General features: G+C 42.7%; 2 protein-coding genes across 15 annotated transcripts in view; one reads left to right on the top strand and one right to left on the bottom strand.

Annotated features, from left to right (window-relative positions):
- The window catches only part of CCDC3 (coiled-coil domain containing 3), a 22,998-nt gene extending 8,650 nt beyond the window's left edge, over nt 1–14,348 (bottom strand). Inside the window, exons 1-2 of the mRNA XM_026713125.2 lie at nt 13,854–14,348; nt 11,549–11,723 (exon numbers count right to left, since the gene is read on the bottom strand). Coding sequence (XP_026568910.2) covers nt 11,549–11,723; nt 13,854–14,239 — 561 coding nt within the window. The 5' untranslated portion in view covers nt 14,240–14,348. The remainder of the gene's footprint in view (nt 1–11,548; nt 11,724–13,853) is intronic.
- Nucleotides 14,349–40,191: 25,843 nt separating this feature from the next.
- Nucleotides 40,192–69,768, top strand: OPTN (optineurin). Of its 14 annotated transcripts, none has more exons than XM_087933958.1 (15): nt 40,192–40,520; nt 40,656–40,721; nt 44,311–44,481; nt 47,570–47,772; nt 49,436–49,603; nt 51,754–51,827; nt 54,130–54,276; nt 55,223–55,307; nt 57,674–57,789; nt 59,666–59,815; nt 62,107–62,200; nt 63,201–63,359; nt 64,802–64,932; nt 66,452–66,510; nt 68,380–69,768. In XM_087933958.1, the coding sequence occupies exons 3-15, from the start codon at nt 44,316–44,318 to the stop codon at nt 68,502–68,504; spliced, it is 1,677 nt and encodes a 558-aa protein (XP_087790084.1). In that variant the 5' UTR covers nt 40,192–40,520; nt 40,656–40,721; nt 44,311–44,315; the 3' UTR covers nt 68,505–69,768. The 14 variants fall into 14 exon arrangements, with proteins under 14 accessions (XP_087790084.1, XP_026568853.2, XP_026568855.2 ...); XM_026713068.2 differs by having other exon boundaries at nt 51,754–51,833; XM_026713070.2 differs by having other exon boundaries at nt 44,305–44,481; nt 47,573–47,772; nt 51,754–51,833.
- Nucleotides 69,769–71,170: the final 1,402 nt, after the last annotated feature.

Genomic DNA, 71,170 nt, shown 5'->3' with positions numbered 1-71,170 from the left:
CAGCTTAGAGTTGGTAGAACTTTTTTTCACAAAGCATCTTTCACACTCTCTCTCAACTATAACCTTGACCTAAACTGCCTTGGTTAAAAGCACCCCCGCCACCATCTCCCAGGGCTGGCTTGCTATGTGCTTTTGAACATACATGTCTTACAACATGCCAAGTTGCCATGGGAACACGCTATCACTCAAATGGGGGTTGCTTTCAAACATTTGTGCATGGGTGGGTTTTTTTTTTGCAATTGTCAGGTCTGGAAACTGGAAGCTTTAAGGAGAGAGGTTTAACAGAAGTGCCCACCAAGCGCTCTTCAGAAGGGAAATCCATTGTGGGGTCTACAAGTGGTCTGGCGAAGGAAACCACTTGCAGAAAAGGAGCTCTGTGCAATTTGGGATTTCCTAATCTGGGTGTCGGCAACCCACAGCTCTGGAGCCACATGTGGCTCTTTTGTCCCTCTGCTGCAGCTCCTGAGCGAGAAAGCGAGAGAAAGAGAGAGAAAAAAAGAGATGAGAGAGAGAGAGAGACTCTCTCTCTTCCTTTGTGTTTCTCTCTCTCTCCTCTTTCTTTCTCTTTTCCCTCCCTCCCTTCTCTCTCTTTCTCTCCTCTGTCTCTATCTCTCTCTCCATATCACACTCTTTCTCCTCTCTCTTTGCCTCTTTTTCTCTCTCCTCTTTCTCTCTCCTCTTTCTCTCACTTCTCTCTCCTCCCTTTTCTCTCTTTCTCTCCGTGGAACTCTGTGGGAATTCCTTTCCATCAGACAAACATATTCCAGGGGGCTTATCATGTGACTGCAGGGATAATCTTTATGGTAGTTAATGGGTTTAACTTCTATTTTGTTCAGAACAGAGTTGGAAGGGACCTTGGAGGTCTTCTAGTCCAACCCCTATACCATTTCAGAGAGAGGGCTGTCCAGTCTTTTCTAAAAGAGTTCCAGTCATGAAGCACCCACAATATCTGCTCCACTGGTTAATTGTCCTTGCTATTAGGAAGTTTCTCCTTATTCCAAGTTGCTTCTCTCCTTGATTAGTTTCTATCTCTTGTTTCTTGTCTTGCTTTCTGGTGCTTTGGAAAATAGGTTGACCCCCTCTACTTCTGAGTAAACACACAAGTCTCAACTGCAGACTCTTCCGTGTCACGTCCATCCAATTAAATGATAGTTGGCATGCAAACAGTTGCTTACAAATAACATCTGGAGTTTGCAATTAAACATCCCAGGAAGATATTTTTAATCTCCCATGGAACACAAGCATTTTAGATAACACGGGGGTGCTGGTGTTAGGAACAGCAAAGTAGCAAGGTTTTGCTCACAGAGGTTTTTGGGTAGCTCATCTCATTTTTTTTTTTTTTTTTGCTTTTATTCCATGAATAACATCGCACCAGGATTTTGGTCTTGATGAGAGAAGCTGGATTATCCAAACTAGTTTACTTTGGCGACAGCTGAAGACTTCCAAACATTTCTGGGTAAGGAATGTATTGTTTTTCCAACTTTATCTATGGTAACCTTTGCTGAGTTTCCTTAGAAGACAGTAAAAGGAACAGCTGTTGAGTTCTTCATGAAATTGGTTCAGGGCTTAGAATATTTTTTTTAACTTTTCGAAATAACCTTTATTGAAAATTTAAAACATTAAAATACAAAATACAATACAGATATTTAAAAAGAAGAAAATGCTGTGTATATTACAATCCATTTTGACAGTGCTTACATTTCAATTGTTATTCCAGGTGCATATAAATATATAGATTGAAAAAAGACCTGAAAGCATGAATAGAAGAGGTGATTCCACCAGACTGTGAATTATTTGGAAGCCTGCACTCACAAACAAAAAAATCTCCACACCACAGGCCAGGCAAACACCTGGGCACAAACAGACCCCCCCGATACCTCCAGCTCAAACACACCCCAACCAGGCACCCAGATGAAACCTAGCTTCCTAACAAATGATAGCCGTCCATTTACTCGGAGCCAAGCTGCACTAAAGGCCTCCAATATAGGAAACACAATGTTGCCAGCCAATCAAGGCAAAAAAAGCCACAAAACAGACAGAAGATATTAGAAACACCAATCAAGCAGAACACAGCAAACTCCAAGACCAACAAACACAGACCAAGACTCCTAAACAATCAGGATGAAGAAAAAACCATTCTGGCACAGAGTAGGCTAGCACCAAATTTAAAACAGAAACAACTGTAAAGGTCTGACTCACAGACGAACACAATACAGAAGCCTGATGATGGCAGATGAGATTCTGCCGAAACGTTGCTACAACTTTAAAAGCACAACTATAACGACGTGGGAAAATAGCCGAACAAAGCTGAATACCATATATATACCATATATATATTTCATAAACTCCTTGGTTTTCTAGCTGGATCTTGTCTTTGGAGTTTCTTAGGATGTTGGCTATTTTTTGGTCAGTGCTGAAGGCTGTCCTGATATTGTATTTGTGGAGAATTTTGCTGATATTGTCTGTGGTGCCTTTGATGTAGGGGAGGAGTGCAATACTGTTGTCTTGTTCTGTGTCTTGGTTTTTTTGGGGTATCTCTTTTTGGATTAGATTGGTGATAGTGTTTCTTTGGAATCCGTTGGAAATTAATTGGTTAGTGAGGGTGTGTAGTTCTCTTCTCAGGTGGTCTTTGTCAGCTAGGCATTTAGTTCTGGAGATGAGGGTCTTGGCTATGGAGTTGATCTGTGCAGGGTGGTGATGGGATTATGCATTTAGGTAGCGGTTGTGCATTTAGCTACCGGAAAAAAACACACACCAACACAGATGAACACAATACAGAAGTCTGATAATGGCAGATGAGATTCTGCCGAAAGGTTGCTACAACTTGAAAAGCACAACTATAATGATGTGGGAAAATACCCGAACAAAGCTGAATACCATATAGAAGAAATGGGCCAGTAAGGCAGGTGTCAGGGTGTGTGAGGCCTGGCTACAACTGTCCAAAAGTAAGTAGTAGGGTAGCTCCACATACACACCCCATCCCCAGCCAAGCTTAATTCTTACCCATCTACTCTGGAGTGGATGGAATCTGAATTAGGGCTTATTTTGGGTGTAGGGCTTATATTGGGTGCACATCAATGGTAGGATTCAAAAAATTTTTACTACCAGTTCTGTGGGCATGGCTTGGTGGGCATGGCAGGGGAAAGATACTGTAAAATCTCCAGTCAGAGGTGGTATTTGCCGGTTCTCCGAACTACTCAAAATTTCCGCTACCGGTTCTCCACAGCTGGTCAGAACCTTCTGAATACCACCTGTGGTGCACATGTAAAAAAATCCAGCTAGGACTTACTTTCAGGTTAGGTCATATTTTCGGGGAAACAGAGTAATATCTACCTGTACGAAAACCTGGAGCCCAAACACCCTTTTTACCTGATTAACCATCTGAGTACAAGGCTCTCCATTTTCCTCCCTGGCTTTACAAGTTCCCAAGTCCATGGCTTCTCCCAAAATCCAGACTTACTTTCAGTGTAGGTCATATTTTCGGGGAAACAGGTTATTAATAATTATAAGTAAACAATATCAGATTCTGTACTGCGTAACTCTTAACAAAAGCCACATGGTTTTTTAAAACTCCAAGTCTCCTTTTATTCCAAGATAGAAGGTTTTTTTTTTTAAACAAGAAAAACTAAACAAACAGGAGCACCCTTGCAAATTATTAGGCGCACTCAATTTCTTGTTCTTCAGAAGTGTACAGCCTGCTATTTTGCTTTGTACAGAGACTTCTCCCAAAACAAAATCCACTTTGGCCAGAAATTCCAGGAACTGTTTTTCTCAACTAATCCTCCCTAAATCTTTAGACAACTAAAACAACACTGTTGTCTTATAAAGGAAAGAAGAATCAAATGACTTAAGAACAGACCAAAGTTTGCCAACAGAGAAGAAAACAGGCAAAGGAACAGAATTAATTCATGGAAGAAAAACAGACCATTGGCTGACTCAACTGCATTATTTTTTATCAAATATGTATATTGCCAGTTTGATTCCTCTCATGGCAGTTTAATGAAGTTCCTGGCTGACTGTATGGAAAACACAACACGGGAATTTGAAATTGAACGAAATGCCCTGTTAATGAAGCTGATTGGCTGTCATCCCACCGACATAAACCCTGAGCTTTCTAAATAACCATTTTAGGCCTTGACAGATCTTAACAAATAATCAGAGTTGGAAGGGACCTTGTAAGTTATGTAGTCCAACCCATTGCCCAAGCAGGAAACCCTACACCATTTCTGACAGACGGGAGTCCAATTTCTTATTGAAAGTCTCAAGTGATGAAGCTCCCACCACTTCTGAGGGAAACTTCTGTTCCATTGGTTGATTGTTCTCACGGTCAGAAAGTTTCTCATTATTTCCAGGTTGAATCTCTCCTTGGTCAGTTTCCATCCATTATTCCTTGTCCGGCCTTCCGGTGCTTTAGAAAATAGCTTGACCCCTTCTTCCTCTCTGGTGCAGCCCCTCAAATATTGGAAGATGCTCTCCTGTCTCCCCTGGTCCTTCTCTTCCCTAGACTAGCCAGGCCCAGTTCCTGCAACCTTTCATCGTATGTTTTAGCCTCCAGTCCCCCAATCATCCTGGTTGCTCTTCTCTGTACTTTTTCTGGAGTCTCAACAATCTTTTTTATCGTGTGGTGACCAAAACTGGATGCAGTTCTCTAGGTGTGGTCTTACAGAGCTTTACAGAGTGGTTTTAGTACCTCCCTTGATCTCGATTGTATCCCTCTGTTAATGCAATTTAGGACTGCATTGGCTTTTTTGGCTGCTGCTGCCCACTGCTGGCTCCTATTTAGCAAGGTCCTTCCTGCTGACTATCTGAACTGGTGATGCCTGAATGCAGCATTTTCTTAAACTTGAAGATGTGGGGAATTCAACTCCCAGAATGTTCTACCTAGTTGTCCCAAAGATTCTTCTTTTTTCAAGAGGCAATGGACTTCCTTGTTTGTTCTTGGAAGACATTTTGCTTCTCATCCAAGGAGCTTCTTCAGCTCTCACAGGGCGGTGGGGAATGGTTTATATTCCTTGCAGACAGCTCGTTATTCTTGGATGAGAAGCAAAACGTCTTCCAAAAAACAAAAACAAGAAAGTCCAGTTACCTCCTGAAAAAGCATCTTTGGGACAACCATGACCTGGATCACTGAGAATCTCTACAGATTTACTATCTAGTCATGTTATAGTCCCCATTTATTCCCAGGCTAAAGCAACTTTAAAAACATAGTATAAATTATTTTAATGTATTTAATAAGCGTGGCTATCCACATGTATGAAACATGTATGAAGAACAGTTATGTTCTTCATATGGTATGCCTAGTCTAGAGAAAAGAAGGCCTGGGGGAGACATGATAGCAGTATTGTAATGTTTGAAGGGCTGCCCCAAAGAAGAAGAGGGGTCAAGCTATTCTCCAAAGCACCTGAAGGCAGGAGAAGAAAGAATAGATGGAAAGTCATCAAGGAGAGAAGCAACCTGGAATTAAGGAGAAACTTCCTAACAGTGAGGACAATCATTCAGTAGAACAGCTAGCCTTCAGACGTTGTTGGTTCTCCATCACTGGAGAATTTCAAGAAGAGAATGGACAGCCACTTGTCTCAAATGGTATAGGGCCTCCTGTCTGAGCAGCGGGTTGGACAAGAAGACCTCCAAGGTCCCTTCCAGCTCTATTATTCTGTTATCCTTCCTTCCTCCCTCCCTCCCTCCCTCCCTCCATTCCTTCCTTCTCCACCACTGGAGGTGTTTAAGAAGAGATTGGACAGCCATTTGTCTGAAATGGTATAGGGGAGGGGTCTTCCAACCTGACAGCTTTAATACTTGTGGGCTTCAACTCCCAGAGTTCCTCCTTCAGTCATGTTAGCTCAGGAATTCTGGGAGTTGAAGTCCATAAGTCTTAAACTTGCCAAGTTTGAAGACCCTTGGTGGAGAGAGAGAGAGAGGGAGGGAGGGAGTGATGAGATAGATAGATGGATGGATGATTAGATATATAGATTAGATAGATCAATAGCTAGATGGATGGATGGATGGATGATAGATTAGCTCATGGGTCTTCAAACTTGACAGCTTTGAGACTGGTGGACTTCCAACTCCCAGAATTCCTCCTCCTCCAGTCATGTTAGCTCATGAATTCTGGGTGTTGAAGTCCACCAGTCTTAAACTTGCCAAGTTTGAAGACCCTTGGTATAGGGTCTCCTGCCTGAACAGGGGGTTGGACTAGAAGACCTCCAGGATCCCTTCCAACTCTTTTCAGATTCTGAATCTCAGCAAGTCACTTGAGTGGCAAGCAAATTAAAAAAAAAACCCAATCAAGAGACTCTCCAAATTAAAATACAAGGATAAATCACGCATCAGAACCTCCAAATCCACCATGAATGAATGAACTAGAATTCCTTAACAAACAACCAGCAGGAAGCCTTGCTCACAAAGGGCCTGTGTAGCATCTCTGTGATGGGGGAAAAGATGTGACGAATGTTTGCATGTTTAAGGAAAAAGGAGCTTGAAGATTTGCAAATAAGTGGCAGAAAATTCTATTGAAATATAGCTCCTTAGAGCCTCGTTGCTTTACACACAGGTGCAAAAGGCCGGAGGGAGGACCAGGACAGCTGTTTCTTAGTCTGTAATGCATTTTACTTCTCAGTTTCCATTGGCAGCACTTTGATTTTGGACAACTGCTCTTCAAAAGCTTCTGGAATAGTTAATGGCCTTGACTTGAAGCGAGCCCAAGAAAGGGGTCAGGGATCATGGAATGAAATCCTTGCCATGGGATTCTCCCTTGGGAGAAGTTTCAACTATGCCAGAGCAGCCAAGAATAGTAAACTTTAGATCGACGACACTGTGATTCTTCTACAAAGACAGGGTACATATTTCTGCCCAAACAGTTCCCAACACAAAGAAGTCAAGGGAAGACTTCTTGTGTGTCCCATTAAGACTATCCCAGTTCAGCTGGTTACAGGAAACAACAAGTCTTCGAATAGAGTTAAAACCTGAATTCTTTTTATTAGGAATAATTAGAGGAGAATTTAGTAAAAAGGCTGAATATATTATACTGCATATAGTGACAGTGGCTAGAATTGCCTTGGCACCAAGTTGGAAATTGGATCGAACCCCTTCCAAGGAAATGATAATAAAGATAGTGTTGGACTGTGCAGAGATGAACAAGCTTGCTTTAGAGATGAAAGACAGAGAAGAATCAGAATATTATGCCGTATGGGATAAATGGTATATAGATGGTTAGATAATAGAAATAAGGATTAAAAGTATATACGCGTGTAAGCGTATGTGTAACGTCAATGCCACAGTATTGTAAAGAATGTAAAAGAGAATTGTATTCTTGGGGAAAAAATGCAATAAAAATAAATAGATAGATAGATAGATAGATAGATAGATAGATGATAGATAGATAGATAGATAGATAGATAGATAGATAGATAGATAGATAGATAGATAGATAGATGATAGATAGATAGATAGACAGACAGACAGACAGACTATCCCAGTTCAAAAAGTGAGAAATTTGGAGTGAATTTAGATGAAAGATATCGAGCCGTCTCAGAAATAGCTAAAGGACGTTTGGCTATCAAAGTTCTAAGTGCGAGACAGGAGCAATTTACCCATTTTTGAGAAGGATTTTTTCCTCTCCTACTTTAAAAAAGAACACAAGGTATTTATAGCAAGGATTCCACACTGTTTTCTTTTGGGAGGGGGGAGTGTTAGAAGAAGGGACTTTTATTTTTATGCAGAGTTCGATACATTGCTATGACATGATGAAATGAATAGGTGATGCAGTGGGGTGATGTGTGTGTTAATTTAGCATCTCAAGAAAGGGGGATTCGGTGTTATAATTGATGTTTGCTCTAATGGTATGATTTAATAATGAATTAATCTGTTGGATAGTACTGTTTATTTTTTGGTTTAAATGCTTAAAAATAGCTAGAGGAGCTGGCAATGATATGCTTAGCTTATCAAAAAGACAAGTTATAAATAGTTATAAATTAGGATAGAACAGAATAACAGAGTTGGAAGCAGGGGTGGGATTCTACTAGAATTGGTGGAACCAGTTGTTAACATTCTAAGCCGTTCGGAGAACCGGTTGTTAGAAGAAATCACTGGCCTAATCCTGTAAGGAAGGCAGGAAGGAAACATTCTGGTGTTGCTTACAGAAACTGCCTCTCTGTTAACCTTTATTATGTTCTTGGCAGGACTGGACTTCCTCTCTCAGGAACTTCTCTGGAGTTTTTCCCCTCCTTTGCTGGTACTTTGCTTGTGTGGAGTGACCATTCAAAGTTACAATGGCACTGAAAAAAGTGACTTATGACCATTTTTCAAACTTACGACTGTTGCAGCATCTCCACAGGCATGAGAGGCCAGGTGAGGAGATGCGTGCCTCGATGTGAGTAATATTGAGTTGGCCTCACCCAGCCAATAACATGACCACCAAGCCATGTCCACCCCCTAAGCATTGCCCACAGAACCGGTTGTTAAAAATTTTGAATCCCAGCCCTGGGAAGACCCTTGGAGGTCTTCTAGTCCAACCCCCTGCTTAGTCAGGATACCCTACACCACTTCAGACAAATGGTTATCCAATCTCTTCTTGAAAACTTCCATTGTTGGAACATTTACAACAAGTGGTGGAGACATAATTGCCTTCATTGAAATCTTTTTTGCACAGAAGGGAATTAAATTTATTCTCTGTTGTCCCAAAAGGGCATAACTAGAATCAAAGCGTTAGAAGAAGACTCTACAGCAGAGGTGTTCAAACCTGGCCACTTTAAGACTTGTGGACTTCAATTCCCAGAATTCCCCAGCCAGCTTGGCTGGGGAATTCTGGAAGTTGAAGTCCACAAGTCTTAAAGTGGCTAAGTTTGGAGACTCCTGCTCTACAAGGCCTCAGACAGTGGAACAAGTCGATCCATGAAGTTATATCAGGGTCTTCAAACTTGAGAGCTTTAAGATTTGTGGACTTCAACTCCCAGAATTCCTCCTCCAGTCATATTAGCTCAGGAATTCTGGGAGTTGAAGTCCACAAGTCTTAAACTTGCCAAGTTTGAAGACCCTTGAGTTATATGTCCTTCAACCTCTGGACAGCTTCAAATTTAGGCTGCAGCCAAAGAGGATCTAATTGACCCTACACTGAGTAGAAAGTTGGTCTGGATGATCTCCCAACCCCATAATTCTATGAAATTCTATTCATGCATTTATTCCAGCGTTTACTAGTAATAAAGAACATGCAACAAGTCAACACAGGAAGGGTGTAGACGGAAGACAACATCTTGGTTTTTCTGCAAAATCCAGGGAATGAAACAAGGTAATTCCATGACTAAAACTGTGTCAGCAGGATTTCTCCTTGAGACCTCCCATACAAGGGTTTGTTTTTTTAATCAATCAATCTTTTATTCTCATCTCAGACCAGAATAATGTTTATTTTTTAAGATATATATATATTTAAGCATCCATTTTTTTTAGTCTCTTAAGTCAGACATTTTTCAATACAATGCAAAGTGGCCTTTTGCACGAAAGCTACCATGTAAACGAGAGGTGGGGATTCATTTGGAATAAATGCAGTTTTGCAAATAAGTATCCCCACCCTCTTTTTTCTTCTACTAAAAAATGCAAAAAAAGAAAAAGGTACTAAAAGTACTAGAAAACCCCTATGGTTAGTCCTTGACTTATGACCCCTCCCAACTGAGCCCAAAATTTTCCTCGCTGGGTGAGACTCTTGTTAAGTGAGCTTTGTCTCGTTTTACAACCTTTTCTTGCCACGGTTGTTAGCGGAATCATGCCATTATTAAGTTAGTTACACGGTTGCTATGTAAATCTGGCTTTCCCCATCAACTTTGCTCATCGGATGGTCGCAAAGGTGGACCCCAGGAAAATGCCACCATCATAAGTATGAGTCAATTGGCAAGCCTCTGAATTTTGATCATATGATCGTGAGGACGTGGCAATTGTCATAGGTGTGAAAAATGGTCATAAGTCACTTATTTCAGCATTGTTGTAAGTTTGAACTGTTCAAACTATTGTAAGTTGAGGACTAGCTGTTTTTACTTGAGGTAGTAAATACAAAAAGAGAACAAAGATTACAGGAGTCCCTGCAAATAATCTCTCTGTGGAAACATGTGGATTAAAAATGGTTAGCAATCGACATCCTCAAAGTCATATCGGTGCCTGTCAGAGTATATTCATGAGCTGGAACAGAGCATGGTAACAAGGTCAGCCAATGAGGACTGTTTGGAAACTGAAACTAGAAGTAGCCTAGGCGTGGCTCTATGTTAAGCTCTTCAGCTCTGCAGCTCTGTTTTCTGAGTCTATTGAAAGAGAAACTAATTGGCTTGCTCATCTGCTGAAGTTGAGTTGCTGTTCTGCTCTGAACCTGTAACATGTCTGCTTCCATGTTGGAGAAAATCTACAACTGGTAGTGTAAAATTTACTTTATATGTTTATAAAGAAGTTAAATGAAACCTCAGTCATCTGTGCTTACTTTTCTGGTATTGAATTTATGCTGCAAAACTCTGAACAGCGCTGCCACGTAGCAGGAAGGAAACCATAAAACATACAAAGATCCCAGTGCAAGATCTTTTCTTCAGTCAGATACACTGAAGACTTACTATGATTTTTTTCCCCTCAAATATACAGCTAAAAAACCCCAAAGGTGCTTTTGGAAAAGGCAACTGGACTCTGTTTTTGATTGAAGATGTTTTGCTTCTCGTCCAAGAATCCTCTTCAGTTCTACCATCCTCCACTATTCACCCCGAACTGAAGAAGCTTCTAGGATGAGAAGTGAAACTTCTTCAAGGAAAAACAAAGTCCAGTTGCCTTTGGGGGGGGGAAGCATTTTTAGGACAACCATGACCTGGAGGATGGAGAATCTCATACCACTGAAAAGAAACTTGCATCAAACAATCTTCTGTTTGATAACTGGTTCCTGGGAAGAACAATAAACCCAGTGTGATGACCCAGAGCGTGGCACAAAAATAACAAAGGCACAGAAGTAGACAAATTCCCTTTAATGCCTCCAACTTGGCCCCCAATGTCCAGTTATCCTCAGCTGGAGATCAAACTCTTCCAAAAAACAGTCTACGAAGGGAAGAAATGCATCCGAACCCAAAGTACAGATAAATTAGAAATTAAAAAAAACCAACCCAAACCACACAGAAGTAATAAGCACGACAGGCCAGGATAATAAATTGCAGACTTTCAAAGGATAACGCAGCACCCACAGTTGGAAGGACACCAAAACCCAGATCAGTCTCAACCAAGATGATGCACGCTTTGCTTCCAGCAAGGAGCTGTGTGCAAATGCCCTTATCTCCTGTTCTCCCAGCTGCATCTAATGAAAGGGATCAGGGCCCTTTTCTCCCCCTGTAAGCCACATTGCTCCCCTCTCTGTTCCTCCCTGTGTGCCCTAGGATGAAGAGGAGGTGGCCCTGGGTCCCGAAGGCCCAACCGGACTGTGCCCTTCCCTCATTTCGTCCACAGCCACCGGAGCCACACTCCCACTCCCTGTCAGCTGTTCCACCTCTCTCTCGTAATCAGACTCCAACAAGGGCATGACACCCAGGGAGAGGCTTACCCTGTGGTCCTCTTGGGTCTCCCAGTCGCTGGAGAACATGAGAGCATGGAGCCCTTGACTGCAGTTGGAAAATTGGAAAAGGTTTGAGAAGATCTGCCGGTTTTCCTGCGTGTCCGGAAATATCGCATCCTGGAAATTGACCCCGTGGGGAAGAAGGTTGTAATTCTCATCCATTCTGTGAAAGGAGAGGCAGGATTGAGGTTTAAAAGGTGTTTGAAGGTTGGACTGGAAAAATAATAATAATATTTGGACAGATCCTAGTGGCAAAATATTTCTATACTATGGTTGGGAAGAAAAAAAAAGAGGAAATCTACAGGATTGCAGCTTGTACGAGTTCAACTTAAGGATAACTCCAAGGTCACTGGAGGTTTTGTTTGAAGAAGAGATTGGGTATTCTCCTGTCCAGAATGGTACTGCTGGTGCAGAGGGCTGGACTAGAAGACCTCAAGGTCCCTTCCAACTCTGTTATTCTATTCTGAAGTTAAAATCCTCCCGCCCAGAATAGGGCAGAGAGCTGAGCTGGTTGAATTACGATCCTTCTCACCTCAGATTGCCGGCAGGTATGTGCATTTACCTATTTTTATATTTTCCTTTCAGGTACATAAATATCTTTCTGTCGACGTCAGGAACATTTTGCTGTCTGCCTGGTGCGTCCTTTTAACTTTATAACATCTAAAGGTCCGTTTGGATGGATGGAAGGATAAATCTGATGGATTTATTTATCCTAAGGGAAGGATAAATAAAGGCTATCCAGTCAGAGCTGAAGAAGCTTCTTGGGATTAGAAGCGAAATGTCTTCAAAGAAAAAGAAGAAGAAAGTCTAGTTGCCTCCTGGGGGAAAAAAAGCTCCTTTGGGACATCCAAAGGCCTGTTTGCTTTGGGGAACCCTCAAAAACAAGGAACTGGTGAGGTTACTTAGTTTGGGACATGAAATGTCTGCAAGAAAACCACCAAGCTCAGAGAGCACCAAGGACCCCTCATGTCAACCCCAAGATACAAATATTTTCCTTTATTGATATTCAGAATAATGGAGTTGGAAGGGACCTTAGAGGTCTTCTAGTCCAGCCCCCTGGTCAAGCAGGAGACCCTACACCATTTCAGACAAGTGTCTGTCCAATCTCTTCTTAAAAACCTCCAGTGATGGAAAAGGAAGAAGGGAGGGAGGGAGGGAGGGAGGGAGGGGAAGGAAGGAAGGAAGGAAGGAAGGAAGGAAGGAAGGAAGGAAGGAAGGAAGGAAGGAAGGAAGGAAGGAAGGAAGGAAGGAAGGAAAAAGATGGATGGAGGGATGAAGGAAGGAAGGAAAGAAAAAAGATGGATGGAGAAAGGAAAGAAGGAAGATAAAAAGAGGTGGCTGGAAGGAGGGATGGATGGAGGATGGAAGGAAGGAAGGAAAAAGATGGATGGAGGAAGGAAGGAAGGAAGGAAGGAAGGAAGGAAGGAAGGAAGATGAATGGAGGAAGGGAAGGAAGGAAGGAAGGAAGGAAGGAAGGAAGGAAGGAAGGAAGGAAGGAAGGAAGGGAAGGAAGGAAGGAAGGAAGGAAAAGATGGATGGAGGATGAAGGAAGGAAGGAAAGAAAAAGATGGATGGAGAAAGGAAAGAAGGAAGATAAAAGAAAGGAGGATGGAGGGATGGATGGAGGATGGAAGGAAGGAAGGAAAAAGATGGATGGAGGAAAGAAGGAAGGAAGGAAGGAAGGAAGGAAGGAAGGAAGGAAGGAAGGAAGGAAGGAAGGAAGGAAGGAAGGAAGGAAGGAAGGAAGGAAGGAAAAAAGATGGATGGAGGAAGGAAGGAAGGATAACAGCATAATAGAACAACAAATTTGGAAGGGACCTTGGAGGTCTTCTAGTCCAGCCCCCTGCTCAAGCAGGAGATCCTGTACCATGTCAGACAAATGGCTGTCCAGTCTCTTCTTAAAAGCCTCCAGGGATGGAGTCCCGTTTCATTTCTATCTTTTAACTCTTGAGTCAGCCTGTCCATCTCCGCGCAGCCCAGAATCTTTCTTACCTCTGTCCCCTCAGATGGTATATTTCCCTCTTTCCAGCACTGTGCATACACAATCCTGGCTGCTGTTATTATATGTAAAATAATATATACATCCGTCTTAGTGTGATCTCCCCTCAATATTCCTAATAGAAACAGTTCCGGTCTGAATTCAATTTTTCTTTCGTTCTTTCCTCTATCCACTTATGAATTCTACTCCAGTCATTTTCAGCTTCTGAGCATGTCCACCTGATATGGCAGAAGGTGCCCTGTCCTTGTTGTTGTTGGGTTGTCTTTCTAAAGAGGAGCAAAGGTGGCTACTCACCTGAGGAAGAAGAAGTAAGAATAATCCTGCATGACAGTGTGGGAATGGCAGGAGAAGTAGCCCAACCCAGTGAGGTTGAAGCGAGACCCCGCTGGCACCTCCAACATGCTCCCCCAAGCTTGGTCGCACAGCATCTCAATCTCGGCGGAGTAAAAGAGCCCTCCCTCCATGGCGCCGTCGTAGTGCCAGGGCAAAGAGTTGTACATGCTGTAGTACATGTCTTGGTGCAGAGCTAAGACTTTGGCGTAGACAATGGTGGCTGCCAGCTCTGCCCGGCAGCCTTCGCTGAGTGGCCTCCAGTCGGTGGGCAGCTGGCAAGCCGGTGAGGGTCTCAGCTGTTCCCCAAGGAGGAGGAGAAAACTCAGCAAGAAGTTTGCTTGCTCCATGGTGGAGGCAGGCTGAGCTCTTGGCTGCTCCAGGCTCCCCCAAAGCCTGTTTTTTAAAGCACACTCAGACCGAAAGGGAGGCTGAGTTTAGGAAAGAGGGACAGGCGGGACTCGATTGGCAAGGAGCAGAGGGGGGAGGTAGAGGTGGTCCCTGGCTCCGGTTTGGCCAATGGGGACCCCTCTCTCCAAGGGAGGGGAGGGACAGTAACAAGAGACCAGAGAAGTTTTCTTTAGTGGGTGCTCGGCAGTGGCTGCAAAACAAAACATGCCAAAAACAGGGGTGTGTGTGTGTGGGTGGGTGGGTGTGGGCTTTGCCGTGGTTCTGCCCGAAGTGGAGGACTTCTGGGGCAGAAGGAAGGGAAGAGGGAAGGACCGGGCTGCAAAAAATAATGATGATAAAAATATATATAAAAAGCTGAAAAAATGAAACGGCTCCTGGCCTGGGGATTCTCACCCTGCTGGAGTTCTGCAGCAGATGACAACAGGAAGATGCCGTTGGAAACGCAGAGGAAAGACGCAGCGGGCTGAAGGGGGAAGCTTGGAGGGAAGAAATTAGAAAGAGAAGGGCTGGGAAGGGAGAGGGATGGGAGGATAAAGAATAGGATAGAGAATAGAATAGAATAGAATAGAATAGAATGGAATGGAATGGAATGGAATGGAATGGAATGGAATGGAATGGAATGGAATGGAATTGAGTGGAGTGGAGTGGAGTGGGATGGAATAGAAAATAGAATAGAATAGAATAGAAAATAGAATAAAATATAGACTAGACTAGACTAGACTAAAATAGAATAGAATAGAAAATAGACTAAACTAGGATAGGATAGGATAGGATAGGATAGAATAGATAATAGACTAGACTAGAATAAAATAGAATAGGATATGGAATAGAATAGAATAGAATAGAAAGAATAGAATAGAATAGAATAGAATAGAAAATAGAATAGAATAGAAAATAGAATAGAATATAGACTAGACTAGATTAGACTAGACTAGGCTAGACTAGAATAGAATAGAATAGAATAGAATAGAATAGAATAGAATAGAATAGAATAGAATAGAATAGAATAGAATAGAATAGAAAATAGACTAGACTAGAATAAAATAGAATAGGATATAGAATAGAATAGAATAGAATAGAATAGAATAGAATAGAACAGAACAGAATAGAATAGAATAGAAAATAGAATAGGATAGAGAATAGAATGGAATGGAATAGAATAGAATAGAATAGAATGGAATGGAATGGAATGGAATGGAATGGAATGGAATGGAATGGAATGGAATGGAATGGAATAGAATAGAATAGAATAGAATAGAATAGAATAGAATAGAATAGAATATAGACTAGACTAGGATAGGATAGGATAGAGAATAGAACAGAACAGAACAGAACAGAACAGAACAGAATAGAATAGAATAGAATAGAATAGAATAGAAAATAGACTAGACTAGAATAGAACAGTAAGGTGACCAACTGTCCTCCTTTAGGGAGGACAGTCCTCCTTTTTTAGGTTCTATCCTCCCTCAAAAAGTGTCCTCCTACATGTCCTCCTTTGATATTTGAAGACTAATCTGTAAATCTCCATATTTGATCAATGCTGAGCGGATCCATTGTGTGTGATGTGACGTATTTGTATGTGACGTGACGATTTGTCAAGGCTCGATACAATGTAGTGAGACGCAATTAGGAGACGCAAGTGCTCCACACAGGAGAATTGTTTTGAGAGAGTGCGTTGCGCACAAGTGGCTTTGGTTTGGTTTTTTCAATTTATTTGTGCCCTCCTTCTCATTGTAAAAAAGTTGGTCACCTTAAGAACAGAAATGTTGGAAGGGACCTCGGTGGTCTTCTAGTCTAACCCTCTGCTCAGGCAGGAAACCATAGAACATTTCAGACAAACGGTTGTCCAATCCCTTCTTAAAAACTTCCAGTGTTGGAGCATTTACAACTTCTGGAGGCAAGTGGTTCCAATGATGAATTGTTCTGTCAGGAAATTTCTCCTTAGTTCCAAGTTGCTTCTCTCCTTGATTAGTTTCCACCCATTATTTCTTCTCTTGGAGAATAGCTTGACTCCCTCTTCTCTGGGGCAGCCCCTGAGATATTGGAACGAAGATTGCTATCCCGTCACCCCTGGTCCTTCTTTCCTTTAAACTTTAGACATGCCCAATTCTCGCAATCGTTCTTTATATGTTCTTTTGTAAGAGACTTTAAACATTGAAAGTTTAATGAAGACACATATTTTAAGAAAGGCAGCAGGATTCTAGGAGCACCTTTACCGACTAACACCTTGCATCGAAAGACAAAAGTTGAAGCTGAGCGAAGCTGGTGGTGCTTTTGAATAAAATTAGTTGGAAAAGGTGAAAGCAGATCTCTTGGCATTTTTGGCTACCAAGACAGCTCGGCTTCTGCTGGTGTTTTGAGAAAGGAAGATGAGAGAGAGAGAGAGAGAGAGAGAGAGAGAGAGAGAGAAGAGAGAGAGAGAGAGAGAGAGAGAGAGAGAGAGAGAGAGAAAAAGAAAATGGGGCAATCATGCAACAATGCCTGAGGATTAACTTCCCCAAAAACCCACATTGGAAAAGAAGAAAAAAAATAACCCCACAAACTGGGTTTTTGAAATAGAATTTGGCAATGGATATTGAGCAGCGAGTGTCCTGGAATGAATAAAGTTGTTTTCGGTCAACATTTGAAGCCAAAGAATCAGTGGAGCAGACGAAATGCAGGGGGCCATAAACTGCCTTAAATAACACCCTCTCTAAAACAACTGTTCCCAATCTTAGAAATTGGAAGGTGTGTGGATTTCAACTCCCAGAATTCCCCTTTTGCACCAAGTACAGGCTGATCGGGTCACCGTACTTTTTTCCCCCTTTTCTTCTGTTCAATTTTGCACGATTCTCAGAGATTGTCTGGAAGGAGTCCCTGTGGCTTTCTTGGCAGTTTTTTTTTAAAAAAGAAGTGGTCTGCCCTTGTCTCTTTTCTAGGGCTGAGAGTGACTGGCCCAAGATCACTCAGCTAGCTTGGTGCCTAAGGTGGGACTAGAACTCCCAGTTTCTTGGTTGCTGGCCTGATGCCTCTCAGCACCATGCCAGACTGGGTCTCGTCATTAATAAACGAAAACAACTACAACAACAACCCAGTGAAAAGTATTGTGTTATAGTGAAAGGCTGTTTTATCTCCATGGCTTCTATTGATTTCAGAAATGGGGCGGAGCTTAGAAAGGTCAATCCAGTAGTATTGAAGAATGAAGCCCAAGATCTGTCCAAGGTCCTGAAAACATTCTTGATGCGGGGTGTGTGTGTGTGTCCTTGGTGCTCTCTGAGCTGGGTTGTTTCCTTGCAGAGGTTTCATGATGACCCAACTAGGGAACTTCATCAGTGCTGGAAGGAAGGAGGGGAATTTGTGGAATGGAGAAGAGGGGGAGGAAGAGGAGGAGGAGGAGAATTGTGGGGTCTTTGATGCTCTCTGAACCTGATTGTTTTCTTTCAGATGTTTCGTGACCCAACTAGGGAACTTCATCAGTGCTAGAAGGGAGAGGTGTTGATGGGGAGGAGGAGGAGGAGGACTGTGAGATCCTTGGTGCTCTCTGAGCTTGGTGGTTTTCTTGAAGACATTTCATGACCCAACTAAATAACATCATCAGTACTGATTAGTAGCACTGATGATGTTACCTAGTTGAGTCATGAAGCATCTGCAAGAAAACAGTTAAGCTCAGAGAGCACCAAGGACTACACAGTCATCTTCTTCCACCTCCTCTCCTCTCTGTAAACTTCTCTCCCATCCAGCACTGATATTGCCACCTAACTGGGTCATGAAATGTCTGGAAGAAAACAACCAAGAACTCTTCAGTTCTCCTCCTCTTCCTCCTCTTCCACCTCCTCCTCTTTTCAAACTCCCCACTCAAACTCCACCAAGGACCCCACAATTCAACCCCGAGTTACAAATATTCTCTTAAACTTGCTATGTTTCTTTGCAAGCTTGGCCCACAAATAGTTGCTTAAAAGTCCTTGTGGTTAGGAGATACTTTGACTTTGTTCGTTTTATTGATCATTCTTTTCTTGGTCGATGGCTGGAATAAAGTTCTGTCAGAGTATATTCATGAGCTGGAATAGAGCATAGTAACAAGGTCAGCCAATGAATAGGCATAGCAACTAAGTCAGCCAATGAGGACTGTTTGGAAACTGAAACTAGAAGTAGCCTAGACGTGGCTCTACCCTAAGCTCTGCAGCTCTGAAGCTATGCTGAGCTCTGAGTCTGTCTACTGAAAATGAAACTGCTTCTCTCCTCGGCTTGCTTGCTGAACTAAAGTGAAACTGAGGTCTGTTTCTGAGCTCCTGAGTTGCCCCTCTGCTCGGAACCTGTCACATGTCTGCTTCTGTCTGAGTTTGCTTCACGTTGGAGAAAGTCTACAACCGGTATTGTAAAGTTTACTTTATAAGTTTATAACGAAGTTAAATGAAGCCTCAGCCGTCTTCGTTTCCTTTTCTGACACTGAATTTACGCTGCAACACTCTGAACAAGTGCGGTCTTTTATCTTTTCTTGGGTGGCTTTGCCAACGTGGTCCATGATGCAATGAAAAGATTTCCCCCTGCGAATTCTTTGCCCCTCTTAAAGGAATAAAAAGAGGTCTTTGCCGCCACCCCCTGACAACAGTTGCCGTTAGAAGATATCAAAGGGCTGCCTGCCTTCCTTAAATTCAGGGTTGGATCCCTTGATTTATTGCAGAAGCTGGTATCTTCTTGCCTGTTTTGACAGGAACCATTAAACACTGTGAAACGGCTCCGGTTCCAGCTGTCTTACCGTCATTTTTTCCCCCTCCTATGAAATTCCACTCGGGTTTCACAAGTAGCTCCTTGCAGGATTGACATCTGTTTCCTTTTATGCTTATCATCTTGCTGAAATTAAAATTGCAGAGGGGCAGCTTCACGGTGGAGTTTTCTGCCTATCAAGTGTTCCAACATTTGAGGGGCTGCCCCGAAGAAGAGGGGGTCCACCTATTGTCCCCAAACCCCTGAAGGCAGGACAAGAAACAATGGATGGACATTTAATCAAGGAGAGAAGCAACCAGAAATTAAGGAGAAACTCCCTAACAGGGAGGACAATTAACCAGTGGAACAGAAGTTGCCTCCAGAAGTTGTGGCTGCTCCAACACTGGAGGTTTTCAAGAAGAGAATGGACAGCCACCTGTCTGGAATGGTAGAGGGTCTCCTGCTTGAAGCAGGGGTTGGACTAGAAGACCTCCAAAGTCCCTTCCAATTCTGTTATTCTGTAAGTCAAGCATCGACATACCTATTAGAGCAATTTTGAGGAAGTTGGTTTGATGGTGAAAATTCAGCATCAGCTAAGAGCTACCTTAACTCAGATTTGCTGATTGAGATGCAACGAGGTAGCGATATTTAAAGGACCATCTCAGGGTTATAGATAAGGAAATTACCAACCGCTTTCAAACGGTTGTTAAGAAAGTTACGTGGAAAATCGATGGAGTTTGCAGGGATGGTTAAAGGGACAGCTTTGATTAAAGACAAGAATACAACTACTTTTGTACTCGGAAACCACTTCTGGACTTTGTGCTCGAGGTGGAGGGGAGGGGAATGAAACTTTGATTTTGGGTTTTACCAATTAGAAAGGTTTGTTGTTCTAGAAATGGCTAGTTTCTATTACTAAGTAAAAAAGTTGAAGTTTGGTGTTAGTATTTTATTCCACTATCCCAAAGGAAGTCGGAAGTCAACGCCTTTTTTTAAAAAAAAAAAAATTCCCCACACTTTCCCCTTCACTTTTTCCTCCCCTTTCTTTCCTAATATTTTCTTTTGTATTTCTGTATTTTTTTGGAATTATTAATATAGAAAGAAATAAAACTTTGGTTGGGAGAGGGTAAAGGAAAGCTACACGGCCCTGTCTGTGAGGTCAAATAGGAGTTAAACTCAACCCAAAGATGACCTTACCATAAATAGGGACGTTGGAGAGCAGAGAGAAATTGCTTTTCCGAGGTCAAGGTGAGCTTCCAGAAGAGAGGTCCCCAAACATGGCAACTTTAGAACTTGTGGGTGCTGACTGGAGAATTCTGGGAGTTGAAGTCCACAAGTCTTAAAGTTGCCACGTTTGGAGAGCCTTTTTCCAGAGGACGTAGGATCATTTTGAGGGAAAGGGATGCCAAACTATTGGTAACATCCCTGCCCTTTTGATTTTTTTCTTTTTTAAATGGCATAGCTCTTGGTCTGTTTTGAAAAGGCAGGCATGCATACTAATTCAATCAGTTCCCCCTTGCACAGGGATTTGCACAGTGGGCCTTGAGGCACACCAGCCTTGCTTGTTATTAATGTCATTGAAAGCACATTGTTCCATCGCAAGGCTTCTCAACCTTGGCTGCTTGAAGAGAGGTGGACTTCATGGGAGTTGGTCCACCAGTCTTCAAACAGCCAAGGTTGAGGAACATGGCGGGCTCAGGAATTCTGGGAGTTGTAGTTCACTCGTCTTCAAGCCATCAAAAGTGAGGAAGACAGTTGCTAAGGAATTCTGGGAGTTGTAGTCCACTCATTTTCAAGTGGTCAAGAGTGAGAAAGATGGCTGGCTGAGGAATTCTGGGAGTTGTAGTTCACTCGTCCTCAAGCAACCAAGGTTGAGAAACATGGCTGACTGAGGAATTCTGGGAGTTGTAGTCCACTCATCTTCAAGCGATCAAAAGTGAGGAAGACAGTTGCTAAGGAATTCTGGGAGTTGTAGTCCACTCATTTTCAAGTGGTCAAGAGTGAGAAAGATGGCTGGCTGAGGAATTCTGGGAGTTGTAGTTCACTCGTCCTCAAGCAACCAAGGTTGAGAAACATGGCTGACTGAGGAATTCTGGGAGTTGTAGTCCACTCATCTTCAAGGGGTCAAGAACAAGGAAGATAGCTGATAAGGAGTTCTGGGAGTTGTAGTCCACCTGTCTTCAAGCAACCAAGGTTGAGGAACTGTACCCCAAAGTATCCAATTTCTGTGCATTTTTTCTTCTTCTGTATAGATCACTAGTGCTTAAGACAAGCTTGGTGTTTAATCTCTTGGAAACAGTCACCCTGGAATAATGTTTAAGGATCCTTTTTTTCCAATCAGAAAAGATGGAATAGGACTTCTGTGTGTACTTTTCCACTCTGCCTAATTGGGGCCAATTCAGCTTGCTTTGAGTTGATAGAAAACTCAACCAGGTGAGTTGCTTTGAGTTGCTGCCAAATAGCAGTGACTTTGTTCCCAGTGTGTCCACTGAGTTCAGGAGAGAGATTGATGGATTCTCTTCTCTAGCTTGGCTTCCTTCTTCTCTTATGAAATGACAGCAGCTGTCAAAAGAGAAGTGACATTAGAAGAAAGAGATAAAAAGCTAGTCTAGGGGTGGATTTAGCCGTCCTTCAAAACTTAGGACCCTCATCCTGTACTTAGCTGCAAGTGGTTATGGCAGCATTTTAATTGATTATGGGCTGTATATAAATGAGCAGTCTGATACATTAGATTTGTTTAGTTTAAAAATAATAGTTTGCCTGCCACCCAGGCGAATCAGTCCAACATAATTCATGTTTGTGTGGCTTCTAGAAGTTCATAAAAATACAGAATAGCAAGAAAAGACACAGAGGAGTGGTTCAGATGGGATTCCATCCTTGTTTCCTGGAAATTTAACCCAGAATTTCCAAGATGTACGAGAATCGGAGACAGGGCCTGGAGGTGGAGTCAAGAGAGGAACCAGTCTGGAATCATTATGTTGCCACAAATGGTTTAAGTGCAACCTTTGTTGAATTCCATTGACTCTTATAGTGCCCATTTAGTGTTAACTAGATTTTGTGTAGAATAGAATAGAATAGAATAGAATAGAATAGAATAGAATAGAATAGAATAGAATAGAATAGAATAGAATAGAATAAGTAATAGAATAGAATAGAGAATCAAATAGAATAGAAAAGAAAAGAATAAAAAGAAAAGAATAAAAAATAATAAAAAGAAAAGAATAGAAAGAATAGAATAGATATTGGAATGAAGAATAGAATAGAATAGAATAGAATAGAATAGAATAGAATAGAATAGAATAGAATAGAATTCTTTATAGAATAGAATTCTTTATTGGCCAAGTGTGATTGGACACACAAAGAATTTTTCTTGGTGCAAATGATCTTATTGCACATAAAAGAAAAGATACATTTGTGGAGAGTCAAGAACCATCAAGTCCAACACTTAATGATAGTCATAGGGTACAATAAGCAATCAAATCATACTAGGAAACACGAGCAATAAATTGGCTTCATTCGAATTTAATTGTGATATCCTGATTCTTCAAATCTGGTACAAGATCATTCCAGGCCCCATCTGGAGGGAATTACACCATGGTCAGTAAATTTACTCCAAGTAGCCTTTTACTCATAAGAAGGGCTGTTTCCCAGCTCAGCAATTTTCCTTTGAGCCTCAACCTTCAGTCACCTGCAGATCAAACCAGTGCTTTGATTATGGATTTGAGACTGTTATTTTTTCCAGATTTTTCTTTCGCAAGCAGTCCTGCTTACAGATGCCATGGACAAAATCACCTTGTCAGCAGAATTAGGGAAGCTTTCCAAATTTTATTGTTTTCCCTGGATGGGGAATATATCATTTCCTTCATCCTGAATGGAGTTTATTTCCAAGGTACATTGAGATGATCAGGAAATAAAATATGAATCAGATGAGGACTTAGCAAGAAGAAGCAAGAGGGTAATTTATTTATAAAATCAACTTCCCAGAGATGTGTCATCCCTGATTTTTTTTAAAATGTTAAACCGCAATTTTTTATTTGTTTGTTTAATTTTGTTCTTTTTGAAAAGCAAGCTGCCTCTAATTGGAGTTTAATTTGGGGAGGGTGTGAATTTTAAGTTTACTGAGAATTATATCCGGTGTTGTGCAATCAAATCTCCTCCCCTTTTGTATGTGTCAATGCATGTGAAAAGGGGTGTGGCTTAGAACATGCCCTCGTGGCTGCCATCTTGCCTTTTTGGACCCCTCTGTGGGCATCCCTTAGATCAGGCTTGTCCAACCTTTCACCTTCCCTGGGCCACATTAGAAGATGAAAATTTGATTTGGGACGCACATAAAATAAAATAACAGTAACGATACCTGATCATCCAAAAAAACCATAGAAAACATAGTTAACATATTAAATTTATTTGGAAATGAAGTTAGTGAGATGTTTGACATTGTTTCTCAGCCACCAATGCATCCATATTTGCTTCGATGGAACTTGTTGCAATTCTCAGTGAGTGCTCAAGGTGCTCATCAGATATTTTGGCTCTGACGGCGCCCGCCTTTTCTGTTGCTGCTTGGCGTGGCGCTCGCCTCGCCCCGCCTCGCGCCTGCCTCTCCTGCTCCTCCTCCTCCTCGCTGGCTCGTCCTCTTGCACGAAGGTTGGGGTGGGCACTGGGCCGCATTACGAGCTGACCTGGGCCGCATGCAGCCCATGGGCCACGGGTTGGACAAGCCTGCCTTAGATATTAAGACCCTCCACAATAAAGTTCTCCGCATCGCTTAGGAACAAACAGCAAAAGAATAATTTTGAGTGCGATCAATTATATTGCTTCAAAGAACTTTTTTTTTTCCCTTGGAGAGGCTAAGAAACAAACAAATGGATTGGATTAATTATCTTTTTCGGTATGGACCTTGGAATCAACCTCGGAGTCACAGACCTTCCATCGTATCGTGAATTGGATTGAAACAGCCAAAAGCTATACTAGGCCCCCTGAACAAAAATGCAAGGGAGGAAGAAGGCTGTTTTTTTTAAAAAGGCAATTAACTTTTGCTATCATTAACAAGGAATGACCAGCTGTTTTTCCATTTAAAAATAAGGCCTTGAATACCAAGTGGGATGGCAATGCTTCTTTCTAGAAGGCATCAGGTGAGTGGTCTACTACGGTTTCCAAACTCATAAGAATGATGACTGCATCAATTAAGCAGCATTGGTTTAACTTCCTTATAGGTTGGAGTTTTCTGGCTTCTTTCATGCTGCCATCTACTGGAAAGATGTCAGTGAAAAAAGAGAGATAATCAGAATAAAGCTGGGAGGAACCTTGGAGATCTTCTAGTCCACCCCCCTGCTCAAGCAAGAGAACCTATACCATTTCAAACTAATGACTGTCCGGTTTCTTCTTAAAAACCTCCAGTGTTGGAGCATTTACAACTTCTGGTGGCAAGCAGTTCCACTGGTTAATTGTCCTCACTGTTAGGAAATCCTGAGTTCCAGGTTGCTTCTCTCTTTGATCGGTTTCCACCCATTGCGTCTTGCCCTGCCTTTGGGTGCTTTGAAGAATAGCTTGATCCCCTCTTCTTTGGCGCAGCCCCCGAAATATTGGAAGACTGCTATCCTGTCACCCCTAGTCCTTCTTTTCTCTAGACTAGCCGTACCTTTCTGGTAACCTTTGATTTACATCCATTTAGTGACTGTTTGAAGAAACAGAGACACTAGGAACAGTGAGTTACAACCAATCCTCACCCTTATGACCATCAAAATGCCAGCCAGCAGCCATCAACAGGCACACCGAGATAAACAATGTCTACATACCGTTCAAAAGAGACAAAAAGCTAAAAGACCACAATGAACACCCAGATAATTAACACCAACATTAACATTAAAGCAACAATAAAGAAATAAACCAAACCCCAAATCAAGGAACTATTAACTCAGACAAACAAACTAAGAGTAAACCATGGCCTAATCAAGCAACCACCAAGATTATTCCTGCAAACACTGACAGGGCAAACCATTGGTATATAAAAAGAGAGCAAATCCCCTCTCCTTCTTCCTGGCACTGACAATGTTACCTAGTTGGGTCATAAAACGTCTGCAAGAAAACCATCAAGGTCAGAGAGCACCCAATTCCTTTGGGGTCACACTGAAACTTTGAAACATGTTCTCCTGGATAATTTTTTCTGAATACTGAAAGTATACCTGTGCTATCCATAACATACACATACACACCTTAGTATATGAAAGAGCTGCATTCTGTGTGTTGGGTTGGGTTGCAATAGTATTGCCAAGTAAGTGACCTCTAGAAGTGATGGACTACATCACCCATCACTCTCATGGAACTTCCTTTGGGTGGGATGGATTCCAATATTTCACATGTATTATTCAAGGTTGTTTTTTTACATGTTCAATATTCACCTGGAGCTCTTGGGATTTCTTTAGAGAATAGATAGCATAGCAATATTTTGAAATAAAATGTTATCCTTAGGAGGATGAACCTTGAAGGATAAGATGTGCCTACGTTCATTTGTCTTTTTCTTATGATTCAATTTCCTTATTTATAGCAAAGAGAAAGGGGGAAATGCCAAGAGAGAGATATCGTTCACATGGCAATTGGGGAAAGCAAATTAGTAATTTAGTTAGATGAATATGCAAATATAAATCAAAATCAGGATAGATTTCAGTAGTAATTAAAAACTGATTTAGTAATGATAACAGTACAATGCAAGTATGTGCATATTTTAAATGCAGGCTAATGTTGTAAACTTTTAAAAAGATATTACCTATTGTTGGAAATGATAAACACAAAGTTTTTAGGATTAACAGTCTTTACAGTGGGATAATTATGATATGGATAAAATAAAAACAGCTCTGTGTGTGTGCTTTTTGATGGTATTCTTTCATTTCACAAAAGGAATATCTTTTCAAATGAATTACAGTTGACTGAAATAAATTTCAATTATTTCCATTTCAATTGACCTTCTAGGAACATATTCCTCTGACATGAGATTGTCTTCATTTTGTGGGCTCCTTGGTGCTCTCTGAGCTTGGTCGTTTTCTTGCAGACGTTTCATTACCCAACTAGGTAACATCATGAGTTCTAGGAAGAAGATGCTACTCAGTTGGGGAATGAAACCTTTGCAAGAAAACGACCAACCTCAGAAAGCACCAAAGATCCCACCGTTCAACCCTGAGCTACAAATATTTTCTGTTGTTGGTTCTTTGTGAAATTTCTATCATCAAGATAACAACATGCTATACACCATAATACAATCAGGTCGGTGTCCTGGGTTTTAACTAAAATGGAAGTGACAAAATACTAATACAGAGAAAATGTGATGATAGATAGATAGATAGATAGATAGATAGATAGATAGATAGATAGATAGATAGATAGATAGATGATAGATAGATAGATAGATAGATAGATAGATAGATAGATAGATAGACAGACAGACAGATAGATAGAGATAGACAGACAGACAGACAGACAGACAGAAGATATATATATCTTTCTAATAAATGATAGCTGTCTGTTTACTCGGAGCCAAGCCATACTAAAAGCCTCCAATACAGAAAACACAATATTGCCAGCCAATCAAGACAAAAAAAAAAAGCCACAAAACAGACAGAAGATATTAGAAACACCAATCAAGCAGAACATAGCAAACTCCAAGACCAATAAACACAGACCAATAAACACAGACCAAGACTCCCAACCAATCAGGATGAAGAAAAAAACATTCTGGCACAGCAGTAGGCTAGCACCAAATTTAAAACAGAAATGGCTATGAAAGTCTGACTCACAGACGAACACTATACAGAAGCCTGATGATGGCAGATGATGCATGGAGAGAGAGAAATGCGAAAAATAAACAATATACCTTTTATTCAACTAGACATGCATCATGGTCTAGAATAGATATGGTATAGATGTCAACAGAATTGCTTTCTAACATACAAGACATTGAAATAGAAGCAAGTACTTGGGCAGATCACAATCCAATAACACTTGTATGGAAAGGACAAAAAAGGAGATCTAGATGGACTTTAAATAATATAATATTAAAGGAAAAAGACTTTAAACAGAAAATTGAGAGAGAATTGATTTTTTTCTTTAAAGAAAATACAAAAGATGATACATCATTACAGAACCTCTGGGACACAATGAAGGCTTATACAAGAGGTTTGATAATACAAGGAAAAGAAATATAAAACAGATTTTTTTTTTAAATATTGGAAGATGATTACAAGAAGTTGGAAAAAGAACTACAGAAATTTCCACAAAAAAAAGGACATTAAAATTAAAATGGACATAACTAAGCATAAAATGGGGCTAATGGAAAAAGAAGAAATACCACAAAAAATTAGAAATGCTAAGCAGAACTATTTTGAAGATGCAAATAAACCAGGCAGATGGCTAGCCTATAAATTGAGAAAGGAAAGAGACTCGAGAAGAATAAATCAATTGATAAATGAACAAGGACATGTATGCTATGGAAATGTGGAGAAGAAAAAAATTATTCAAGATTACTATGGAAAACTGTACCATCAAGAGAATGTTCAGGAAGAAGGAATTCAACAATACTTACAGGAAGCAAATTTGCCCCTGATACCCAAAGATATTAAAACAATGTTAGAAAGTAATATAACAATGATGGAATTAACAGAAGCTTTAAAAAAGCAAAACATTGGGAAAGCACCAGGTCCGGATGGTTTGCCAGTGGAATTTTATAAGACATTCCAGGAAACATTGAATCTTCACTTATTAGAAATTATGAATGAAGTTATGACAAAGAAGAGAATACCAGAAACATGGTCAGAAGCATATATAACACTTGTACCGAAGGAGGACACAGACCCACAGCAAGTTAAAAATTACAGACCTATATCACTATTAAATTCAGATTATAAAATGTTTGTTTCAATTCTGGCAGAAAGACTGAAAAGATACCTAAACAATTTTATTCATCCTGATCAAAATGGATTTCTGCCAAAGAGACAGATTAAAGATAATATGAGAATAATTTTAGATACACTGGAATACTATGAGGCACATCCTGAAAAACAAATGGCTCTGATGTTTATAGATGCACAAAAAGCCTTTGATAATGTGAATTGGCGTTTTATGCTGTTACAATTGGACCAAATGGGCTTTGGTAAAAAATTCACTCAAGCCATCGAAACGATATATCATAAACAAACTGCAAAGGTTATGATAAATGGAGAGTTAACAGACTTTATAGATATAAGAAAAGGGACCAGACAAGGCTGTCCACTGTCGCCTCTGTTGTTTATGTTAACGCTGGAAGTGCTGAATAGGAACATCAGAGAAGAAAAAGAAATAAAAGGAATGAAAATTCAAAAAGAAGAGTATAAATTACAAGCTTTTGCAGATGACCTGGTATGTATATTAGAGGATCCATTGGAGTCTGCACCTAAACTGATAGAAAAGATAGAAGAGTATGGGAAAGTAGCAGGTTTGAAAATAAATAAAGATAAAACAAAGATTTTATTAAAGAACATGTTAGTAAGATGAAAGAAAGAATTGGAGGAAGTTTTGGGGATCCAGGTCACAAACAAGGTAAAGTATTTAGGGATACATATAACACCAAGATGTAGCACACTTAAGGACAATTATCTCAAACTTAAACAACAGATTGCGACAGATTTGATAAAATGGGAAAATTTACAATTATCACTGATTGGGAGAATATCTACAATTAATATGAATGTATTGCCCAGAATCTTATACTTATTCCAGACAATTCCAATCAGATTAGGGAAAGAATTTTTTGAAGATTTAAACAAAATAGTGCTAAAATACATTTGGCAGGGGAAGAAAGCGAGAATAAAACTTAAATTGTTACAAGATGCAAGAATAAGAGGAGGATTTGCTTTGCTCAAATTATACTACCAAGTGACAAGTCTGATGTGGGTAAAGGAGTGGATAACATTAAGAAATACTAGACTTTTGAATTTAGAAGGACATGACTTGCTGTTAGGGTGGCATGCCTTCCTCTGGTATAAGGGAACTAAAACGCAGGGATATTTTAGAAGACATTATATTCGAGAAGTATTGTTTCTAAACTGGGAGAAGATAAAAAAGCAATATTATTTAAAAATTCCACTATGGTTATCTACTATTGAAGCCTTTTCCTATCCAATAATATATAAAAAGGAACAAACAGTTAGATATGGTGAGATATTGAATGAAAAGGGTGAACTTAAATCTATGCAAGCGTTGGAAGAACAAGGTGTAAAAATGAATTGGTTTTCCTATTTGCAAATACAATCTAGATTTGATAAAGATGTTAAAATAGAAGGTATTTATGACAAGTTGACTGATTTAGATAAAATTTTGATAGGTACTGATGAAAAAGTAATCAAAAAACTTTATGGACATTTGTTAGAGTTTAAATTAGAGGAAGAACAAGTAAAAGAAACAATGATTGCTTGGGAGAAAAATTTCGGATATGGGATTGACTTAAATAAATGGCAAAAATTGTGGTCTCAAAATTATAAAATGACAATGTCAACTGTGTATAAAGAAAATTTGTATAAGATGTTTTACAGGTGGCACTTACCCCAAAGAGAATTGCCAGGATGTTCAAGGATAAATCGGATAAATGTTGGAAATGTCATCAGATACCTGTTTCATATTACTACATGTGGTGGACATGCTCGGATGCAAAAAGATATTGGACTATAATCCACACATGCTTGGAAAAAAAATGACAAAACAACACATAGACTTTAAACCTGAGATATTTTTATTGGGAATTATACCGGAAATATATTGTAAAGAATTGAAATATTTGATTGTAAATGTTTTAACAGAGGCTAGAATTGTATTTGCTAAGAACTGGAAAAATGAAAAAATACCTATGCAGGAGGAAATGATTAAGAAAATCATGGACTGTGCCGAAATGAGTAAATTGACATTTGAAATTAGAGAACAAGAGGATAAACAATTTTATATGGTATGGGATTTATTTTATCAATGGTTAGATAAAAAGACATAGTAAAGAAATAGACTACTAAGCCTTACAATAAAAGTTAATAGATTGATATAGAATACAATATAAAATATATAACAGTTGGATGAATGTATAAGATTAAATCACAATGAAAATTAGAATATCCCGTATAAAATGATGGAAAAATAGTCAAATGAATGTTTAATAATTGATATTATATAAGCACAAGCTAGATCGAGAAGGTGAGAATTTATATAACTTGTGAGTAATGGTAAAAAAAGCATAGCACAAAAGATTGTAACCAACTGACACACTGTATGTATATAAATGAAAGATGGTTTTATGTTTTTATGTTTTGTTTGTATGTTTGCTGTAAAAAAATAAAAACTTTGTTTTTTTTTTAAAAGAAAGGATTTTTCAAAATGAGCATCAGAGTATTAGTATTTCCTATATTATTATTATTAACATGCTCTGATGCTGAGGAGTTCTACACCCCCTCCCCACTTGAAAAAAAGAAATATCTTCCAAATAGAAAACACAAGCAGAGGAGAGGAGTCTCAGTTTCAGTTTCACAGCAGAACCAAGCAGGTTTAGTACAGAACAGTTGAGCTAAGCCATACCCAGGCTCCTTGCTGTCTCCTTCTTGCTCACACAGCAAATACTCTTTCAGTTTCCAAACAGCCCTCAACTCTCTCACACACTGACAGGAGACTAGCCAGATGAATACCGATAGACGTTGGTAGGTAGAGGCAGAATTTCTTTTTTCCTTATTTTCCTCCCCAAAAACTAAGCCCGACCACATAGTTTTGTAGCAAAGCACGGGGATCGCGCTAGTAAATAAATAAAGCATTGAAGTGGGCATTACGGATGCATCCTGCGTCCAGGAAGTTGGCACGTGGTTAGGCCTAGGATACAGACAGTAGGAGTATGTGGTTCATTGTGGATGCTTTTGCAAGCAATTTGCAAATCTGGTCGTTGAATAGGCACTGAAGCCAATGAAATGACAGATAGCAGCCTTGAGGCAACCTTGGAAGCTTTAACCCCCCCAAAAAAGTCTGCATGAGCCAATCTCTCCTGGCACTGATTCTCTTGTGATTCATCTCCCAGGTGTTTGGCACTGCCGGGAGGCTCAGAGCAATCCGTCAGATGCCTTCGCACCGTGTGCCAAGCTGAAAGCCAAGATGTCAAGTCAAATCCATCGCTATTATGATCAGAGAGCAGGATAAAGAGATTTGGGTGCAGCTATTAGGAAGAAACGTAAAAAGCAGAGCGGGGACAAAGGTAAAAGGTGTAAAAAAAATGCAAAAACCATGAGATTTGAAAACCAATTGGATGTAAGGGCCATGTGAAGAAGAAAGAAGAAGTAAGTAAGGAGGGAGGGAGGGAGGGAGAAGGAAGGATGTAGATGAGAGATGAGAGAGAGATTATAGATTGATAGATAGAGAAAGGAAGGAAGGAAGATGATAGTATGTAGATGAGAGAGAAATGATAGATGAAAGGAAGGAAGGAAGGAAGGAAGGAAGAAGGAAGGAAGGAAGGAAGGAAGGAAGGAAGGAAGGAAGGAAGGAAGGAAGGAAGGAAGGAAGGAAGGAAGATGATAGTAGTATGTAGAAGATAGATAAAGAAAGAGAGAAAAGAAAAAAGGAAGGTTGATAGTATGTAGATGAGAGATGAGAGAGATGATAGATGAGAAAGAAAGAAGGAAAGAGAAAGAAAGAAGAAGGAAGGAAGGATGATAGTATGTAGATGAGAGATGAGAGAGATATAGATGAGAATGAAAGAAGAAAAGGAAGGAAGGGAGAAAGGAAGGAAGGAAGGATGTAGTTGGATGAGAGAGAGGATAGATGATAGATGGATAGATGAAGGAAGAAAGGAAGATGATAGTAGTATGTAAAAGATAGATAAAGAAAGAGAGAAAAGAACAAAGGAAGGATGATAGTAGTATGTAGATGAGAGATGAGAGAGATGATAGATAAGAAACAAAGAAGGAAAGAGAAAGAAAGAAGGAAGGAAGGATGATAGTATGTAGATGAGAGATGAGAGAGAAGATAGATAAGAAGGAAAGAAGGAAAGAGAAAGAAAGAAGAAGGAAGGAGGGATGATAGTATGTAGATGAGAGATGAGAGAGATGATAGATGAGAAAGAAAGAAGAAAAGGAAGGAAGGAAGGAATACTGGCATGTCTAAAAGATGTAAAAAAGTGAAAATATATAAAAAAGAGAAAAAAACATTCATATTCTGGCCCTTGTCCAACGAGCCTAGTGATTGGCAGCCCTAAGTTTTCTTTCCACTTTATTTCTTCCAACATCTACTGATCTCGCGTCCCTTCGTCTTTCCCAAAAGGCTCCACAAGAGTTTATTTACGAATCCATCAGAACAATTGAGGGAGGGGCAAAGCCTGAGGCAGGCGCCCACCTTCCCCCGGGCGGCATTCAAAAAGGGGATGGAAAACAGCAGCCCACTAACTCCAGGCCCTCCACAGCCCCCCTTTTCCCCCCGTGGATCGCCTCGGGGAGAGGCCCTACTTCGCCCAACCACAGAAAAGAAAACGTTTGCTGGGAAGGGTTGAGCGCTCTGCCATCTAGAACGGGGCAAAGTTTCAAAGTTGGGGAACCTTAAAATGAATGCAAAGCTTATTATCTGATACCCCACTTCCCTGAAAACAAGACCCAACCGGAAAATAAGCCCTAGCACGATTTTTTCAGGATGCTCGTAATATAAGCCCCACCCTGAAAATAAGCCCCGGTTACATATTGTCAGCCAGACAAACACATTTAGAACAGAAGTTTCTCAAAAACAAGACCCAACTGGAAAATAAGCCTAGCACGATTTTTTCAGGATGCTCGTAATAGACGCCCTACCCTGAAAATAAGCCCCAGTAAGATCGTTAGCCAGACAGGTGCATTTGGAACCATGTTTCCTTGAAAATAAGACCTAACCAGAAAATAAGACCTAATGGATGTGAAAATAAGCCCCTTTGGGAGCAAAAATTAATATAAGACCCAGCCTTGTGTTGCCAGTGAATGGACTGAACTTCCTCCGCTTTGCACAGGGTTGATTTTGGCCCCCCTGGGACTATTATCATATTCCCCCCCCCCCCGCAAGTATCAAAGAATAAAAGTTTCCAAGTAGAAACCAAACTGAGTATCTTCTTTCCTCTAACTAAAGTGCTTGGTTTTGCCTTCTCTGTCGGCTCCATCCCTTCTTCTGGGGTGACATTTCTTTCCCTATCTGCGCAAATGGAATCCTGGCTGCAAGCAACAGATACAACAACAGTAACGAAGTTCCAAATCTTTTTTCCAACTCCTGATCTCGTCATCCTAAAAGGAAAAAAAACCCTTCCAGGTTTCAATTTTCTGTTATTTTTAAGAATCTTTTGCTTTGTAACATGAATCTGAGCCCAATTCTCTCTCTTCCCTTCCCTTTCTCATTTCCCTTCTTCCTTCTTTCCTTCCTTCAATTCCCTTCCCTTTTTCCTTCCTTTTCTTCCTTCTCCCCTCCCTTCCCTTTTTCCTTCCTTCTTTCCTTCCTACCTTCCCTCCCCCTTTTCCTTTTCTTTACTTCCTTCATTCCCTTCAATTCCCTTTCTTTTCCTCCCTTCCTTTCCCCTCCTTTCCCTCCCCTTTTGTCCTTCCTTTTTCCTTCCTCCCTCCCTCCCTTCTTTCCTTCCTTCTCTTCCTCCCCTCTTCCCTTCCCTTTTTCTCCTTCCTTCCTTTTTCCTTCCTCTTTTCCTTCCCCTTCTTCCTTCCTTCCCTTCAATTCCCTCTCTTTCCCTTCCTTCCCCCTCCTTTCCTTCCCTTTTGTCCTTCCTTTTTCCTTCCTCCCTCCCTCCCCTCTTTCCTTCCTTCTCTTCCTCCCTCTTCCTTCCCTTTTTCTCCTTCCTTCCTTTTTCCTTCCTCTTTTCCTTCCCCTTCTTCCTTCCTTCCTTCAATTCCCTCTCTTTCCCTTCCTTCCTTCCCCTCCTTTCCCTTCCCTTTTTGTCCTTCCTTTTTCCTTCCTCCCCTCCCTCCCCTCTTTCCTTCCTTCTCTTCCTCCCTCTTCCCTTCCCTTTTTCTCCTTCCTTCCTTTTTCCTTCCTCTTTTCCTTCCCCTTCTTCCTTCCTTCCCTTCAATTCCCTCTCTTTCCCTTCCTTCCTTCCCCCTCCTTTCCCTTCCCTTTTTGTCCTTCCTTTTTCCTTCCTCCCTCCCTCCCCTCTTTCCTTCCTTCTCTTCCTCCCCTCTTCCCTTCCCTTTTTCTCCTTCCTTCCTTTTTCCTTCCTTCTTTTCCTTCCCCTTCTTCCTTCCTTCCTTCAATTCCCTCTCTTTCCCTTCCTTCCTTCCCCTCCTTTCCCTTCCCTTTTGTCCTTCCTTTTTCCTTCCTCCCCTCCCTCCCCTCTTTCCTTCCTTCTTCTTCCTCCTCTTCCCTTCCTTTTCTCCTTCCTTCCTTTTTCCTTCCTCTTTTCCTTCCCCTTCTTCCTTCCTTCCCTTCAATTCCCTCTCTTTCCCTTCCTTCCCCTCCCCTCCCTTCCCTTTTTCTCTTTATTTTTCCTCCCTCCCCTCCCCCTTCTTCCTTCCTTTTCCTTCCTTCTCTTCCTCCTCCCTTCCCTTCTTTCTTTCCCTTTTTCCTCCCTCCCTCCCTCCCTCCCTCCCTCCCTCCCTCCCTCCCTCCTCCCCCTCCTTCCTTCCTTCCTTCCTTCCTTCCTTCCTTCCTTCCTTCCTCCCTTCCTTCCAAAGGCTTCCAGGATTCTGCAAACTTAGAAGAACTCAGGTTCACCAGATGTTACCCTACAAGTTGTATCATCTTCAGCCCCTCCGGCCAATGGTCATTCTGGCTGGATGATCTCAGCTGTCATCCAGCACATCTGAAAAGATTTGCTGGATTTGCTATTTCTGTAGGCCGACCTATCGAAGCAATCCAAAGTCCTCAAATTGTGGCTGTGTAATCCTTAAAGGAAGTAAAAGAAGGTGGCTTTACTTGAACCGGCTTACATCCTGTGCTGGTATCTTTAACACCATTGAAGAACAACTTCTGCCTCTTCCAGGTCCTTGGGAAGGACTCGGTAGCTGGACCAAAAGGCCAAATCCGATCTCCACCTCTGGCAGATGGGGCAACCAGCCACAATCACAATGTGCGGTATCAGCTTTCTCCATTTTCCACCGAAGTTCCCTGGCCAACCACCACAAAGGCGCTACTGCCATCTGCTGGAAATAAACAGAAACGACATTAAGATTGAGCATGTAAGGATGATTTAATTTTTTGCTTTGTTTTGAATTTGTTCCTCCTTGGCTAGCATCACTTCCTTGGATGGCTGCCTTTGAGGGTGCAAAGAGGGGTCTTTGGCGGCCCCTGTGCTCACTTGCAACCTTCAGTCGAACGTCACCACTTGAAACATTCTGTCTGCACAGTTATGAAAGGATTTCTTAGAATAGAATACAGAATAGAATATAGAAGAGAAATATGGAAGAGAAGAGAAATATGGAAGAGAAGAGAAATATGGAGGAGAAGAGAGTGGAGTAGAATAGAATAGAAATAGAAATAATAGAAATAGAAATCTTCATTGGCAAAGTGTGATTGGACAAACAAGGAATTTGTCTTGGTGCATGAGCTCCAGTGTACATGAAAAATACATTCATAGGAATCAGAGCAAGAGTTTGAAAGTCCAAATATCTGATTGTTTTGTAATCTGTCAGTTGGACTCTCCTGCACGAGTACCTGAAGGACAGCTCCTTTTAAAATGTGCATTTGTCACACCCTTTCCTCATGCAACGGTGTGTGTGTGTGTGTGTGTGTGTGTGTGTGAGAGAGAGAGAGAGAGAGAGAGAGAGAGAGATGTTTATGATGTAATTCTGCTAAGTGGGGGGAGGAAAACCCTTCTCCACCGCTCAGAGCTAATCTCCTCCCAGAGTTAAGCTTCTTAACTTTGAAAGTGGCAGGTCTTTAGGGGTTTTTTTTTCAAGTCACCTGCTGTGGGGAAATATGACTGAAATCAGCAAATCTGGCCATGACTCCGGTGTTTTACTTTGGCTTCAAATCAAGGGATTTGAACTCTATCCATCTCCCTGCTGTTTTTGGAGCCCTGAAGAAAGACACAGGAGAGAGGAATGCGTTTAAAATTTTGGAAGGCCTGAAATGAGGTCGCTATGTTCAACAGTGCTGGTCTTGACTGACCGAGGTCACGGCAGTGCCAGAAAAAAATGGAAGAAGGGGGAAAACAGATGGCAGGAAAACAGAGGTAAGAAAAACGGCCTTCCAAAATAAAACAGAGGACAACTTCCAAGCTGATACAGAGTTGGAAGGGACCTTGTAGATCATCTAGTCCAGCCCCCCCCCGGCCCAAGTAGGAGACCGTACACCATTTCTGACAGATGGCAGTCCAGTCTCTTCTTGAAAGCCTCCAAGGGTGAAGCTCCCACAACTTCTGAAGGTAACTCCTGTTCCATGGGTTGGGATTCCAGCAGTTATCCCCAATGAGATCCTGAGGCTCGAGCCAAACTTCCAAAACTAAAGGATTTATTGGGAGTTAACGTGTCCGGCAATGCCTGGGTGGAGCCGACTCTGAGGCACATCATTCCTTGTCACCCTTGAGCCTGGTTTTCCGCCCACCCCCTGGGTGTATCATAATTCATATTCTCCAATGGGACACATCCATAGCCCAGAGTCATCCATCATGCTCTCCAGTTAGAATTTTGCAAGGCAGAAATTTCAGTCCCCTAGTAACTATCTTTGAAAAATTATTTATGGAATGCACTTTCGATTTCCAAGCAGCCATCCTACTCCCCCTTCCCTTTCTTTTGGCAACTCTAAAAAGACCAGAGATATATTTTATGAGTTGACATCATGGTTACTTTGCTCTCCCTGTCAGAAAATTTCTCCTTATTTCCAGGTTGAATCTCTTTCCTCGATCAGTTTCCATCCGTTATTCCTTTTCCGGCCTTCAGGCGCCTTGGAAAAATCACTTGACTGAAGAGTCTGAACGCAAAAAGCTGAAACAAAGAGTCACAACGCTACAAATTGCAAGCGGTTGGACAAACAGGATGACTTTCCGTGCGCAAGGACCATCCTATTCCCTAAGATTGGCCCTTTGAAGGAGAGGAATCTTGCTGGTGAGTTGACTCAGCTGGAAGAGAAGCTAAAGCCTTGAGCCCTTCCATCTTGGTTAGCTCCACCCAATGCTTGTAAGCCATGGTTTGCTTAATTGTGCATGTGCGTGGTTTGTTAAGAAATCCCAATTGTCTGGGCTTCCTTAAAACTAACAAGCTGAGATTTGACTGCTTTCCAAAGTGGCTGAAGAGCTTCAAATATGGCGAATGAACTGACATTTTAACATTATATTCAAAACAACGACACGAATGATGATAGAATAATTGTGTTAGTTGCATTTGAATGAAATTATACACGTTTTATTTCAAATCTAGGTGGTCTAGAGGTGGAGGTCTCCCCTCCCAATCAGGAGGCTGTGTTCTGACCCAAACCTCGCTACAAGTAAACAAACACCAAACAGAGATAAAAGCAAAACCTTTTAATGCTTCTTCATGAATTCACAGTTAAAAGGTTGTTCCAAACTAATTGATAAGAACGAGCCTTGCCAAGGTGGTGCAAGGCTGCCAAAAGCATTAGATTAAGTTGCCAAGAAATATTCCAAACAAAAAGTCTCCAACACAAACCAGGATAGTCCGAACTTCCACAAGCCTTGAAGTGCAAGAACTTCTTTGCTTCCTGCAAAGAACTCCGGTTTCTCAGCTGGCTCTTATCCCTTAAGGGAGGGGCCATTACCTTGCAGCCTTACTCCCGAGTCACCTGTGCTGCTGCAGCTGATCTTTCCTTCGAGCAGCCCTGCGCGCATGCACACTGGGTACGGGCTCCTCGGGGGCCTCTTCCTCACTGCTGCCAGCCTCCACCATCTCCAGAAGCAGCATTCCACTCCCTGATGGTCCTGGCCCCACCCCTGCATCACACGCAGGCCCCTCACCTGAGTCCTCGCTCTCCGAGACCTCAGCCGTCCGCACCTGCTGCCGGCGAACCACAACAGGCTGTGAGTTCGATCCTAGGTAGAGGTAGATGTTTCTCTCTGGGCGCACTGAGACTCTATCTGCTGAACAAAACTCCCCACTGGTGACAGGAAGGGCATCCGGCCAATAAAAACTTAGCTCCATTCAGTTGCCCAGACTCCACCCGGCAGGGGATTATGGGGTTGTTAAAGGAAGATGACGATACACCCTTTCACTCAAATGTGATTAATGTGAGTGTTCTCCATGATTTGTCCCGCCTTATCAGCCCACCCTCTATTTTTGGGAGGGTGATTCCCCCATCGCTCCCAAATATCAATCAGGACCCCTGGCTTGGGGGGAAAAAATACAGGGCTCCCCTGTCATAAACTATAGTGAGACATCTGTCTGGTTCAATGAACAGAACTCAGAACAGGATTTTGCACAAAATCAACATTATTTTTGTTTACATTCAGCAAGTCCATCGTTTTCTCCAAAATCAATAAAGATAAGATTTCTGCAAAATGCACCGAGATGCCATCAGATTTCATTGAAACGTCATGAAATCTCAAGCAAAACTGAAATACGCATGAAATATGAAAGAGGCAGGAGGTTCAGGCATCTCTCTTACCCATTTCGTGGGCATCCTTGGGGCACCTTCTCACGTGGCACATAATCCCAAAGGCCAAAACAAAGCAGGCAGGAAGGGTGTGTCTAACTTATGTCTAAACCAATCCCTGCCCCCAAACGAAATAGCCATGTTAAGGTTCTCCTGATAATCTGTTTTTTTATTTACTTTGAAAAACAGAGATGAAAAATACACAAAAAAAGAGGAAAAATCAACAAATGACATGGAAAGAAAAAAATGAAACTGCAAAAATATGCTTTGCTTAGAACAAAACCATCATTTCTTAAAAGCAACATTAAGCTTGATGGAGCCTAACAGTAATTAATAAATCTTTCTGCTTCATTGCCAGTTCAAAAGGAAACTGCAAAACCACACTGCAGGTGTGCAGGGTTTTTTTTTAAAAAAAAATAATCCTTTTTAGTTCCTTTGATCAGTAAAGATTATACTTAATTTGGTACAAATTAAGTAACTTAAAGAGTAGTTATTTTTTTTTCTCCAAAGTCCTTTCTCTCTAATATTCAGTTTCTCGGAGTTTTGATCATGGCAGGTGAACATTCTGGAAGGAGAATCTTTACTTCTGGAAGTTGGCCAAGTTAGGAAGAACTCAGCTAGGTCTTGCAAACGATTTTGGTCTGATCCCCTTGGCAACATATATGACTGTCTTAAAAATGATCATTCCCATCATGATTGGGGAAAAGACCAAAAGGAGCCTGGGAGGCCTCTGTACATCCCATTAATTTGTTTAATTTCCATTTCCATTTGAGGAGATCAGAGGCTAGAAGCAGCAACTCGCAGTATAGTTACAAGGAAATGATGTAAGGGTTAGAACGGACTTAGTCATGGAGTTAATTGGATATCCAATGGTCATTTGGATACACAATGGAGGAAACTCATCCAGGAGAGAAACAAACCTAGAACTAAGGAGGAATTTCCTGACTGTGAGGACAATTAACCAGTGGAACTCCTTGCCTTCAGAAGTTGTGGGTGTCACAACACTGGAGGTTTTTAAGAAGAGACTGGGCAGCCTTTGTCTGGAATGGTAGGGTGCCTGGACAGGGGGTCGGGCTAGAAGACCTCCAAGGTCCCCTCCCATCCTATTAATCTACTCTATTTGCAACCTTCCCAGATGCCTCTTGATGGAAAGGCGGAGCATCAAGGGACTAAATAAAGAAGAGACCTCAATCTCCACTCTAAACATACAGAAGTAATTCCATTAAATAGCTTCTCTTCTAACTTCTCTTCTGGAGAAAAGAGGAAAGGGGAAAGAAAGAAGAGAGAAAGAGGGGAAAGGTAAAGACCGACAGGGGGAGAAGGCAAGGGAAAAGGGGGGGGGAGAGAAAGGGAAAGATAAAAGTCAAGGGAAAGAGAAAGAGGAAAGGGAAAGGAGAGGAAAGAAAGAACGGAAAAGAGAGAAGGAAAGGAGGGAAAGAGACAAAGGGAAGGAAAAAGAGAAAAGAGCAAGGGAAAGAGAAAGAGGAAAAGAGAGAAAGGGGAGAAAGAAAGAGAAAGAGGGGAAAGGGAAAGAAAGGAGGGAAAGCGAGAAAAGCCCAGGGAGAGAAGAGAAAGGGAGAGGAGTGGCGGCGCCTGGCGGCCGCCCAAAGCGCGTCCCCGCTTCTCCCAGCGGCCGCGAAGCCAGTCAACTCCCCGGAAAAGCCGGGGCGGAGGCTCCTCCTGCGGTCAGCTGACCGGAGCCAGCACCAAGCAAGGCCGGGACTCCCAACCCCGGCCTCCCCGCCGCGCCCCTCTGCGCCCTCCTTTGCGCTTTTACGCACCGCCTTGGCACGCCGCGCGCTTTGCCAAACAGCCGCTGCCCGGCCGGGGTTGGGGGGGTGAGACGAGCCACTGAGGCCGGGGGAGCCCCCGCTCGGAGCCCCCGACCCGGGGAAGCCCGACCCGGAGGGCCTGTCCGTCTGAATGGGCAACTAGGCGGCGGCGCGTGTCTCCTTTCCATCCGCGCCCTTGCCTGCTTCTTTGCCAGCCGCTTTTGCAAAGGTAAGGGAGGTTTTTGGAAAAGGCCGGAGGTCAGGAGACGCCTGGCCCGATCCAAGCAAAGGGCTTGCGCCTCGGCCCTGGCCAGGATGGCGCCCTCGCAATGCATGCCTCTCTCTCTGTCTCCTTTGCCTGCAGGGGAGTCCTCGACTTGCAACCAGATTGCTTTGCGGAATCGGTTGCCCACCCCCACCACCCCCAAAGGTGAGCTTGGATTGCTCCAAAGTTTTTAGACCACCCAGGTAAACTCTGGACCTAACAAACAAAAGGTTCGTTTAGTGACTTTTCAGAGTTACAGCGGGGCTGAACAATGGGACCTGGGACCGGGTTTTCACACTTAACGACCTTGGCAGCGGCTCAAAATTCAGGTGCAACTGGTTCATATTTATGACGGTCGTAGTGTCCACAGGGTCCCCTTTGGCCACCTTCTGACAGGCAAAGTCAATAAGGGAAGACTGATTTGCTTAACAACTAGGGTTACTAACTTATCAACTGCATTGATTCACTTAACAACGGTGGCCAGAAAAGTCATAAAATGGGGGTAAAAACTCACTTGACAACAGAAAATTTGGGCCCAATTATGGTTGTAAGTCAAGGACCTAGTTACATGGAGCGAAGGGCCTTTCCCCGCCCTGCCACAACTGAGTTCAATACCTACCTAAACAGAATAATCAGAGTTGGGAGGGATCTCCGAGGCCATCTAGCCCAACCCCCTGCACCCACAACTTCTGGAGACAAGATTTGGAGCATGGCCCGAACAGATTTGATCCAAGCAGGAAAAGGGGACTCCTATTGCTTTGGGGGAGGGGGGGAATTGCTGTTCTCTCCCTGGTCCCCCCCCCCCAAAAAAATTCAAAATATTGGCATCACCAATTTGCATGCATGATCTCTCAGAGCTGGAGCACCCCAAATCATGGGGAAATCACCCACTTTCCTGTAAGCAGGACCAGGTAAACTGTAGGAACTTTTCCCACCCATTTTTCTGCTTATCTGGCTTTCAGTTTGCAGTTCAAGCGGCCTTGCATATTAGGCTCAAGGACAGAGTATTCTAGAAGGCTTTGGATAATCTCCGTAGTTTGTTGTAGTTCTGCTGTCTGTGCAAAACAGCATATATATTTTTTTTCAAACTTGGAAGAGGCGTGGACTTCAACTCCCAGAATTCTTGAGAAAAGCTGGATAAAGTGTGTGGGGCCTCAGTACCCAGAATTCCCCAGGATGCTGGCTGAGGAGGTTCTAGGAGTTGAAATCCACACCTTTTAAAGTTGCCAAGTTTGAAAAACATTGTAGAGAAAGATGGAGAGGGTAATCCATCCTGGCCAAATCTGTTATTTTGCACAATTTTTTTTGCCAAAACCTGGGAGAGAGGAAAAAATACCCAACATTTTGGTCTACTGAGAAATTTGTTTTAATAATGAGCGTAAGATTTCTTCTTTCTCAAAAAAGAAAGCACCTGAGTTTCCATCCACAAATGCTGTGAACGTTATTTCCTTTTTGTTTGTGGTTAGCAAAACAGTTGATGTTTACTACTAATTTGGTTACAGATTTTTGAGTTTTTGTTACTTTTTATAAAAATTTGGATCCATATGTTTATGTCAGTGGCCACTCTTTCTGGATTTGCTTACTTGTTAGAAATAGCATAGAAAGCTCATATTGATTCGAGATTTTATCTTGAAAAGTTGTGACTTCAGGTCTTTAAAAATAATTTGGGGGGAATATTAGAATGAGAGGGAAAATGTTGAGTTAAAGACACTATAGTTTGTTTCAGTTTTGCTCCAGGAATCATGTTTTAACAAATGAAAATCTTTTGGGAACTATAAAGTATACTGTATATTAATAGAAAAGGCTTAGAGGCATCTTGTTTAATAAGCTTACTATAATGAATGTGGAATATGAGTGCTTTGATAATGACTAGTTATAGTGACAGTGAACAGGAAAATACTTAGTTTCTTGCTGGGATCCATAAATTATAACATGTTTTGATTACAAAGGGCACTCAATGATTTTGATTATTAATTCAGCTAATTCTAGTATGATCCCAATTAATTTCTGAGTTTCCACAAAGAACAATCCTGAAATAGGTGTGTTTTTTCTAAGCCTTTTAATTTAAATTACAACCAATGATTGCAGAAGAGTTTAATGTGGCGAAGAACTTCCAGTTGAACAGAAACACCCCTTTAAAAAAAAAACTTATTTACAAAATTGGGATACAGTCAAAGCATATATATTCTAGAACCTGATAAATATGTGATGTTAGGCTGAAAAGAAAAGGAATAATAAAGACATGTTCCAGTATTCTGTATGGAGCTTTAAAATCAACCACACTAACTTTAAATGATTTTGGAATGCTTCATTAAAATATATATTTATACATACCCTCTGGTAAGATGGCTGACCAATAAATTTGATAAATATATTAACCAAAAAATTCCAGCCCTTTTTAACGCAAACTCCATTAAGCTTTTAACTCTTTGGGACTCTTGTAAGATCTATGTTTGCTACAGCTAGGAAGAAGCCTATCAATTTTAGTTTTATACATTTGGAAGAAAATAGATATTTATTGCTGTTTTATGTCAGGAATCATGTGGAGGAGTATTGTAAAGCATGCATGCATGCAAACTAAGGGAAAATTAGGGCAATTATATTATAAACACTGAAAGTACTTTTTTTTAGTGCAACAGAAGAAAAATATTGTCAATTTTGTGTAAAAACTGTTGACTGAAGCAATCAAAACATCTGAATCTTATCTCTGGAATTCAGGCCAAAAACATATTGTCATTATATACAGAGACACAGTCTATTAGTCACCAGGTTTTCATTTTTATTCTCAAGTACTGTATATAAATCAGAGTGAACTGCAAACTGAATAACAGATTTTGAGGAAGGAAATTCTCAAGTGTAATGGTACATAAAAGCAATTTGGCATAACTATAGCTAATAACAAGAAATTAACAGATTTATAAAATCAGCGAAAGTTCCTGCACTAGAATTTCCATTGAATGTAAGGCCTTTATAGATTTAGCAGAAGTCATAAATGAGTTATTTAATCTTACTAAAAAAATCCCTTTTTCATTCTATGAGGCTGATAGTAGCAGACCAAAATCAGAGGAAAATCAAAAGAAAGAGTTGTAGACCAATATGGTTGTTTAATGTGGATGCAAGAGAAATGATCTAGGATTCTGGTTACGAAACATATTGCTATTTATAGTTTTATCCAACTTGTCTGAAACAGATCTCTGATAATATTTTAATAATCATATTATTATATGAATAAGATTTTAATGATTTGCTGTTTTGGAAATAGCTGTAGCTGCAGGGGAAGCACTTGTATAGTTTTGGTGACCTTGAAAGCATAGCGGATTAAACCATAGTTAGAACCTGGATAGCAAACTCCATAACTTAAGTTAGACGGGAAGTTGCAGAAAGAATACAGAAAAGCATTTTTTAAAAGAAGTGTAGAAAGGTTAAAATTGGGTAGTCCAGATCAGTTTTTTAAAATTGGCCATTTTAAGACCTGTAAACTTCCAACTCCCACAATTCCCCAGTGGAGAATTCTTAAAATGGCCAAGTTTGAAAAACCAGTTTATCCAGTTTTAATCTTTCTTAAAAAAATAAATAAAATAAAATCCCAATGGGGGAATTTTCCCAGTGGAGAATTCTAGGAGTTGTAGTCCACATATTTTAAAATGTTTAAAAAAACACTGCTCCATATCACAGTCTTGTATTAAGATTTTTTATTTTTTGTATTTTCTTTCTCTGCATTCCTTTTTTATTGTAAAAAAAATTGAAGCTACAGGAACCATGTCCCAGAAGCCCTTAAATATCCCTGTGGAAAATGGGCAGTCAGAGAAGTCCGAAGTAGAGAATGGACACCCCAACCTGGTGCCACCCAGTCTCTGTACCTCCAGCGTGGAGGAAATGGTTCAGCAAATGAAAGAACTCATTACAGAGAACAACGAGCTTAAAGGTGAATGGCCTTCTCAGATCCTTCTCAAACCTCTATGGAGGACACTGCCACTGGGTCTCTCTTTACCCTGTAGTAAGAATTAGTACCAAACCCTTAGGTTTAAGATACCCCAGACCAAGAATCTTCAAACTTGACAGCTTAGAGACTGGTGGACTTCAACTCCCAGAATTCCTGAGCTAACATGACTGGAGGAGGAATTCTGGGAGTTGAAGTCCGCAAGTCTCAAAGCTGTCAAGTTTGAAGGCCCATGAGCTAATCTATCATCCATCCATCCATCCATCTATTGATCTATCTAATCTATCATCCGTTTATCTATCTCATCTCTCTCTCTCTCTCTTTCTTTCTTCCCACCAAGGGTCTCCAAACTTGGCAAATTTAAGACTTGTGGACTTCAACTCCCAGAATTCCTGAGCTAACATGACTGGAGGAGGAATTCTGGGAGTTGAAGTCCACAAGTCTCAAAGCTATCAAGTTTGAAGACCCATGAGCTAATCTATCATCCATCCATCCATCTATCCATTGATCTATCTAATCTATGTATCTAATCTATCATCGGTTTATCTATCTCATATCTCTCTCTCTCTCTCTTTCTTTCTTCCCACCAAGGGTCTTCAAACTTGGCAAATTTAAGACTTGTGATCTTCCAACTCCCAGAATTCCTGAGCTAACATGACTGGAGGAGGAATTCTGGGAGTTGAAGTCCACAAGTCTCAAAGCTATCAAGTTTGAAGACCCATGCCCTGGACTTACTTCACCCTACTTCCCCTGATCTTTGGGGATATAGGCAATTGATTAAGTTCCATTGGATTGATTTCTGTTTTCTCTAGTTTGATGAAAAGAAGGACGAGAGGTGACATGATAGCAGTATTGCAGTATTTGAGGGGCTGCCACAAAGAAGAGGGGGACAAATTAATTCTCCAAAGCATCTGAGGGCAGGACAAGAAGCAACAGATGGAAACCTAATCAAGGAGAGAAGCAACCTGGAACTAAGAAGAAATTTCCTGACAGAACAATTAAATAATGGAATGATTTACGAATAGAATAGAGTAGAAAATAGAGAACAGAGAGTAGAAAATTAGAGAATGGGGAATGGAATAGAGAATAGAGTAGAAAATAAAGAAGAGAAAATAGAAGAGAAGAGGAAATAGAGAATAGAATAGAAAACAAAGAATAGAAAAAAAATAGAATAGGAATTGGAATTATGGAACAGAACAGAACTAGAATAAGAATAGAATGGAATGGAATATTTGGAAGGGACCTTGGAGGTCTTCTAGTCCAACCCCCTGTTCAGGATGGAAACCCTCTACCATTTCAGACAAGTGGTTGTCCAGTCTCGTCTTAAAAGCCTTCAGTGATGGAGCACCCACATCTTCTAGTGGCAAGCTGTTCCACTGGTTAATTGTTCTCCCTGTCAGGAAATTCCTCCTTAGTTCCAAGTTGCTTCTCTCCTTGATGAGTTTCCATCTGTTGCTTCTTGTCCTGCCTTCTGGGGCTTTGGAGAAGAGCTTGGCCCTGTCTTCTCTGTGACAGCCCTTCAAATACTGGACCATCAGAGAGATCAGATCTGGGAGAGTCCAACTTCACCAACGTTAATCCTTGCCTGATTCTTCTCGAGAACTTAAGTTGATGAGCCGCACAGAACCTAACGGATGATTTCTGACAAATTTGGGACTCGTGCAGATCGAATCTTGTTAGGGCTCCTGTTTTCCCAAAGGTGCGTTTTCAGGAAGCTTTTTGGACGAGAAGGGAAACGTCCAGTTGCCTCTTGAAAAAGAAAAAAAAAAAAAGCACCTTTGGGACAACCACAATCTGGATGACGGAGAAGCTCCGTAGATCCGTGCATCCCTTCCTTTTCAGACAACGTCGCCCCAATTGGTAGATTGGAACATCGGTAGATGGTCAAGGCCAGGGCTGGGTTGCTGGCAGTGGTGGCATTCAAAAACATTTACTACCAGTTCTGTGGGGGCGGCTTGGTGGGCATGGCCATGTGGCTGGGTGGGCGTGGCTTTGTTTTGCAGCAGCCATTTTGGGGAGCTTCTCACAGAGGAGCCTCGTGGGGGGTTGTTTTTGTTCCCCTAAGGCTCCTCTGGGGATCTGGAAGAAAAGGAACAGAGTACAGGAGGGGCATGCAGCTCCGTTTGGGAGCTTCCTAGCCTCAGAAGAGCCTCTGGGGGCGTTTTTGCTCCCCTAAGGCTCCTCTGGGAGTCTGGAAGGCAAAAAATGGAGGGGAGGGCTGAACTCCTCCCTCCATTTTTTGCCTTCCTGGGCCACAGCAAGGGGAATCCCGGCATAGCTGATCTTATCTGCAGCTGATTATTCGGAGGGGAAAAAAAGAAATGCCTTTGGCGAATGTCAGGTGGGCGGGGTGAGCGAGCACTGGGGGGCGGGGCGTGGCCAGCCAGAACTTACTACCAGTTTGGCGACCCACGCAAAATTTTTGCTACCAGTTCTCCTGATCCGGTACGAACCGGCTGAATACCACCACTGGTTGCTGGGGGATTTGCAGGGGTTTGGGGGAGCCCCTAGCTAAGACTCGGCACATTTCAGAGAAGCCCCGAATCCCACTCCTGGCTGGCCCCGCCCACCCTGCCCCACCCCTCCCAGGAGTCCCCACGCGGCCCATTTTGGATGCAAGTAAGTGCAGGGAGGGCGAAAAACGGGCCTCCCAGAAGTTTGAGAAGATCGGAAATGGGCCCGGTGGCTAGGTAGGCGTGGCCTAGTTGGCTTCCTCCACCACATGGGGGGGGGGGGCGTTTTTGCCCTCCCTGGGCTTTGGAGGCCAGGGAGGCCTTTTTCGTCTGCCTGGAGGCTCAAGGAAAGCCTCTGAAGTCCGGGAAGGGCAAAAACACGGTGGTGCAGGAGGCCGACTAGGCCACACCAACCCTGGCCATGCCCACCCAGCCACTGGGCAGAGAACTCCTTGCTAACCTTTTGGAAGGCCACCCCTGGTTAAGGCCCTCCTCAAAGTGGTCCGTGACTTCCTCCTTCTCCAAAGTATTTCCTTGAACTCGCGTCCGGTGTTTGTAGGGAGCAGATCATGCTGACGGACCTCACTGGGTTTTTCTTGGGGTGGGGGGTTGTCAACCAGAAGCCATGAGGCAGCGGAACCAAGCCATGAAGGAACGTTTCGAGGAGCTGTCGGCTTGGAAGGAGAAGTTGAAAGACGAGCGGGAGTTTTACGAGTCGAAATTCAAGGAAGCCCGGCAGTGTTTGGCAACCAAGTGTCTGGAGAATGAAAGTCTCCACCAGAAGCTCCAGAGCCTGGAAGAGAAAGAAGAAAAGAGCGCCACTGTAAGTGAAAAACAAGATGTTGACTTGCCTGGGGCTGAGAAGGAAGAGGGAGGGCTCCCAAAACAGATGTAGCTAGTAAAAGTGGTTTAGTTATCGCCTAATAAAAGACTAAGGTAAAGGTAAAGGTTCCCCTTCAGTTAATGTCAGGTCAAAGTAAAGGTTCCCTCGCACATCTATGCTAGTCGTTTCCAGCTCTAGGGTCTAGGGGGCGGTGTTCATCTCCGTAACAAAGCCAGAGAGCCACCGCTGTCTGAAGACGTCTCCGTGGTCATGTGGCCGGCATGACTAAATGCCTTCGAAGGCTCACGGAATGCTGTTACTGTTCTGAGCCAGGCTTCGTAAACTGTAATTATTCACAAACTTGTTTTAAAAGCAAAACCTATTTTATTGCAATGCTGGGAATTGTTTTCATTCCTAGCCAGGATTAATCTCAAACAGTTCCCCAAGATAAGCACCCACCTTTCAATTCTGTGAAGTGCTGCCCAAACAGAAGTATCAAATTAACTAGAAAAGAAACCAAACGAAGTCGAAGAAACACCAACCAGAGTACGCAGCTTCCAGGATGACTCGGAACCTATCAAACTCCTTCGTTTCCTGCAAAGGTTTCGTCATCTTGGCCTGACTTTTATACCTTATGGGAGGGGCCATCACCTCTCACCTTACTCCCAAGTCGCCCCTTTTGTCTCAGCTGCTCTCGCCTTCTAGCAGCTCTGTGCACATGTGCACTGGGAACAGGCTCCCCTGGGTCCTCTGCCTCGTTGCTGCCAGACTCCGGAGTCAGCACTCCACTCCCAGATAGTTCTGGCCCCATCACTGCATCGGATGCAGGACCAGACTCCCTGACTGGTCCCCGTTCTTCCCCACTGTCCAATTCCGCTGCCAGTGAACCACAACAGTTCCCTTCCCACCAAAGGGGTCCCTGTTTTTCTACTTGCATTTTTTACATGCTTTCGAACTGCTAGGTTGGCAGAAGCTGGGACAAGTAACGGGAGCTCACTCTATGACATGGCGCTGGGGATTTGAACAGCCGAACTGCCGACCTTTCTGATCGACGAACTCGGCGTCTTAGCCACTGAGCCACCGCGTCCCTTATGAAAGAATAGGAATCACAAATTAGAAAGTCCCATTGGTCATAGTATCACCAAAGAGTCAGCCTAATTAAATGTAGTTAGATATACAGTTGGCCCTCAACTTATGACCAAAATTGAGCCCAAAATTGAGGATGCTAAGTGAGAAATTGGTTCCTTTTATGACTTTTCCTGCCACCGTTGTTAAGGGAATCCCTGCAGTCAATAAGTTAACCACCTGGTTGTTAAGTGAATCTGGCTCCTCCATTGATTTTGCTGGTCCAACCATGGCCAAAGGGAATCACGGGGCACACACACGCACACACACTGTGACCGCCATAAGTATGAACCAGTGGCCTTAGTGTCTGAATTTTGACCACGTAAATGCTACAAAGGTCGTAACTATGAAAAACGGTTATATAATTTCCATTATTAGGTGCCATTGTAACTTTGCACGGTCACTAAGCGAACTGTAAGTGGAGGACTTTTTGTATTTATTGCCTTATGGCGGGAGGGCGGTTGGAAGCCTTCGGCGTTTTGCCCGTAACATCTCGGCCGCTCTGGAAGGTGAGTCACACCTGGGTTTCTTCTCCTAGGAGAGCCCCGTTCCGAGGAAGGAGATGAACCAAGAAGTAGAACAACTGAAGGCCCAGGTGGCAAAGCTGCAGGCTGAAAAGGCGGATCTGCTAGCCATCATCTCCGAGCTGCAGCTGAAGCTCAACGTGGCCGCGGCCGAAGACTCCTTCGTCGAGATCAGAATGCATGTAAGCGGCCTTGGATTCTTTCCTTCAAGAAGGATCCCTGATCCCTGGCGGGGAGTTTCCTAGTACAGATCTGTTTAATGGGCTATATGAACTCAGACATCATCATAATTTAACAACCCCATAAATCTCTTGCAGGGTTGAGTCTGGGCAACTGAAAAAAGCTAGCAGAGCATTTACTGGCCAGATGCCCTTCCTGTCACCAGGGCGGAGTTTTGTTCAGCAGATATATTCTCATTGTGCCCAGAGAGAGAAATATCTGCCTCTACCAAGGATGGAACTCACAGCCTCCTGATTGTGAGGTGAGAGTCCATTTCTAGGCCACCCCCCCCCCCACTCCTTATGAACTCAGACATCGTGGTTTGTTTAAAAAAAAAAAAAGGGTAACATATGTTTCATAGATTATTTGCTAAACCATGGCTTAACTGAAGCCAGTGACCATAATTGAGCAATGCAATTTGGTTTCGTGGATAGATTAAGATTCATTCAGAATCATATTATGAAATGTGATTTATGACAGTTTGTGCTTTAGTTATAAAAATGATGTCTCAGGAGGCTGTGAGTTCGATCCTAGATAGAAGCAGATATTCCTCTCTCTGGGCACACTGAGAATATAGCTGCTGAACAAGACTCCTCACTGGCAACAGGGACGGCATCTGGCCAGTAACACTCTCTGCTAGCTCTGTTCAGTTGCCTAGACTCCACCCCACAAAAGGTTATGGTGTTGTTAAATGAAGATGATGATGATGAATCAAGGAAGAACGCTGATAAGCCGTGTTCTATATATAATACAGAGAAACCTTGAATTAACAACAGTTCATTTAGTGATCAAAGTTACAACAGCACTGAAAAAAGAGACTTATGAACTGTTTTTCGACACTCGCCTCATCCCCATCACGTAATCAAAATTCAGACATTTGCAACTGTCTCGTACTTATGACCATTGCAGTGTCCCGGGGTCACGTGATCTTCTTTGGTGACCACCTGACCGGCCAAGTCAATGGGGAGCCTTGATTCATTTAACAACCGTGTTACTACCGTGTTTCCCCGAAAATAAGACCCACCCAGAGAATAAGCCCTAGAATGATTTTTCCAGGATGCTTGTAATATAAGCCCTGCTCCCAAAATAAGCCCCGGTTAAGATTGTCAGCCAGATGGACGCGAATAGGATACAGTACAATAGAATAGAATATGGAATCCTGTTAGGAATGTAAGTCACTTAACAGTTGGGTTGGAAAATATATAAACCAGGATAGACATTTTAATACTGTCTCTTTAAGGGAATGCTAAAATTGTAATTGGGTGTGGTTCCTCAAACGGCCATAAGATGGAGCCAGAAACCTGGGTTGTTCTGTTTTTCTGTTGTTGAGAGTGTTGCCATTCCTGCATTTCCCTATTGACTGTTGCTGATCATAATTCTTCTTGGATTTGATGTTACTAAACTGTTTTTTTGATACTGGACTTTGTTATTGGATTATCCCTGGACTGAAAACTGACTGCTATAACCGTGTATGAATTGGACTGTGTTTGGACTTTGCTTAACCGTTTACTGGAAGTAAAACCTACATTTTACTATACAGTGTAGGTGTGTGCTGTGTGTGTGTTATTCAACATTACTCACTACGTTTCCCTGGTTGCACTCATTCTCCTAACGGGGAATTACCTCAACAAATCCCGTATTTCCTGGAAAATAAGACCTAACTGTAAAATAAGCCCTAATGCATCTTTTGAAGCAAAAATTAATATGACCCAGTCTTATTTTTGGAGAAACATGGGTAATTACTAATGTAATCAACAATTGCAGTGATTCGCTTAAAGCGATGGCAAGAAAAGATTGAAAAACAGGACAAGACTCTCTTAACAAATGCCTCTCTCAGCAACATAAATTTTGGGCTCCATTGCAGTCATAAGGTGAGGACTACCCATAGCCTCAGAAGTTGCAACCCAGATTATACTTAATCTGTGGGATGGATTTGGAAGTGGGGGCAGGGGGCAAAGGAGAGAGAAGGAAAACCTTACAATTGAAGAGACCCAAGTTCTGGCTTTGGAGAGTATTCATTCACCCCTTCTTTTGACAAACCCATAACGTGTGTTTATTCGGAGACAGAAAACCAGTAGATCAAAGTGACAAAGCTCTTGGTTATTTTCCACAGGAAGGAGAAGCGGTGGGATCTTTGAAAGAACATCAAGATGTAGACGTGAAAAGAATAAACGGGAACACAGCTCTGTACGTGTGAGTAGATTTTCTCGAGTCTTCTGAGAATTTGCTTCTATTCTGCCATAGCTCAGGCGACAGCTGCTGAAAAGCAGAATATTCTACCTATCCTGGTACCCCTGGACATACGAGCGTAATTGAGTCCAAAATTTCTGTGGCTAAGGGAGACATTGGCTAAATGACCTTTACGGCCTTCCTTGCCACCATTGTCAATTGAATCCCTGCAGTGGATAAATTAGTAACCCGGTTGTTAAGCAAATTGACTTTGTTCATTAGAAGCTCGCAAAAGGGGATCACATGACCGTCATAAATACGAGTCAGTTGCTATGTGTCTGAATTAGGATCATTGACCATGGGGATGCTGCAAAGGTTGTAACTGTGAAAAACGGTTGTAAGTCACATTTTTCAGTGCCGTTGTAACTTGGGACGGGGGCACTAAATGAACTGCTGCAAGGCCAGGACTAAGTATCTGGAAGAGGCTGAAGGCAGACCCCCTTCTCTAATTCCCAGGAGTGTAAGAAGTGAGGGGAGGTTCACTGCGAGCGACTTGCAAGATTCAATCATTCTTATTACTATATTACTATTCTTAGTAAAAGTGGCCTTTGCCTTGTGGTGGAGTTGATCCCCTGGTGTGGTCTACTTGAGGGGTAGACTTAGATTGAAATCTGAATTCAGTTGTGACTTCACTCATGGGATGCCAGCAGGGGTGGGATTCAAACTTTTAAACAACCGGTTCTGTGGGTGGGGCTTAGTTGGTGGGCGTGGCTTGGTGGTCATGTGACTGGCTGGGCATAGCCAACTCAATATCACTCACATCGAGGCACGCATCTCCTTGCCTGGCCTCTCATGCCTGTGGGGATGCTGCAACAGTCGTAAGTGTGAAAAATGGTCATAAGTCACTTTTTTCAGTGCCATTGTAACTTTGAATGGTCCCTCCACACAAGCAAAGTACCAGCAAAGGAGGGGAAAAAACTCCAGAGAAGTTCCTGAGAGAGGAAGTCTGGTCCTGCCAAGAACATAATAAAGGTTAATGGAGAGGCAGTTTCTGTAAGCAACACCAGAATGTTTCCTTCCTGCCTTCCTTACAGGATTAGCCCAATAATTTCTTCTAACAACTGATTCTCCGAACTGCTTAGAATGTTAACAACCGGTTCTAGCAAATAGGTGCGAACTGGTAGAATCCCACCCCTGTGTGCCAGCTGCTGGTTGAGCTCCATAACCAGTGGTGGTATGCTACCGGTTCGGCACGGTTCGACTGAACCGGTAGTAAAAAAATCCTCCCACGATCAGTTGAGAGGAGAAAGAAGAGAGAAGCGCAGGATCGGCCCTTCCACCTGCCCCTGTGCTTTCCCCTTCTTTTTCCTCTCAGCTGATTGGCACTGCAGGGCTTGGCTGGTGCGTGGAAAACTGCGCACACACGTTAGGTGCATGCGCACTTGCGCTCAATCACTGAATCGGTAGTTGAACAGGTAGGATCTCACTTCTGTCCATAACTGAATCTGGATTTCAACCCGCCTTGACATAGGATAGGATAGGAATGGAATGAAATAAGGAATGGAATAGAATTCTTTTATTGGCCAAGTGTGATTGGACACACAAGGAATTTGTCTTGGTGCAAATGCTCTCAGTGTACAAAAAAGAAAAGATTAATTCATCCAGAATCAAGAATCATCAGGTGCAACACTTAATGATAGGGTACAAGAAGCAATCAAATCGTACTAGGAAACAGTCAATATAAATCGTAAGGATACAACCGACAAAGTTGCAGTCCTACAATCACACGTGGGAGGGGATGGGTGATAAGGAGTGATGAGAAGATTAATAGTAAAAGTAATGCAGACTTTGTAAATAGTTGGACAGTGTTGAGGGAATTACTTGTTTAGCAGAGTGATGGTGTTTGGAAAAAAAACTGTCCTTGTGTCTAGTTCTTCTGGTGTACAGGGGTCTATAGCGTCGTTTTGAGGGAAGGAGTTGAAACAGTTTATGTCCACTATGTGAGGGGTCTGTAGATATTTTCACAGCCCTCTTTTGGACTCAGGGTGCAGGATACAGGTCCTCCATGGAAGGCAGGTTGGTAGCAATTGTTTTTTCTGCAGTCCTAATTGCTTTCTGGAGTCTGTGTCCATCTTGTTGGGTTGCAGAACCAAACCAGACAGTTATAGAGGTGCAGATGACAGACTCCATCCTTCCTTTGTAGAACTGGATCAGCAGCTCCTTGGGCAGTTTGAGCTTTCTCAGTTGGCACAGAAAGAAGAGAGAAATAAGAGATTGGTCCTCATTTCACCCCAAACATGTCTTTTCTATTTTATTAAAGCCGGAATAAATCGGTGGATGAAACCAGGAAATGCTTGGAAAAAGAAGAATTAACCGTCAGCCAACTTCTGCATTCTCTCAGGACCGAGACGCAAAAGAGGGAAGCCCTGGAAAATAAGATGCAGGAACTGAAGGACAAGTGTCAACAGTCTGTATTCTAGTTGTATCTGACATCTTTGCTAGACAGCTTCAACCTTTGTGCTTCCCCAGTCATCATTCTCTTTCTTCCGTGTGTAACTCTGTAGTATCTCCATCTTGGCATCCTTGCCCCAAACAAGGTTTGGTGTTCTCCAGCCAATCAACACCAAAAAGATGGAGATGAGGTTAAACTTCATCTCATCTACTTCCATGAGAAGAGAAGTAGGGAGGGGAACCCAGTCGTGGGAAGAAGGCAACCCAAGCAAGCATGTTAAGCTTGGAGGAAGTAGGTGCAAGTCCATCAATGGTCAGCCATCCCACTGTGCATCTCCATAGGAAGTGCTGACAATGGTTGTTATAGCCTTTCTTGTCGAATAAGAGCCAAGCCATAGAGTTGACCCATTTTCAGTGGCTGGAAGGTCTTCAGCTTCATGGACATGAAAGGTGAAATAACAAAGGTGGCACCTAAATCAGATACTCCAGAGTTTAAAGACTTTGTAAAAAGGTGATAAGGCCAACCAAAGTGCTCAAATCATACCAGTATGGCTCTTGAGTATCCAAAAAACCTTTAAGCATGTTCTTAGGAACTAATAGGACCATAATATAAGACATTTATGTTGCGGCTTCCAGCAATTTAAGCTGCAGCTTGAGTTAAACAGCTTATCTTTCAAATATTTTTAAAAATCTATTTTATTTTATTCAAAAATACAAAACAAGAATAAATTAAATAGCGATAAAACCAAACAAAAACATTGAGAAAACTGTGAATTATATATGTATGTATGTATCTATTATCCTCCCCTTAAACGCTGACAAATCTGTTAAACTTGTACATCTTTTTGCACGTACATCCATGTGCACATCCTTCAAATTGTCAAAAAAAAATATATTAAGCTACATGTGCTTTGATAAGACGTCCTAGATCATTGATTCACTGGAATCCTCGCTTTCCACAGGCTGTTGAGTCTGAAAAAGAAGACAAATGACAAAGGCACTCAAACAGAACAAGAAGCCAACAAGAAAGAAGAGAGAAGTGAAAGTGTAAGTACTACTCATTTCCCAATAGAAGAAAATATTTGTTGCTCGGGGTTGAATTGTGGGGTCTTTGGTGCTCTCTGAGCTTGATTGTTCCCCTGCAGATGTTTCAGTACCCAACTAGGGAACATCATCAGTGCTAGAAGGGAAGAGGAGGGGAGAGGAAGAGGAGGACAATGGTGGCAATGAAGGTGACGAATGTAGGATTCTTGGTGCTGTCTGAGTTTGGTTGTTTTCTTGCAAATGTTACTTACCTTGTCAAAATCTTGTCCAGATGTGTAATAAAACTTCTTCGAAAAGTCAACCGAGCTCAGAGAGCACCAAAGTCTCCGCTACTCATTTATTCATACTCAGTAACACCAAACCCAGTAGGGATGTTATCGTTTCGTTCCTCCGAAACGCAAAAAGTTACTTAAATGAACTTCCTTCCATCGCTTGTACCGACTGCACTTTCGCGTAAAATCTTACGCCTTGCACATCACAGAATGTTCCATTATGGCACGTTGCGTGATGCTGGTTGTCTTCTTTAATGAGACTCAGTAGGCAGAGAACAGAAAGCCCGGCTCAGCTCCCATAAATTACCATCACCAGTTCAGATGGCCAAATTTTGTGAGTGTGGACACCAAACAAGGGAAGCAAGAGGAAATGGCATGGATACCTTGCAGGTTGTGAATGTTGGGTGCGATTTTTTGATTGGACAACTCAATCAGGCAACAAATAAGAATTAGAAAAGGGGAAATTATTCATTTAATATTTTTAAAAAGCTGTAGTAAAATATAGATTTGTATAATTCTAGCTCAGTATCGGGCCATGTTAATGGCAGAGATACGTCCAACCAACAAGTCATGCTGTGTGCAGATTTTTTTTCTGTAAAAAAATGGATAGTTGTTGAAATAGTGCGTCTTTCACAAAATTCACAAAATGCAGGAATTAGGAGAGCTGATACTCTGTCATTATCTGTTGGACCCAGAGTCCAACATGGCAGGAATGCCTAGTAGCAAGGGACGGCCCTTAATGCAGAGTTGAATTTCCTGGTTTTGCTGCCAATTGCAACGATATTAATAAAGGAGAGTATTTGTAGGTCAGGGTTGAAATCAGCCATCAACAGGCATACAGAAATAAACAACGTGTACGTGCCATTGGAAAGAGACAATCCAAAAGCTAAAAGACCACAATGCCTCCTCACAAGCAATCAACACCCAGAGATTAACACCAAGGTTAACATCAGGCCATCAAGAAGTGAACAATACCCCAGTCAAGGAACTGCCAAACGAAGTAAACAATGCCTGGGCAAATCTGGAAATCCAGGCAGTTCAAATGAGTATAAAGATTTATTGCAAGCTTAAATTCTCTACAAGAATCTGAACTACTAACAGTCAAAGCAAATTGGCGGTAAGAGTCAGTGGAATTCAAGATGGGCTGAACTTAGATCTCTTGTGGGCACGAAGAGACTCAAGACAGATGACATATTTGACCCCTCCCTCGGGCTCAATCTGGTCATCTCCTACAAGCCCAATCAAGAAACCACCAAAAATATCCCACCAACACTGACAAGTCGAGTCACTAGAATGTAAATTGAGAACAAACCCTACTCCCTTCTAGCACTGGTGTTGTTACCTAGTTGGATCCAGAAATGTTTGCAAGAAAACCATCCAGTTCAGAAAACAACAAGGATCCTACAATCCTCCTCCCCCCTCCTCCTCTTCCTTTCCACACATACCTCCCTTGTAGTACTGATGGTGTAATCTAGTTAGGTCCTGAACGGTCTGTAACAAAACCACCAACTTCAAAAAGCACCAAGAACCTCCACAGTTCTCCTCCTCCTCCTCCTCCTCCTCCTCCTCCTCCTCCTCCTCCTCACATACACCTCCCTTCTAGTACTGATCGTGTAACCTAGTTAGGTCCTGAAACATCTTCAAGAAAACCACCAAGTTCAAAAAGCACTGAGGACCCCCACAATCCTCCTTCTCCTCTTCCTCTCCACACACACATACACACACCCCTCCCTTTTAGGACTGATGGTGTTACATGCACCGCTTAAACACGGTGTGCATTTTAAACTTAGTTGCAAGTAACTTCCTTCTTTGCTGTCCCCTATTTAAACAGAAAACCCCCTGTGAGGGACCAACAATGGTATATTTTGCAGAATCAGCCAGGAACACACACTGGTTTTGTAGGAGTAGACCGTGTGTTATTCTTGTAGTGTGCCTCAAGGGCACAACAAGGTGTTTTTTTTTTTTAATTATTATTATTCTGAGTGGATGATTCCTCTAGAGTCAGAAGCCGGTTGGACTTCTGCGTGCGGTGAGCCCCGTGGTGTTTTCAGCAAGACACAAACCGTTTTTTTTCGGTGGTTCAATTCACTCTTTTAGGTGGGCAGCGAAGTGGAGGTGCTGAACCTGCAGATATCTGCCCTCTTCAGAGAACTTCAGGAGACCCACGCCAAGTTAAAAGAGGCAGACATCATTCAGAAAAAGCTGCAGGAAAGGTAAGCATCTCATGCTTGTCAGATCCCTTTTTTCTTTTTAAGTCAAACTCAACTCGGGGAGAGAACGTGAACAATCCCAGGTAATATTTCTTGGCCACCAGAAATTACCTCAGCCTCAGAAAGTGTGATTTCCATGCAGTCCATCCTCAAAAGACTTGTTGGCGCTTCCTCAAAGTCATGGACAATTTTCAGGACCGCAGTTTTGAGCCCAAGATTTCTCTTGCTCACTGAGACCTTGGTGAAGTGAGTTTTTACAACTTTCCTGGCCGCTGTTGTTAAGTGAACCGCTGCCATTGTTGAGTTCGTAACCCGGTTGTTAAGTGAACCTGGTTCCTCATTGACATTGCTTCTCAGGAGGTCTCAAAAAATCACATGAACTCAGGGACACTGCAACCGTCATAAATGTGAGTCAGTTGCCAAGTGGCCAAATATTGATCACGTCACTGTGGGGATGCTGCAATGGTCATAAGTTTGCAACATAAGCCATAAGTTACTTTTTTCAGTCCCGTTGTAACTTTGAAAGTTCAATAAACGAACTGTTGTAAGTCGAGGATTATCCATATATTGCCGCATACTGCTTTACATCCCTCTCTGGGTGATTTACAGTGTGGAAGCATTATTTGCATCTTGCCTTCAACAATCCGGGGTCTCGTTTTACCGACCTCAGAAGGTCGGAAGGCTGAGTGAGTCAACCTTGAGCCGGTCAGGATCGAACTGCTTGCAGTCAGCAAAGTCAGCCTGCAATACTGCATTCTAACCACTGCGCCATGAGGAAAGATAATAAGAAAGGGAATAAGAGGGAGGGAGGGAGGAGGAAGGAGGGAGGGAAGGAAGGAAGGAAGGCTGAGTCAATTTTGAGCCAGTCAGGATCGAACTGCTTGCAGTCAGCAAAGTCAGCCTGCAATACTGCATTCTAACCATTGTGCCATGAGGAAGGAGAATGAGAAAAGGAGGGAGGAAGGAAGGAAGGAAGGCAGGCTGGGTCAACCTTGAGCCAGTCAGGATCGAACTGCTTGCAGTTGACAAAATCGGCCTGCAATATTGCATTCTAACCACTGTGCCGTAAGGAAGGATAATGAGAAAGGGAATAAGAGGGAGGGAGGGAGGGAGGAAAGAAGGAAGGAAGGAAGGAAGGAAGGCTGAGTCAATTTTGAGCCAGTCAGGATCGAACTGCTTGCAGTCAGCAAAGTCAGCCTGCAATACTGCATTCTAACCATTGTGCCATGAGGAAGGAGAATGAGAAAAGGAGGGAGGAAGGAAGGAAGGAAGGCAGGCTGGGTCAACCTTGAGCCAGTCAGGATCGAACTGCTTGCAGTTGACAAAATCGGCCTGCAATATTGCATTCTAACCACTGTGCCGTAAGGAAGGATAATGAGAAAGGGAATAAGAGGGAGGGAGGGAGGGAGGAAAGAAGGAAGGAAGGAAGGAAGGAAGGCTGAGTCAATTTTGAGCCAGTCAGGATCGAACTGCTTGCAGTCAGCAAAGTCAGCCTGCAATACTGCATTCTAACCATTGTGCCATGAGGAAGGAGAATGAGAAAAGGAGGGAGGAAGGAAGGAAGGAAGGCAGGCTGGGTCAACCTTGAGCCAGTCAGGATCGAACTGCTTGCAGTTGACAAAATCGGCCTGCAATATTGCATTCTAACCACTGTGCCGTAAGGAAGGATAATGAGAAAGGGAATAAGAGGGAGGGAGGGAGGGAGGAAGGTTGAGTCAACCTTGAGCTGGTCAGCATCGAGCTGCTGGCAAATAGCAGGATTAGCCTGCAATACTGCATTCTGACCACTGCACCGCCATGGCGCTCTATCCGAAAAGATGCTTTGGGTTCCTTCGGATTTTTACCCCGTTTCTTCCCTTCCGATGTCTCCGTTCCCCAGATGTCAGATTCTGGAACGGGAACACCCCACCAGTGTTGGAGACCTGGACGAGAAACAACAATTGTTGTACACGGTTAAGAAGCTGGAGTTGCAGGTGGAGAGCATGCAGTCAGAAATCAAGCTCGAACAGGCGAAAACCAATGATGAGAAGTGAGTGTCGGCTTGGGAACAGAGAGTGAGGGACTGGATCTCCCCGTCTCGTGCGTGTTTTTCCAAGAGGCAACTGGCCAGTTTTTGTTTTTGCCTTGAAGAGGTTTCACTTCTCGTGCGAGAAGCTTCTTTGGTTCTGATTGAATGCTGGAGAAAGGAAGGATTTATATTCCTGGCAGTCCTCCATCCTATAAATATAAATCTTTCCTTTCCTCCACCACTCAGTCAAGAACCAAAGAAGCTTCTTGGATGAGAAGTGAAACGTCTTCAAGGAAAAACAAAAGTCCAGTTGCCTTTTGCAAAAAGCACCTTTGGGACAACCATGACTGAGAACCTCCATAGACTGGTCACTCCGTGTGAGAGTGACAACAAATGCCTATAGATATTCTCAGCCATCCAGGTTGTGGTTATCCCCAAAGTTGCTCTGACCTAGACCTTCCCAAGATCATGAAGCCGACTCCTTGTCCCGATAAAACCCCTTTTATTTAGGTTGAAGGGAATTCCTCTCCAGCAAGGTCCTGGCCAATGGTCTTTCAAGAGATTTCACCACGACAGACCTTTATCAGGCTTGGAGAGTTGCCAGGCTGATAGTTTCCAAACGCCGTGCTGTAGCAGCGGTTACTTGGCAAGCAGTCAGGAACAGATCTTCACCCTAATGAATCAAAATAATTGTTTCCTGCAAACACCATTCCCCTTTCACTCTTTTATTCCCTACGGGAGGGGCCATTCACCATCCACCTGTGCCTTTAGTCCTGAGTTGACCCTTGTTCCTTAACAGTGTCCTTCTCCTGGCAGCTCTGCGCATGCGCACACTGGGAACAGGCTCCAGCTGTTCTTCTTCCTCACTGATCTCCGACTCCAAAGGCAGCTGATAACTGTCGGATGCCTCTGGCCCCTCGTCAGAGCCTTCCCCAGACTCCAGGATTGGCCTATGTTCCCCCGCAACCTCCTCGCTGTCCGAGTCTTCTGCCACAACAAAAGTGCTTTTTGCCAAAGGCAAATGGACTTTCTTGGGGTTTTTTTTTCTTTGAACTGAAGAAGCTCCCTGGGTGAAAAGCAAAAAAAAAAATTTCAAGGGAAAATACTAAGGAAGTCCAGTTGCCTTTTGCGGAGGGAAAAAAAGCCCATTTGGGACAGTCACAACAAATGTTCTACTTCTTATTTCCTTATCTCCTGCTTATATTGCCAAGCAACATTCCCAGATGGAACGCTGGTTAAAGCTGCACTGCAAATCTGGCATTAAGCAGGCTGAGTTTTACAATAAAAATCTCTTTTTATTGGCCTCAGGTGGCTTCTTCGTAGTTATATTCTGAAATGTACTTCTGTTCGGAAGAGCTTTATAGCTCCCGCTGCCTTAAGAAAGTTCAAAACATCCTCAAAAGATCCATCTCATCCTGGGAACCCTTTTTTTGAACTATTACCATCTGGCAGACGGTACAGGACAATAATAAAAACAAGGACAAATAGGCTGAAAAACAGCTTCTATCCCAGGGCAGTAATTCTATTGAATTCTACCGTATAGTTGTCAGGATTCCAGCAATCGCTCTAATTAAATCATGATTCTTGAGCCAAACTTCAACCAACTTCAAAGGATTTATTAGAAGTGACAGACTGGCCCTGCCCTGTATGAAGCCAACTCTGGCCTACGTAATTTACAACCCCCTGTGACCCTGTTTCCCCCCTGGGTGTGTCATAAATGGCTGGGTGTCATCAATCACGTTCTCCAATTAAACATATTCCAGAGCAAAAGCTCCGGTAGTTTAGTTAAAACCTTTTAAAGCGGAAGAGTTGGAATGTACTTCTGCTTTCAAACTGTTGCAGTTGCTCTTCCAGATTTCCTTCCCCCCCTGTTTTTTTTTTTTACGGCAACTACTAAAACAGGCGTAGGAATGTTTTATGAGTTGACGATAGTGCAATATTAATGCAACATCTGAGGTTTTCAATTCAACGTATAGCATGTGAAGGATGTGTGTTTGTGTTTTATTTTTGTATGTACAGTTATAACGTGCACTGAATTTTAATTTCGTGGTGCGAAGTGCAGTGACAAGAAAGTAAACTAAAACTAAACTAAATTAAAATGAAAATGAACGTACACGCGCCCTCTCCCCAGGATGGACAAACCCATCCAAAAAAGTCTGGTGTGGTATCGGATCTTTTAGCTCCCCTGAGATTTATTTTGGCTTTCTCTGAGGGGGGGCGTGGTGGGGGGAGTGGGAGTGGGAGAGAAAGTCTCTCCCTTGGCTGCTTTAAGTTTCTGTCTCAGCTTTCTCTTCCTTGGCCCTCCGCCCCAGAGCCAAATTCAATAGCCTCCAGGATGCCTACGGCAAGCTGGTAAAGGAACTGACGGAGGCTTTGCAAACCGTGGAAGAATTGAAAGGCAAAGAGGTGAGACTCGGGGATCCGTCGCAGAAAGCGGTGGAGGGGGCCTCCTGAGAGAACAGCGTGGGCTTCCCTCCTGCCACCCGGGCCAGAGATTTTGAAAGTGCTGATCTGGGGGCGGCTGTGAAATGGCTGCGAAGGTTGAACTGAGAGCAGCGGGGTTGCGCTAAGGATGGGAAGCCATCTTGGATGGCTACTCCTTACACCTACACTGGATTTCCTCCTCTTAATCTCCTCTTCCCTTCTCCTCCACCTACGACCACTACTATCTCCCTCTTCCTTCTCTTCCTTCTATCTCCTCCTCTTATCTTCTCCACCTTCTACTACTAGTAGTGCTATCTCCTCTTCCTTCTCCTCCTTCGGCCTCTTCCTTCTCCACCTGCTACTACTATCTCTCCTCCTCCTTCTATCTCCTGATTTTCTCCTCTAATCTCCTCTTTCTTCTCTTTCTCCTTCTATCTCCTTCTTCCATCTCTTCCTCCTCCACCTTCTACTACTACCACTATCTCCTCCTCCTCCTATCTTCTCTTCCTTCTCCTCCTCCATTTTCTATCTCCTCTTTTTCTATCTGCCTCCTCCATCTTCCTCCTCCACCTTCTCCCCTCCTCCTCCTGTCTCTTCTTACTTCTCCTCCAGTTCCTCCTCCTCCCTCCTCCAATTTCTCCTCATCCTCCTCTTATTTCCTCTTTCTTCTCCTGCTCCTTTTTCTACTTCTTCCTCCTCCTCCTCCTCCTCCTCCTGTGTCCTCCTCCTCCTTCCTTCTCCTCCTCCGTCTTCCATCTCCTCCTTTGCCTCCTCCACTTCCTTCCCCTCCTCTTCCTTCCATATGGGAAGTTTTTCAACTTCCCAGCCTACACTACATTTCCTGGTAGAGCCTCCCATCAAAGTAGGAACCGGGGCCAGCCCTGCTTAGCCATTCCCCTCCCCCCACCTCCCCCCCAAGATTGGCTTGGTGCCCGGGTGGCTGAAATTCAACAGGTGACATCCCTGATTCATCCAACTGCAGGTACAAAGGCCAGACCAGGCGACGTTAGACGAATTAGTTCACAAACTGGATCTTGCCGAAAAGGCTCTGGCAGCCAAGCAGTTGCAGATCGACAAAATGAAGCAGACCCTGATGAGGCAAGAAGAAGAGCTGGAGACGGTGGCCATCCTGCGAGCTCAGGTAGGGCCGAACGGGGTGTAGCTTCCCGGGCGGGTCTCGTCTGCAGCTCAAGATTCCCTGGTGGTCTCCCATCCTGATGGTGACTGGCCCTGCTTAGTGGCGAAGTCCAACCAGGTCCTGCCACACCTGAAAAGTAAGGGGAGGTGTTCCTCGCTTGATCTCAACTCCCGATGACTTTGGAGGCGTCCACCCAGGTGTTTTGGGGCGTGGAAGTGGTTTGAAACACCTCATTCTGGGGTGTTTTTTCAATTTCCCAGTTTTCCTGGTGGTCTCCCTTCCAATTCTCACCAGGCCCTCGACCCATTTAGCTTCCCAGTCCAAACCAAGTCAGACAGATGCTGCCAGCCTAGTTGGATAACAACGGCCCTTTGACTTACATACCACTTCACGGTGCTTTTATAGCCCTCTCTAAGCCTTTTTTAGGGCCAGCCTCTTGCGCCCAACCATCTGGGTCCTCATTTGACCCACCTCGAAAGGTCAGAAGGCTGAGTCGACTGTGAGCCAGTCAGGATTGAACTGCTGGCAGCGGGCAGAGTTACCTTGCAGTACTGCATTCTAACCAATGCGCCACCAGGAAGGAGATTGAGAAAGGGAATAAGAGAGGAAGGAAAGGAAAGAAGGAAAGGAAAGGAAAGGAGAAGGAAGGAAAACAGGGAGAGGGATGGAGGAAGGAAGGAAGGTGATTGAGAAAGGGAAGAAGAGAGGAAGGAAGGAAGGAAGGAAGGAAGGATTGAGAAAAGGAAGGAAGGAAGGAAGGAAGGAGATTGAGAAAGGGAAGAAGAGGAAGGATGAAAGGAGATTGAGAAAGGGAAGAAGAGAGGAAAGAAGAAGAAAATGGAGAAGGAGAGATAGCAATAGACTTATATACCACTTCACAGTACTTTCCAGCCCTCTTTAAGCAGTTTACAGAGTCAGCCTTTTGCTCTCAATCTGGGTCCTCATTTTGGCAACCTCAGAAGGACGGAAGGCTGAGTCAACCTCGAACTGCAAGCAGAGTTCCTTGCAATACTATATTCTAACTACTGCACCACCAGAAGGAGATTGAGAAAGGGAATAAGAGGAAGGAAGGAAGGAGATTGAGAAAGGGAATAAGAGAGGAAAGAAGGGAGGAAGGAAGAAGAAAATGGAGAAGGAGAGATAGCAATAGCACTTAGACTTATACACCGCTTCACAGTGCTTTGCAGCCCTCTCAACAGTTTACAGAGTCAGCCTTTTGCCCCAACCATCTGGGTCCTCATTTTGGCGACCTCGGATGGATGGAAGGCTGAGTCAACCATGAGTCCATCAGGATCGAACTACTGGCAGTGGGCAGAGTTAGCCTGCAATGCTGCATCCTAACCACTGCATCACCACGGCTCTTAAGATGAGCAAGGGGTGAAGATTAGACTTCAGGATGAAAATATTGGGACCGCTTGAAGTGAGACCATCGTTTTCCTGAGCAGATGGAGGTCTACTGTTCCGATTTCCATGCGGAAAGAGCGGCGAGGGAAAAGATCCACGAGGAAAAAGAACAACTAGCCACACAGTTGGCGTACTTCTTGGCTGAAAATCAAGAACGTGGAGATCTTGGCAGGTGAGGAACCAGAGAGGGACTCTTTTTCCCTCTGCAAAGAAAGACTCCCAAGAACCTTTCCCCATCAAGGTTCTTGTCACCTTGTTCAGTTAACTGGACTGCTGTAACGCACTCCACATGGGCCTGCCCTTGAAGAGAGTTTGCAAGCTTCAGTAGGTCCAGAAGGCAGAGACATGAGCAGTATTGGGTCCACCACATGATATCCTTGTTAATGCTGCTGCTTTGTATGGTATGTTTTCTCCCAGTTGGCTTCTGGGTTCAATTCAGAGTGTTGGTGGCCATCTGTAAAGTCCTTCCTGGAAGAGGGTTGGGTTACTCCCTTTTACTGCTATTTCTCACAAGTCTTTCTGACCATTTGCCGTGGCTCTCTGGTGGCTGATGGAGCTGGCAGCAGAGACAGACAGTAGTGAGGAGGCTGGGGAGGAACCTGGGCCGGTCTTGGAGGTTGAGGAAGGCTCAGATGAGGGCTCTGCATCGGAGGCAGGGATGGGGCCAGGGCAGGCTGGCAGTCAGCAGCTGCCTTCGTGTTCAGACAGCAGTGAGGCGGCGGAGCTTCTGGAGCCGGTTCCCAGCCTGCGCATGTGTAGAGCTAGTAGAAGACAAGGACAATTGGGAAAGCAAGGTCGGCTCAGGAGTAAGGCTCAACCTCGGAGATGATTGGCCCCTCCCATAGGACATAAAAGAGGAGCAAGCGGGATGTGAGCTTTTGCAGGAAGCAATTAATTCGTCCAGTCGGTTCAAGCTTTGAAAAGTTCTGTTTGACTCTGTGCCAAGTTTGGCCTTGCTCTGAGTCTGGCAATTTGTTCTCTGGCTGCATTCCAAGTGTCATAACCTGGGTGTTTATCAACATTCCCTTGAAAGACGGTTTGTGAAGCCTTGCAGGCTGAATGAACGTAATTCACAGCCGTTTTGCCAGGACTAAGATTGTGTTTTATGCTCTCTAAGGAAGCCTAGGTCAGAACACCATTCTTAGAAGAGCAGGTATGTTCCAGATCCCTTCTGTGAAAAATGGTGCCATCTAACAGGATCCAAGAACATGTTCTCTGTCACAGAAGGCCCCTTCTCCTGAGGCCCAGAGGACCTTCCATCCAAGCCTTCAAAGGGGGCTTGCTCTCCAGACTTGGAAACTTCAAGACTTGTGGACTTCCTCTCATGGCTGGCCTGAGGAATTCTGGGAATTGAAGTCCACACGTCTTAAAAGTGACCAATTTTGGAGCCCCTCTGCCTTAAAAGTGGCCCCAAATGTGGGCCACAATAGTCGGTGAAGTTGGTTTGTATTGATTTGGTTGATAGATTATAGGTTTGAGCCAGATTTTAGCAGCGTGACGTTGTATTATTGCCTGCAACGGTTGTTATCGGATCGGTTGAGTTCTTGTTCTAAAATTGTCAACAGTCCATCCATCATTGTGCCCTCAGATCAGCAGCCAAGGAAGCCTTTTTAATAATTTTTTTTAAAAAATGAATTCCTCTCGTGGAAATGGAGAATTGGCCCTTAACGTGCACTCTTCTTGCCCCTCAGGTGCTCCTTGGCAGAAATGCAAACCCGGCATGGAACCAGGCTGCCATCCATGCAGGAAGGTAGGATGAAATTGGGACGACTACTAGAAAGGGAGAGTTTGTTTAGGCCGCAAATCCAGGCTGGGTTGAGGAGAACCTTCTGTTTTGAGAGCAGAAGCAATTGAAGAGGACATTTGTGGCTCAGGGTTGAGTGCTGAGGATTTCTGGGTGCCCTCTGAGCTTGGTGGTCTTCATGCAGAAGTTTCGTGACCCAACTAGGTAACATTATCAGTGTTGGAAGGGAGGAGGGGAAGAAGAAGAAGGGGAAGAAGGAGAAGAGGAGGAAGGGGAAGGGGAAGAGGAAGGGGAGAAGGAAGGAAAAGAGAAGGAGGAAGAGGGTCCTTGGTGCTCTCTGAGCTGGATGGTTTTCTAGCAGACATTTCAGGACCCAACTACAGAACATCATCAGTGCTAGAAGGGAGGAGGGTTTGCAGAAAGGGAGGAGAAGGAGGAGGAGGAGAGGGAAGGAAGGAAAGAAGAAAAAGAGGACGAAAAGGAAGAGGAGGGGAGAAGAGGAGAAGGTGAAGAGGAGGAAGAGAAGTAGAAAAGAGGAGACGGGGGAAGAGGAGTGTTGGGTCCTTGGTGCTCTCAGAGCTGGATGGTTTTCTAGCAGATGTTTCAAGACCCAACTAGGCAACATCATCAACTGTGCTAGAAGGGTTGTGGGCTTTGTGGAGAGGAGGATGAGGAAGAGTATGGGGTCCTTGGTGTTCTCTGAGCTTGGTGCTGTATCACTCTAAAAGGGAATGATAGAACCGGGGGGGAAAATAAAAGGAAAATTGAATTGAATTGTATACAGCTAGTCCTCGACATGCAATCGTTCATTTAGTGACTGTTCAAAATTAACGTCATGGAAAAAAGTGACCTGGGATTATTTTTCACACTTGTGCCCGTTGAAGCATCCTCCTCGGTCAGCGTGATTTACATTCAGATGGACAACTGATGCACCTTTATGATGGTGGCTGTATCTCCGGGATCACGTTGTCCTCTTTTTTTGCGACCTTCAGACATGCCAAGTCAACGGAGAAGCCAGATTCCCTTAGCAACTGGGTGGCTTAATTTTAACCACTGCACTGATTCATTTAACTAAGGTGTCAAGAGAGGTTATAAAATGGGGGTGAGGGGGGGAGATTCACTTTTAAAATGTCTCCCTTAACAACAGAGATTTGGGGCTTAATTGTGATCGTAAGTCGAGGACTACCTGCATGTAAAATTCATCTATTATTCAAAGTATAATTCATATGTGTGTGTGCATAGATGATAGATAGATAGATAGATAGATAGATAGATAGATAGATAGATAGATAGATAGATAGATAGATAGATAGATATGTAGATATGTAGATATGTATGTATGTAGTGTCAACTCGTAAAATATTCCTAGGCCTGTTTTAGGAGTTGCCATATAAAAAGGGGGAGGAGAAGGAAGGAAATCTGGAAGAACAGGACAGCAGTGTGAAAGCGAAAGTACATTCCAACTCTTTATCTTTAAAAGATTGTAACTAAAATACCAGAACTTTTGCCCGAGAATATATTTAATTGGAGAACGTGAGTGACAATACCCAACCCGTAATTGGAGAATGTGATTGATGACACCCAGCCTGTGAAGGTGCTCAATTGGAGAATCTTATTTATGACACAGCCAGGAAAAAGGGGAAACAGGGTCACAGGTAAATGATGTAGGCCAGAGGTCGCTACATGCACGGCAATGCCAGTATGTCGCCTCTAATGAATCCTTGGAAATTTTTTGAAGTTTGGCTCGAGGATCATAATTTAATTAGGGCAATTGCCAGAATCCTGACAATACATATGTATGTATGCATGCATATATGTGTGTGTGTGTGTATTTATATTTATTTATTTTTTCAAACAAAAATTCTGTACCCGCAGGAGCAGAAGAGCAAAATCAGCCACAGCCGCCAAGGGATATTCCTATACATTCTTGTCCAAAATGTAGTATAATTCTTCCGGATATAGATACGCTTCAAATTCATGTTATGGACTGTATCATCTAAACCATGTTCTCCGATACACTCGGAAAACAAGACCTGCACTTTGTAAAATATATATGTATGTGTGTCCGTCCGTCCCCATATGCACCTTGGTTTAGAAAGCGTTGGAGGCCTTAATGGCTTTTTCCGAAGGGATTCCCTAGGGAGGTTTAGGGTTTAGTTAGGCATTCAAAATTGACTTTACAAAAATGACAACGTCCATCCATGCAATTTCGTTTCCAGCTGGCTGAAGCTAAATACATTGACTGCATCATCGCTTAGGAACCAACACATTTTGAAGACGACAATGTTGGAGTTATTTAACACAGCTTGTTCAATAGGAGTATTGCAGACTGGAAATCTTTACAGGCAGTTTCAAAGCTGCGTATTTATATTTAATCGTGTATTTTAAAAAGGGTACAAAAGATTTTGAGGTTGAACCCCTTTCTGTAGCTGTTTTGACCGGAATGGTTCATTTTATAGTTGGACTGCATCTACTAAACCTGCCAACTATTCTAGCGAAATGAGGACTTTGGAGGATTTAAATTTTTCATCGTCCAAATTTTTTGGCACTCCGTGGGATACTGTGGTTGAAAGACAGTGTGGTTGGTACCTTGAATCATGAGAAGAAATAGACAGTGAAATATGTTGACCAACAGGTAAAATAAAAGTGTGTTGATTGCCAGTTGAGAAAATATTCACACTTGGATGTAGGTGATTCTACTCTACATTAGTTTGAAAGCTGTTGCTGATATTCGTGGCGTATCTGTAAATGATGAAAGACAGTGAGAGCAATAATAAGAATGCTGATTTTTACTTGTTCTTTTGATTCATTCGATTCCTATTTAAACTGTGATTATTTCAACATGGATCAAACAGATCACGAATTACTTAACTGATTAAACAGTGCAGGAGTCGCTAGTAGTGTAATTAAATCACATATTTTAGATGTTTATGTTAAAGCTTGATTTTGTACCTTGTGTAAGCCACAAGTACCTTACTAATATAAAGTTTACAACAAAGCTAGGAAACCATTGAAGGAGAATATATGTGTGGGTCACACTCGCTCACCTTAGATTTTACAGTGAGTGAGTGGCCTTGTTTAAGCTAAATGGAGATTAAATTAATTAACTGCCCAATAAATATTTTGTTGGCCCTTATGTTTGCAATTTCTCTTTAAAGAATAATCTGGATGTTATATTTGAAAAAAAAAAGACTTAATGGCACAAGTGATAAACGAATTGTATGAATGAAGGAAATAATAATAATAAAGCCATGTTCTGAAATATTTTGTTTGAAAGTTTATTGAAGATCCTAGAGGACCTGGATAGCTTTTTAAAACAGTGTTTTTAAGAGTTTTCTTTGGGTGCAACTGGACAAGATTTTTTAAACATTTCAGACATTTCTTAATCCGATCTGTTTATCTTAGTTTACTCGTCATGCGGGCCCAATAAACATACCAGATAGGTGGAAAGGATTAAAAATTTTATTTGCATATAAAAGCTTGTCTAGAAAGCAGCTTACAAAATGGGCAATTTTTTTATTTTTTATTTTGGCTTGGAGAAAAACACTTTTTAAACATAATTTCAAACCACGTACATCACTATGAACCCCCATAAAAATAGACATCATGGCAAACCAATCATAAAAGACAAAATTGTTCCTACAATTATTCCTTAATCATAGTAACATAATTACTATGATTCAACTAAACTTGAACCTAAACGGAAGTGTTTATTTTTATCCTTGATCGTTCGTAAACAACTTGGTACTAGGGGAAAATTCATCCTTATTAATGAGCAAGGATTCCTAAAGTTAAAATGGTTTGGTTTTTACCTATATTTGTCCTCTCTACTTAGCAAGCAGTCAAGACCTTCCTAAAGATTGCAAAACCCCATTGCTATTGCTATGTGCTGCACATATTTAAACGGTTTACAATATTGGGATAATAGAAACATGGATTAAAATGGGCTGGCTCATCAGATTCAGACTCGTACAGCAAAAAAGCTATCAACAAGGAAAAAGAATAGGAAGCCCCACACTCTGCCAAGGAAATTTGCAGCTACATCACAAGGAAAGAGTGGCTTCCAACTACTTTCCCTCCAGAAGTGCAAACCAGCAAAACGTTTTTTCTGCAACAACAACCGTGTGAGGCAGGTTGGGCTGAGAAAAGGGAACTGTCCAGTGAGCCTCCATATTTAGATCCTGATCTATTCAGGACCTTCATTGCTACATTATCGTGGTTTGAGGGGTCCTTGGTGCTCTCTGAGCATGCTTGTTTTCTTGCAGACGTTTCACGACCCAACTAGGGAATTACATCAGTGGTAGTAAGGAGTGTAAACAGCACTGATGATGTTCCCTAGTTGGGTCATGAAACATTTGCAAGAAAACCACCAAGTTCAGAGAGCACCAAGGACCCCTTCATTTCAACTCTGAGCTACAAATATTCTCCTTTATTGATATCTTGGTTTGGCTCTAAATTGCAAATAAATTTATTAGATTTGTTTGCTGCCCCTCTCTCTTTGAGATGATTTTCGGCAGCTTACAAACATTCAAATAAAACCTTAAAATACTAAAAACCAATATATAGCTTTGATGTCTTTTATCCTGGAGATGTGCAGAATTGCTTTTTCAGCGACAACCTGTCTCTAAAGAAGCGTAGGCTTAACTTCCTCTTATTACAATTTTCC

Source organism: Pseudonaja textilis, chromosome 5 (assembly GCF_049901715.1).
Source record: "Pseudonaja textilis isolate UNSWEBS1 chromosome 5, rPseTex1.2, whole genome shotgun sequence".
In the NCBI taxonomy this organism is placed as follows: domain Eukaryota; kingdom Metazoa; phylum Chordata; class Lepidosauria; order Squamata; family Elapidae; genus Pseudonaja; species Pseudonaja textilis.
The sequence above is the reverse complement of the archived record's forward strand: the minus strand, read 5'-3'. Positions and strand labels throughout refer to the sequence as shown.

What these genes read in the sequence shown, in the direction of transcription:
- OPTN (XM_087933957.1), top strand. Translation starts at nt 44,316, where the DNA reads ATGTCCCAGAAGCCCTTAAATATCCCTGTGGAAAATGGGCAGTCAGAG. An exon ending in AAGAAGAAAAGAGCGCCACT is followed by an intron (nt 47,773 to 49,435) that starts GTAAGTGAAAAA and finishes TTCTTCTCCTAG; the next exon opens with GAGAGCCCCGTTCCGAGGAA. An exon ending in CAGAAAAAGCTGCAGGAAAG is followed by an intron (nt 57,790 to 59,665) that starts GTAAGCATCTCA and finishes TCCGTTCCCCAG; the next exon opens with ATGTCAGATTCTGGAACGGG.